We start from the raw sequence: 60948 nt of genomic DNA on the forward strand, positions 1-60948 counted from the left end.
GAACTAACTTTGGTGAATTGCATCATAAGCCCAGGAAGAGGGCTTGCTTGCGTGTTAGCCAAGTGCAAGAACTTGGAAAAAGTTCACCTGGACATGTGTGTTGGTGTAAGGGACTTTGACATAATTAGCTTGTCTCAAAGATCAAGTGACCTTCGATCGGTTTCATTTAGAGTTCCATCTGATTTTTCTCTTCCCTGCTTGGTGAATAATCCTTTGAGATTAACCGATGAGAGTCTGGATGCCTTGGCTCAAAACTGCTCAAAGCTTGAATCAGTGAGCATATCTTTTTCTGATGGGGAGTTTCCCTCGTCCTCCTCATTCACATTGAGTGGAATACTTTGCTTATTACAAAAATGCCCTGTTCGGCAGCTTGCCCTTGATCACGTTTATTCCTTCAATGATGTTGGAATGGAGGCTCTTTGCACTGCAGAATATCTTGAGTCACTTGAACTTGTGAGATGCCAAGAGATTAGTGATGAGGGTCTACAGCTTGTGAGTCAGTTTCCTCGATTGTGTATTTTACGGTTATGCAAGTGTTTGGGAATCTCAGATGATGGATTAAAGCCGCTTGTTGGATCGTTCAAGTTGGATTTCTTGGCCGTTGAAGATTGTCCTCAAGTTTCTGAAAGAGGAGTCCAAGGAGCTGCAAAGTTTGTGTCTTTCAGGCAAGATTTATCTTGGATGTATTGAATCTGTTGGGTTTTATGGACATGGTGAAAAGTCCTTGGCAGTTTTTATAAACTTGCATTTAGTCATGATGACTATCCACAATGTTGCTCTATATTGTATCTATCTATATATATGTTGTACTATATCACACACACATAAGATTATCCTCTTGTATTTAATTTGTACATCTTGTTTTATATCAAATAAATGGATTTCTTGTAACCAAAAACAATATGAATGGATTTCTACAAATGAAATTGGAGCTTTTTTCAAGTTTTTTTTAAGCTTTGGCATTTTCCTTTGAATGTCCACCTATCTTTTGAAGTAGGATATTCTTCACATGCAACTGAAGAGACTAATCTTTCGAAGTAATTGAAATCTATTTTAGAGACTGACCTGTTTCATCAAATATTTTTTCATTTTTATTTATTAATTTATTTTGAGCCGTTTTGTGCCAGAGTATCTTTTAGGGTCATGCTGCTTAGCAACATAAAGAGAGATGCAAAACCAATTCGGGAAGAGAAGGAGAAACAATACACAAACTGAAAATACGTTTTAGCGTATTAATTTTGAGAGTTCCACCAAAGGGTTGTTAAGTTTGTATTCTCATAATAGATACAAACAACCTCACTCACTACAAGAACCAAAATTCTTCAACTACTTGTAGAACACGTAATTACATTTATGAATTTACCTTATAAATTTCTATATTAAGGGTGATCAAGAAGTAGGGTTGCCACAAAGAATTTTGAACAATTTCGAAAACAAATAAAAAATGAAACTAAACTTGAAATGTTGGAAGTTTTAGACTATCACAACATATTTCATGAATAAAAACAACCACACTCAATTTTGAGTAGGTGAGGAAATGAATGGTTTAGTATCTACAGTTACATTAGAAAAACCTAAATTGTTAGACCGGCGTGTTATATGATATATTAAACCGCATCATCTGTAACCCAAATTCAATGGCCCAGATTTGGTCGCGGAGAAGATTCGAACTGTTATTATGCAGAATATCACTAGATATCTGTTCCTTCATTGCTAGCTAATAGCTTAAATCCTCCTCCACAAGCAAGTTTAGGTCTGGTAGAACAAATTTAGGTTCTTGCTTAACAGTCTCTAGTACTTTCGGAGGAGCATTTGCAGCATTAACATGTGAATCATCGATAAGAACCTTGTGTGTGACAGTTTTGGGGGAGATTGAATCAGAAGGACGACATACTGCCTCCACAAATTGGGATGAATTAGAGGTTGTAGCATTATTAGAGTTCTGTCGTGACTCAAAATCCAGCTGTTACAAAAGGCCAAGGCATATTAGATTCTAATGCACCGGATTATATCCAAATTAATACAGAATACTACTACCAATAGTGAATAAGAGAGGTCACCTTCATTCTCTTTAAACTTTCATTAGTTGCTCTTTCTTTTTCGACGGTTAGGCGCAAAGACACCACCTCCTGTTGAGAAATCCAAACAATATTTATTAGTAAACAAATCATATAAAATGTAAACCAAAACATTGGACTCAAATGATTAATAAGCTTCATCTAGGACAAATCGTTTGGGAGAGCCCGAATTCAATTCCTAGTGGGAACAATTCTTGGCCAAATTTTACATTTCTCGGCCATAAAGGGTTTAGACAAGTGTGAACTGAGAATCAGCGACATATAATACAACGATGGCTCGTACATTTTTTAAATTTCTCCTTTCTTTCAATAACAAACTTTCTTCCTCTTTTAGTTCAGCTAAAGTCTGCAGGCACAAAAAGCATCATCAAGAGATGTTAAGCATGTAACTAAAAACAGTTACAGTTCACATAACCAAAGTGTTGTTCAAAATTTAGATTTATGAAATGTTTCAATCATTAGAAAGCATAGTTTATTATACTCACCTTTTTTCTTTTTGGGTTTTTTGTAGTAACTCTTTCCTTTTGATTAGCAAGCTACAAAATAGTACCAAATATGGGAGGATTAAAGTTGAGACATTCTATTTTAAAATCAAATTATGTACAAAATATGAGGTCAAATAGCATGCTAATCATACTAATTCTCTAATATACTTTTTTCTAAAAAAAAAAACATTTTGAAGATCAACACAATAATAGATAAGTCTGATTTCACAAATAAGCCACCAACAAAGAAAGACATGTTATTATAATATAATAATGGAAATATTTTGACTTGACTTTAGGCATGCACCACAACACAACTACTAACTAATATTGAGGCAAGCAAGCACAATACGGTTGCGCTCAAGCTGTGATATCATTACAGACATGTGTCATCTTCAACCCACGTGACAAACCACTACACAGAACCAGTATTAATTTAAGAATATAATCGTTTATTTATACTAGTATTTCCTAGCTACTTTGATTAAATTGTTTATTTTTTATATATAATAATAATTTTTAAAAAATTTAATGTAATCTTTCCATAAAAAATAAAATAATAGTAGTAATAAAAGTCAATGTAACCAAACCACAAAAGAATTGCAATTGACACCAAAAAAGTACACAACCAACCACTACACCAAACTAAACAGCACGACTTAACTTGCAGTATTTTTGCCACGAAAACACGCCATCACTGGATTTTACTCTATTACCCTTTATTATGGCTGAACTCTATTTATCGCATCGCATTAACCAATGCTGACTGACGCACGCACGCACCCAACGTCCCAACCTCTGTTGAAACTTCCTTCCGACAAACGCGGAAAGAGACAAAAATGCCCCTCAGAACGAAGGATTTTTTCGTCATTGAATCGCATGACACGTATTACTACTCTCACTCATATTTTGAAGGAAAGTAAAAATAAGTGGCGAGGAAAAAACGTGAAAAGAGTCATTCAATTCCATATTCAGACTTCAATCCAAAGTCACTCCTTTTCCCTGAATTATTTATTAAATACGACTACTCCACTTTTTCTTACAATTTATTACTATTAAATAATTATCATCATATAAAAATGGAAGTCGCACTTTATCAATGAGACGCTGGTTACGGTTACCGGAGAACAGAATCACCGGTTAGTTACGAGGTTAAAATTGTAAATCTAATAGAATTAGTGTATGTTTGGTATGGAAAATCATAGGTGATTCTGAGAAACCAAAGTGATATATACCAAATAAATATATGCTTAAAGTAAGTTGAAACCAATGCAAGTAACATGAAGTGGCATTTTCAAAGGAAGAAAAAGAAACTGCCACACTTTACAATTTACATGTTGTTGTACTACACTACACACAAGACTTAACCGGAAAATTTTAAGAAGCAAAAATAAAAGAGGAAGTAACCGAACCTTAGATCTCGAAGAAGATTCGGCGAGTTTTGTTGGGAGGGTGGATTCATCGCTTGGTGACGTGGCGGCGCACCATGAAAGTGGGGTGTTGGGGCTAGCTCTGGTGGAATAATAGTCTTGTTTTGGTGGAATGGATTTGGAGCGGGGCTGACGAGTTTTCCAGTGGAGTTGAAGTGGTGGTTGAGGGTTGTTGAGACGGAGGAGAAGTTCGGCGACGATGGAATCGTCGGCCATAGCTAAGTTGAGCCAGTGTTGGTCGCACATCTGGCGATGGAATTGTTGGAAGGTACGTTGAATAAAAAACTGTTGAATATTGAAATGAGAAGAGTGGAAGATTTTTTGATTTGTATGAGATATGAATGAATGCGTGTGTTGTTTTCGTGGATGACTCAAAGAGAAAGAAATGAGAGAGAGAGAGATGAATTTTGTTTTGTTTTGTTTTGAGAGAGGAAAAAACACACACACAGTCAGAAACCTCTCTCTCTCTCTCTCTCTCGGTTGTTTCTTTTTGTGCAAGAGAGATTATTCCACTTGGTCCCACTTTTTCCACGTGCCAAACCCAACTACTTCCTTCTTCATAGGACTATTTTTTATATTTTATTTTTAAATTAAGATATCATTGGCACAAAATTGTTAAAAAAATATATTACTTTTCCTCCGACTCAATTTGATTGATACAGTTGACTGTTGTGTATTATTCATACATGTTGTTTTGACCCGATTTTTTTATTAATAAACAAAAATAAATATTAGCATATAAGATGTTTAATTCGTCCCGATGAGTATTTTCAAAATATCAAATTTTTATAATTTTTACTATTATACGATTAAAAATATTAGTATATATTTTTTTTTTTATCCCTCTGATACTTGGAGGAAAAACTAAAGGCATTTAACAAGTATTTAGAGACGATATTAAGGTTGTCCTAATTCCTATAATAATCTTAATTGATTGGTGTTTCATGAAAATTTCATAGTACTAATATTTTCCTCTCATCTAGTCAACATTTTCTTTATCATCAAAGCATGGCAAGAAATCGACAGCATTGAAGATTCAAAGACTTGATAAAGTCACCTAACCTAATAATTATATTTTGTTGGTGTACTTGTCATTGATCTTTTGGACAATTATAAAATGAATTATACATCGACTCTTGGAAATAAATTGACATTTTATTCATCTGAAAACCATTCTTTTTGCAAATGTATCCATAATAAATCTCCCTTTTGTAAATGTATGCAATTAACTTCCAACGTTGTCTTGTTGAGTAGTACTAGTACAGTACATATATTTGTTCTCCGTCTATTATTGTGTATTATTGAGTTCTAGATGAAGAGATTCAATCTAACTAAGGGGACGCATGCCATAGATCATTTCAAATGGATATTTTCTCATTGCATTTTTTTTTTTTTTTGGTGGTATAAAGCCCTTCTAGAATTAGTTTAACGTCCCTTTATGACTTTCCCGATCAGCGCCTTGGGCCGGTAGCCGGGCTCCAGGACATTATTACCACGGCAACTATCGACCTGAGCCCAAAGAAGGAAAAGAACGGACTAAAGCGATTGATGGAGTATTTTGGGCGAAGCTCAAAAGGCGCAACGGTTTGATCTCGTTTCAAATTCTAAAAATGCAAAATAAATGCTAACAATATTTCGAAGTAATAGAGCTAAATTGTAGTTTAGCACCCATCTTCTTCCACAATATTCTCTAAAAGTGTCTCAAGAATTATACATCGACCGTGAACAAACATGATGATTTTTAGAATATGTCATAACATTTTTCTTAAAAGTTAAAATACAAATACTCATTTAGAGAAGAACATGTACATCATTTGTCTTGGATGAAATGAGTCATGTACTATTTTGGGATAATATTACATTGCAAATTGTATAGACTGATTATTTCTTGGCCTTGGCCTATTACTATCTGATTTTGAATTTCTATAGTAATGCTATATCCTGTATCATTTATGTTTTGTTTTATATATCTAGTTACTTAATAGCGATTCTCACAATCACTATCATACACCGCTGATAGATTTAATGCATATATCAACCATGGTCCATGGCATGATATATCATGCATATATCTTCATGAATTCTTTAGCAGTGATGTTGATTGAGCCCGTTTAGCAAACAACATTTTATACACCTACTACTCAAATGTATTTTTCTCTTGCCTGTATGTATATGGTATAACTACAAGACACCTTATGAAATTGGAATTTTGGCTAAATTTGTATATATATTACCTACTATTGCTAGATCCAAATGGTAGTGATTGAAGTTGACTACTTTTAATTGATTCGATATTAACAAAATTAATTAAACACTTGGTGAAAATATTAAGTCAAACTTGCATTGACTACTCTGTTTAGATCGTAATGGTTCCAATAGATACTATAAAGCTAGAAAATATTGGAAAATTGTGTTAACAAGCAATATCACACTAATTTTGAAGTTCTCTAAAAAAAATTCAACAACTTGCTGGGGTGGGTACTGGGTTGGGTAGGGACAATAAATTGTCATATTTCACCATGCTAAAAAAACAAATTGCAGTCTAAATAAGCATTTCAAAGCCCAAAGACATGAATTTTTTATTTTTTTTGGCTTTGAAGACATGAGTTGTTTTATAACATAATTATGACTTAAAATTAAATCAAACGGATACATAAGCTAGTAAATAGTAATATTAGTTATAAGACTACAAAGTGAATAACTTTGTTTTGTAAATCAAAGTAGTGACACTATAAAAACACAATTCATTCTCCTTCCGACCTTAATTATAAATAAAATTCACTTTTTAATTTACTATATAATATATCAAAAATATTAGCGATCAATTAAATCTCAAAAGTGATTTTTTTTATTTATAATCAAGGCCAAAAGGAGTACTAGCTAGTAGATTTCATCAGTGTTACGGCATTGGGACAAGTGGCGGTGGTGGAGCTGGAATATACCATGGTATTGGCTCAGGAGGAGGAGGCGGCGGAGCAGTAATATACCATGGTATAGGATCAGGAGGTGGAGGTGGTGGAGATGTTGAGTACCACCATGGTGGAGGAGGAGGTGGTGATGATGAGTACCACCATGGTGGAGGAGGTGGTGGTGATGATAACCACCATGGAGATGGTGGAGGAGAATTTATAACCACCGGCATTGGCGGTGGAATTATCAAAGGTGGTCGTGATGGAACAAATGGTGGGCGGCGAGGAGAGTAATGAAAAGGGGGTGTTTGATGAAATGGATTGTTCGGTGAAGGGTATGTTGGAAAAGGCCATTGTCCACAGGTTCCATATAGATATTGATAAAATGGGTCGCACCTTGGTCTTCTTCTTCTTCCCCAACTTCCTCTTGTAGTTCTATGTAATGATTTCAATTCTTCTTTTTCTTTGATTTGTTGTTTTTGTTGGTTATGAGCAAGTGTTGTATTTTTAGCAAGAGAGTAATGAAAAAGCAAAACAAGGGTAAGCAGAGTTATAATTGCTTTGTTTTGTTTCATTTCTTCACTCATGTGCTCATTCTACTTTCTACTTTGATTTACTATCTTGTTAAACAAAAAGTAGTCTATATATACTAGATTTCATATTCTTACATAAGTACTTTCCTTGTCTTTTTCCACTACTAGTTCTAGGAAGTCAATCTAGCATTAAAGATATGTGCTAGCTAGCTACATTACTCTCCATCCACTCATCTATTTTTTCTAATACTTTATTTTTTTATACTTTTATCTTTAATTGTTTTACACAAATTAAATAGAACTACTATAAACAACACTTGTTAAAGAACTAAAATAGAAACAAAAAAAAATTGTCTTTTTTTTTGTTTTTTACTTAAGAAAGAAAAAAATGTCTTTGTTTTATGACAAAACTAAAATCTAATGTTTGTTATGTAATGTTCAAAAAAGGAGATAATTTTTTAATTATAAAGGAGTATGATGATAATATTACTGTATTTTGGTCAACAATGCACGCAATATTAATTACTCCATACTGTAATTTATTTTTTCAATAAGAAAATAATGGAGTATTTATTTTCTTTATATATTCAAAATAATATACATGAATGAAAGATAAACGCGGATAATAAGTTAGACCGCTAATCATTTTTTAAAAACCACTCTCATTAAAATATCTATAAATTTAGAAGACACAAGATATTAGGCATGAATTTTTAAACTCTTTCCAGAAAATTCACTATATTATTGACATTGACAATTGAGATAGGCATATACTACAATATGTGAAGTTTTGCATTTGTGCATTTAAAGAAGGTGTAAATGCAATGAGATGGATGAGCATGGGCGGGGATAATTGTGATTTTCAATAGAAATGGATTGGTATGGTATCTGCTATCAACCACCACTATCAATTTTGAGTTGTTGAGCGCTGAGTGAGAGGAATAGCTTCAAAGCAAGGTGCTGTATTAATGGAGTACGTAGATACCTAGTTGTACGTGCCATTTTGACAATTTCACGGACTGAAAACGTTGCTAAGCATCGGTACTGTGAGTACCTATCTTCATAAATTTCTCACTCAATACCATTCTTTATGTCACTCCCATGTTTGCATGGATGAAATTCAGTTTCTTGGCTTAGTGGGCCGAAGCTATACACCACTTAGGAGTTGGGTGCATGCAAGGTGAAGAAAATTGCTCTTTAGGCCCCCCTATATGCTCTCAGACCCCCCGAAAACCCAAAAATACCCTTGCTTTTGATCCCAGATTGTTTCAGATCATACAATCCGAAATAGACTTAAATTCGGCACATACAATCCGAAATTGATTGAAACAGGGAGAATACATTTGAAATGGAATATAACACGTGTAAGAGTATAGGTTAACAATATCATAGAAAAGAAACGTGGAATGCTTATATTAAGTTATGTTGTAGAGTGTTACAAGGCTATGGAAAAATCAAAAAACATGTGATATGTGCATAGCTTGCAAATTGCAATCTCCTCTGTTTCATATGCTGCAAAAGCTAAACAATCCCTTCAAAAAGGCATAGAAGTAACCAAACAACACACAAATGTAGATGCTCATATAGCTAATCTAAAATTCCCTTCAAACCTTGTTTCATTTTCACCATTTCAAAGGTGATAGCTAACATTAAAGTTCTTATTTTCTTATCTGCAAGATTAGCATCACACGATAATACAACCCATTCTTCTTGCATTCTTAAGCTGCAAAAACGCTTCCCTTCGTATGGTAAGTTCCGAAACTGTTTATCTTCGTATCAAAAGTTCCAAAAACGATTCTCTTCGGATCGTAAGTTCCGAAAACACTTCACCAGTTTCTATTGCACCTCTGTTTCTGCAGCCTAATGGACAGGTTCGGTTCGCAGGAGCCGAAAACGGACAGGTTCGGTTCGCAGGAGCCGAAAACGGACATGTTCGGTTCTTAGGATCCGAAAACGAACAAGTTCGGTTCGCAGGATCCGAACAACAATGCAGGAAAGCATAAACAAGCAGAAAGAATGAAGGGTTCGCAAAAAACACAATAAAGGGTTTTTACACATACAACTTCATCATTTTTTGTGAAATTTTAGTGAATACCTTGTTCTTTCTCTTCCAAACTTCAGAACCTGTAAAAGTCAATTGTTTTGTGTTGTTTAAAGATTTCAAGTGTTGAGATTTTTAGGTTTAATTTGGAATATTTGGTTTGTTTAGGTCATAACTATGAGGTATTTTGATGCTTTGATGTTAGTTTGTGGTTTTGGTTGTTCTCTAGAGATAATATTGACTTTGGTTTGTTGTTGTTCAAGCTTGCTGCAAATGGTTATTGTTCCACCTGCTGCTGCAAGTGGTTGTTGCTGTTGTTGTGAAAGGAAGAAGAAAAAATTCAATTTCGGAACATAGAAACCGAAATAATATAAGGGGTAATTTTGTCAGTTTAAGAGGCCTGGGAGCATTATAGAGGGGCTTAAAAAGCAATTTTCCAAGGTGAATAAGTACAAATGTATGGGCCTATCTCATTAAAAAACTGTTTTTTAGGGTCCATTTGGTTCTATGAAAAGAAAATGAGAGGAAAAAAAATTATTTAAAACAATGTATGAATTTAGACTAATTTTAGTCCAAGTTTATGTATTGGTTTGCGTAATTTTCTTTCTTTCCACTTTCTTTTATAGAACCAAACGGACCCCTGATATTAAGAATTTTTTAAAATGGGTAAAGTTAGTAAATTACTAGTTTTTTTTTTTTTTATGAAAGTAAATTACTAGTTTTGTTAGTGTTAATATTTTTCACCTTGGATTTAAAGTTGGACATTTAACTTCTTAGACCTTTGAATCCTAAACCTCAAAGTCAAACCAAGTGAACTACCTGCTCCATCTATATAAAGAGCAATTTTGGAAGGCCAATTTGACCATATGAAGGATCTAAAACACAATTTTCAAAAAAATATTATATATTGGGCATACTCACATGATCTTTGTCTGTTATCTTACAAGTCAATTCTTTAAGTGTAGTTGACCAAAAGAAAAATAGAGTTTCTTCTTCTATCCCAAATCACTTCTAAAGCATACTTTAAGAAAAAAATTAACTAGAATTAGTAGCTCAACTGGTTTAAGCTAACGAGTAAATGTTCAAAGTTAAATTTCTCGCGAAGGTAAAAAATCCAACCAGTAACAATTAATTACTAACTTTGTCTATTTTAAAAAAAAATTGTTGTTTTTCCTTTCAATTATAATTGAGAGGCCTATTTACAATAAGATAAATTAATTCGGGATTTATTTATATTAATTAGAAGGATGATTATGTGTAAATTAAAATTAGTTGATATGTTATAGTCAATGTCAACGGTGATCAACTGTTGACTAACAAATTTTTTTAAAATGATTAGGGTTGTCGTGCGTATGTTCCAGGGTCTTGGGGGAGTTCTTAAAGGGTTGAAGTTGGCTTATATAATTAAAGTTTTCTGAAGGGTTCCTTTCATGTTGATTTTGGGGTGGCGGTTTCAAACTAATTGTCATCGACGGGAGGCACAACAAATGATTGGAGTTTATAACGGAATATTTGAAAAGCTAATTTTTGTGCAGACGCTTTTAACTTATATGGCGTGTAAAAATGGCTGTTTTAATTTGATGTTATATGAGCAATATCTTGCCAAGGCATTTCTCTACTCCGAGTATAGTTAACCAATAGTTTTTTGGAAATTCGGCCTTTTTATGATAAAAAAAAAAAACATCCGCACAAAATTATAGAAAAGAAACATACTAGTAGTTAGTGTTTACAAGTTACAACTTGCATGTAAAATGGATTCAGAGTTAAATTACTATGTGGACGCAGTAACTATTATTAGTCGTCCAATTTGAAATAAATGACTAAGATTAAACACAGTCAAATTAGACTAAATAAATTTAAACCGTTTAATGACACTAGAGCAGTCAAATCCAATCCTCATCCTTGTACAACTACGCAAATTGATTTTCCACCTGCCACTTTGTGATTTTGTTCAAGTTGTTCCATTATTTTGATTTTTATATTTTTATCTCCTTTGGATTTTTTGGTGTACTAATGTACTAGTATGTAACTATGTAATATTGTAACAAATTCACGTGACATTTGTGATTGTTGTAACGCCTCCTATATATAAAGTTTATCCAACCTTGTCATCCTAGTTAGTTCATATTCACATACAAAAGTAAAATCATACAACATGCATTGCATGACTATAGTTATGACCCACTTTCTACTGCTAGTATTTTAATTTATTCCCATGTGTGTTCACAATAGGGTTTGAACCGGATTGTTTAGTGAAAATTACATGTGAGATTGCGACAATCTAATAATGCATGTAAACAATGTTGTTAGCAGGACACCTAGATAGATGTACTACATGCCAACCTCTTTGTTTATAAGTCATTAGGTTCAAATCTTATCACACTTAATGTTGATTATGTGCGGTCACAGCATACATATTACATACATTAACACGGTCGATAGAAAAAAGAATATTTTGATTTTTAAAAAACTAAAATTAGTAACTTTTAACTCTGGTTGCGTGATTACACATAAACTCAAACTTTTTTTTGTATATATACAATATTTTACTTGTTGTGTCAAGAAACTCCACATGAGATGTTACTTAGCCTAGACAAATAAATAAGAGACAATCCTCACTTTACAAACCGATTTTATAAGGATGAATTAAACCTAATACCAAATTCTAAAAACTTGCTAATATATAAGTCTTAAATTCGGGCGAGACAAATAAAGTTTAGTAGTAAAAAAACTGTTACCAATCTGAAATGGCAAATTCTAAGGTGTGATTGATGAGCCACCAATTTGACAAGCAAAGGGTCCGTGAATGAATGAGAAAAATAAGAAGAGGTAAAAATCTAAAGGCCAATACACACTACTTGTATTTGTATGTTTCATTTTCATTTGAGTTGGAAAAGAGAAAGGGCAAAACACATTAAAGTTGTTGGTGTATCAATGATTATGACCCACATCATCAACTATTGTGTGCATATGCAATGCTATATGGTCCCTCTTTAACAAACCCTTACCTCTCATTAATAACTTTTCAACTCTCTCTCACCTTTAGATTATTGCCACGTGTCTCTTTATGTTCCATGTTGTTCCTTATCTCTCTCTCTCTCTCTCTCTCTCTCTCTCTCTCTCACTCTCTCTAGACAGACTCATGATTCATGAATAAATGAAACCAACTAGTATTACTATCATTCATTCATTCATAAAATGGATTATTAAAAAAAGTGCTTTATCGGTTTCTATGAAAGAGAGCTTTGCATTTGTCCATTTCTGTATACAGAATCACTTCCAAAAATTGATTCAAAAATTGAACTAAGAACAGAAAAGAACATTCTTTACACAACAAGTTAAGTTACTCACTCAAAAAAAAAAATGAATCTTGTTTTTCTGTTCATTCACATTTCTCTTTCCTCAACAATTCTTCATGCAAATGCACAACCTCAATCTCCAGGTAAACTATCTACAAATCCTTATTCTGTAGTGTTTGATATACTAAAAAGTTCTGAACTTGAAACCTCAAACACAAAAAACCTCACTTTTTTACTTTCTATTTTCTCTGTTATGGTCTGTCAATTTTCCTTCATTGTGGTGGATGTTACAAATTTTGTTTAGTGAATTGTGCAGTTTTGGTTAAGTCATTGGAAAATCATGAACTTTGTCTTAATTTTTTATCAAACAAGCTTGTTTCTTCAATTGTGCTAACTTAGTAGATATTATAATGTTACTTATGACTTTGAAGATCTCATAACTGATGTATTCATACATGAAATTTGAACAAATCGACTATTACTTTTTCTCCGATTTGGTCTTAAACTATAGAAATATAATTATTTTTAATTCATCCAAGAGCACTTAAATGAGATGACACAAGTCTCTTCTTGCTTAACCAAGGTTCTTGGTTGGCTTGGTTTTGCAGCAGCGTTAAAACTTCTAGGGAGAGTTTGTCGCCCATTTGGATCCCACGAGGTTCGAGAGATTAGTCTCTGCCGTTGTGCACAGAGGATATCTAGTCTACGCCTCTTTTTCCTATTTTGAAGCTAACTAAGAGACTAATTTGATGGATTAATAATAATTTACGAACTACTTGTTATATTTCTATAGTTTAGGGACGAAATAAGAGAGATTGATAATATAAGGACTAAATTCAAGGTTCATGTGAATTCATTCATTTATATATTGATTTAGAATACTAGTATGCTGTTTAATAATCTCTGTTGTATTGTCTTATAATGATACAGGAAATCAGGAGGTTAGAGTAGTGCACCACCAAAGTTTGAATAAGAGAATTCTAGTAGCACTAATTGCTTGTGCTTCTCTTCTTGTTGGAATCTTTCTGTTCTTATTGTATTTCTTCTTCCGTCGACATAAAAACTTGAAAAGCTCCGCTAGTAAAAGCCAAGGAACCATAGGTATGGTTTCTGTTTTCACCTGTGAAGTTGTGAAACTTTTATTTGGGTATGCTTTTTAGTGAATCACTGATCAGTCCATGAGATTTTAGGTGTAAGTTAATCGTAGTCCAAAGAAATTGACGAAATTTTAATTTTAAAATGAATTCTGCAAGTGAAATTCCCCAATTATATTAGACTTTTTGTGCAGTCAATTTAGTCTCTAAAGGTCTATTGTGATAGAAGATTTACAATTTCTGCGATTACTTTGAGTTTTCTTTAAGTGCCTTACACCTATAATTTCAAAGACTAAATCGGTGATTCACTTTCTTTTTAACCGAGACGAGGTAATGCAGGCACTGGAAATTCTTTTTCTGTCCCTCATTCATTTATTTTTTGAACTTGTAGAGGCTGCAAAAGGGGAAAAGGAAACCTTAAGCTCTGTTAGTGCTAAACTTAACTACTCAAGAATGGCTGATAAGAAGAGTTCAATTGCTATTTTCGACTTTCAGTTGTTAGAGACTGCCACAAACAACTTTTCCACGGATAATATTATGGGAGAGAGTGGTTCTAGAATTGTATATAGAGCTTGTTTTGATGAACATTTTCAGGCTGCTGTCAAGAAAGCAGACAGTGATGCTGATAGAGAATTTGAGGTGATGATCCTTTATAACTAGATCATTTGAATGTGTACTATTTCCTGGCATCCTGAATTTGCCTTTAGTTATTGCACTGAATTGCAGAATGAAGTGAGTTTGTTGAGCAAAATTCGGCATCAGAATATCATAAAACTCCTAGGCTATTGTATTCATGGTGAATCGAGGTTTCTTGTTTATGAGTTCATGGAGAGTGGTTCTTTGGAAACTCAATTGCATGGTACATTTTCATTAATGTTAATTTGAAAAATAGAGAAAAATATCCCATTTTGGAATTTAACAATTATATATATTTTTTCATTGGTATTAACAATTGTAGGGCCTACTCGTGGATCATCTTTAACTTGGTATATCCGTTTAAGAATTGCAATTGATGTTGCTAGGTGAGTTTGTGAATCTTATAATTCTAAAGTAAAAAACTAATGAATACTAGTATAACCCTAGTTTTATATTATCTATGATGATGACTGATACATATTTCTTCTGCTAGAGCTTTAGAATATCTCCATGAGCATTCCAATCCTCCTGTTGTTCATCGAGACTTAAAATCTTCCAATGTTCTTCTGGATTCTAATTTTAATGCTAAGGTTAGATTTTAAAATGACATATTAAACTTAATGTTGTTAATTAGTACTAGTAGTAGTACTTATATTTACATCTGTACTGAGTTTTGTGATTCAGCTATCAGATTTTGGACTTGCTGTAGCTTCTGGCATGCAACACAAGAACATGAAGATGTCGGGAACTTTGGGATATGTGGCACCCGAGTACATATCACATGGTATATATTATTAGTTTTTCAGTTGTTATTTTGCTTAATATTGATTGGTGTATGAGATTATATTTAATAATGGAGCTAACAATGGTAAGTTTTTCAGGTAAACTAACCGATAAGAGTGATGTTTATGCTTTTGGAGTTGTCCTTCTAGAACTTCTTACCGGAAGAAAACCAATGGAGAACATGTCCTCAGACCAATACCAATCTCTGGTTTCATGGGTATGCATTGTTATATAATTGAGAATATGGATGAATACTTAATTTTTGTTGTTCTTGATGGTTAAGACTTTCAAATTCAATATGTAGGCCATGCCTCAACTAACTGACAGATCAAAGCTTCCAAGTCTTCTAGATCCTGTTATCCAAAACACAATGGATTTGAAGCATTTATATCAGGTTCATTGAATAGAAGCTATGTAATCACATGTTTTAATGCTTAGTGATAAATGCTACTTCTGAATTCATCTTAACATTCTACTCTACAGGTTGCTGCAGTAGCTGTGCTATGTGTGCAAGCAGAACCAAGTTATAGACCACTTATAACAGACGTTCTGCACTCTCTCATTCCTTTGGTACCCTTAGAGCTTGGAGGGTCACTCAGAGTTACAGAACCAATCAGCTCGGAAAATTGTAATTGATTTTTAAAAACTGTTTTCTATCGTAGTATTTGAGCACTTTTGTTTCGCCATTTTTGTTTTAATTTATTTCAAAGAGGAATATTCAATTGCAGCCATCTTGTTCCAGATGGTCATCCTTTTGTTTCTTATATGTGATGTAACTAAGCATGAATTGATTCCATTTCGTTTTCGGACAAGGCATGTAAATTTTAAATTTGTTTTCGAGTTAAACTTAAGGAAAACAACAAGAACGCGGGTTAGAAAACAGAGGAATATTATCCAGATGACCAAACATTGCTTTTTCAAGTATCAGCAGAATTTCTTGAGGTTCACGAATGTTGACTGATTGTTTATGGCCATCAACTTCAAGAAAATTTTGTCACTTCCCAACAAGAATTTATACTTTAGCTTAAGCATATACTCTAAAGCTTCTAATATGGCTTATCTAGTATAGTTAGGATTCTTGTGATACTAGTTTGGCTAAAATCTAAAATCTTACTGGTATTTGAAATAGATTGTATGAATTTGCAATGAAAATCAAATGTTAGTCACCTCCATCATTTTTATGTTTGGAATCACGACGAGTTTGACAACATTGCGCATAATGACAATGACACTGAAATTTTGTTGAAGCTCTGAAGTGTAACTTTTGTCAAAATTATGGTAACATATCATTATTCTGCTAAACTCATTCATAGTCAATCCAAAAATGCACCAAGACATGATGCCTATTTAACATGTTCATAATGTCATTATTTATCTTTTAAGATAATGGTTATGTTTTTGACAAAATTGTTAGAATATTGATTACTATGATAAACTAATGAGTGACCAATATAAGCAATATGAGGAGGTCCTTTTGAACAAAGGAGAGGAAGATTCTATTATGAAACTTTTAAAGTTCCATGGTGAAAAAAAGAATGCTTACTAGGAGACAAATGCAATAACAGTAAATGGAAACAAGAGAAAAAAATATGCATACAAATCCAATCTACTATGTCATATAGGAAACAAATGCTACGATAGTATCAATGAATGATATCAGTAACAGCCAAGACCAAGAAGATTATTTTTTATGATGACAATGTAAGCCACATATCATGTAATTTTGTTTTATTCTGTTGACCTTCATGAGCTATTTATACTCTCCATTCTCCAAAGCTTCTCAATGAGGTTACAGAAAGTTGCTCCCACTTTAACCTCTTCCTCCTCCCAAGATACATAGAAACCATGCCATCTTCAAGCTGGATTTGTACTAATAATTCAAAGACCATGCTTCTCCGAATTGTCCATCCCGGCGGTCGTGTTGAGATTCATGACAGACCTGTGACTGCAGCTGAGATTATGTGCCGCAATCCGAGATGCTGTGTTGCATATCCGTTTGTATTCCAGCAACCGTGGGCAGTTGTTGAACCAGATACGGTGCTCACGCTTGGACAAAAGTTCTATGTAGTACCATTAAGCACAATAAGAAAGCTTCAAGGTCTTTCTCCAAGGAACTCTCCCTCTCCTGCTCGTGAAATTACAATCGGTTCTTTACTTGATGAAACCAGAAACGCACAATCCCGCACAGCAACTGAAGATGATGGTATGATCTCTACTTGTTGTATCTTCAGGAAGAAAAGTATTGCAAAGAAATCTAATAACTATAAGCAACATTCAAAAAATGAGAGCAACAAATCAGAAACCAGATCAGATGTTAGAAATCAGAGTATAGATGTAAATGAATCAAATGGTGGTTCATCGTATGATAAATTCTTTGTGCGCCTATTTAACGGAGGCGTACCTAAAGCAAACGTCAGTGATGCAACAAAGGAAACAAAAACACCGTCGAGCAGCACTAACCTTTGTGATAGCAATACACTAAATAGGAAGAGGAAGACAAATTTGGCAGAAAAAAGAGGTTCTCCTAAGAGAGCATGGTCTTCTGATTACTGGCAACCAAGTCTAGATAGCATCACCGAAGAATGAAATAACTTTCTTGAAGCGGAAACCTTGGCTGTTGATGATATGCAATAATAATACAATAATTTGTACTTTAACTTATTTATTCTTCAAACCAAAACCTACATGCTTTAAGTACCATAATGCACCCTCGGCTGCATCGTCCGCTGCCATTTTCTTTTTTCGATGAGGAGCTCCATAAACCTCTATAATGTTTTTAGATTTTTCACTTATCTCTACGTTTTTTGACACTTTACTTATCTTTATCTCAATAATAACCTTGAAGGTAAACCTGTAAAAAAACATGAATTAGTCACCGAGAACAACAAAAAGATAAGTTATGACTGATTTTTCTTAAAGTTTCATTATGAGTGATAAAAAAGGGCAACGCAATATAATAAGAATGTCATACATTTACTAACATAAAGGCATGTTTTTTCTTTCCAAGTTTACTCAAATGTTAGACAATATTTGGATAACAAACTGAACAACTTTAATGGCAATAAATGACTATATTAAGCCTATGTTTGGTATCATGCAGAATGCCAGAATCACGGGATCCACTGTGACTCTGACATACTCACTGTGTACCAAACATACAATAAAACAAATATTGCAATAGATTTAGCTGGATACCAACATAATCTATGAGTTTCTTACATCCGTCATCTTGATTTAAAAAGCACAGCTAAGAAAATTCCACTTATAGAAAATGTGTCAAATATAGAAATTTTGATTTCCATGATTATAAGAATAATATTTATCAGTTGTTCATAAATAGAAATAATGATTTACAAGAAGACTTACATTATGCAATGACATGGGCCTTCCTCTTTACAACATTCAAACACAGGAGGCTTCCAATGGTTAGCAGCACAGATCTCATGCAACTTTGATCTACCACATCCTTTTTTCACACCTAAAAATTAATATCAAACTAGTTATTTTTCTGAATTCTTAAACATTTTTAGAACAAGAAAGATACAATAATGGTACTTTACCTTGTTCTGGAGTTGTTGTAGTGTTCTCTACAGTCACACTCTCTTTGTTAGATGAAATTGAAGATTTATCCTTAACAGCAGCAACAACCATGTTTTTTAAGGTTAGATTTTGATGAGTGGTTTCAACAGAATCAACCAATTTTTTTGGATTATTGGAGTTAGGTTTTACCATTTTAACAACACAAGCTCTCTGGTTCTACAATAAAAGAAAAAGGAAACAAGAATAATACCAATAGATAATAAGGATTTCAACTCAACCCAATTTATAGAACTAAATTTTGCATTTATTTGGATTTATTTTTATTTTTTTGAATATGTTTTTGGATTCTCTAAAGTAGTACATAGTGAAAAAATTAATTATCTTATTTTAGCATGTAGTTATCATATCTACATTTAATTCTTTAATTAATCCTAACATAAATGATTGTTTATTTATGAAAAGTTAGCGAAATTTGATTTATCCTACAATATGAAGATTTTCTCATTTTGCCTATTAGGTGTTTGGTTGGAAAATCTGTGTTCATAATACTTGGATTTCAATTTTGACCTTATTTCTGTTTCTAAACAAATTCCCTCCTTATGTGTTGTCAATTATGTGAAAAACAATGTCACATAAATGTTTTGTACCAAAAAAAATGTCACATAAATGTTAAGAGTAACTAGTACTGAAACTTTACCTGGAGAAGTTTTGTGACATTTTAAGCTAGTACAATTATTCAACTTTGAGATAGTACTTTCCAATTCCATCAGTAGTTAATAAATTCATCAAATATTGATTGAAGATGCAAATTTTGATTGAAGGAAAAGGAAATCAGATTGTGGAGGTCGCATGTAATGAATGGATATAGGACTTAGAGATTAAAATAGGCCCAAAATGAATTAGTTAATTGTAGGTGATTATTCATGTACAGAACATGAATAATCACCTACAATTAACTAATTCATCTTGAGCCTATTTTAATCTCTAAGTCCTATATCCATTCATTACATCACATACTAGATATACACTTTTATATGACTCATTATATATTAGTTTTGGCTCTTAGCTTATTTTATTCCCTGCATTAAAGTGTACTAATCTTCAAGATAGGTCTATAACAATTGCTTTATATAGAAGTGCATGCACTCTACTGTCACATTTATTCATAAAAGAATCAATGCAATAAATTAAGTAGTAAAATGAATCACACAGAATATGAAGAAAGATAGGAAAGCTTCATTGAATTTATGAAATTAAATCAAGCTAGTGCAAAAAAACATCTGGTGTTTCCACCCCTCCAACCTTGGTACATGTTGCAAAATCTCCAAGTGTTGGATTATGTTAGGATATCCCTAACAGATTATTTCAAAGCCTTTGCATATTCTTCTAAATTCCAAAATGAGAATTTAAGATGACAAAGGCAACATATTGAAACATCTATTTATCTATTTCTCTTCCAAATCTAGCTAATTCTCATCACTCAAACAGTGTAGTGTTGCTGAATTGTCTCAATGTCAAGTCCCTTCAGTTTTACAACAGATTCCACATGACCCTTTAGTGTGTGAAGCTCCCTTAACCTTGCAATTTCGGCACGCTTCTTGGCTTGTTCTGCAAGTTCAGATAATTCTCTGTAGCTGTTAGCTTCACCCAAAACTTGTTCGGTTTCTGGTGGATTCAAACCGTGTAGTGTGCGTTGAGCTGCAGCCCATTGTGCTTCTCTCTCGCCCCTTCCATAATCCTTCTTTGATGTGAAGGCAGTCTGCATTACATTACACAACACAAATAAGCATATTAGACATATTAATACAAGGATTTAATATATCTTTAGCCCTTATATATGGATATTAATATTTTACCCTATTTTCAGTAATATTGTTCCATGCCTTGCCGCTCAAGGCATATCGGATGAAGAACTTAAGGATATCCAATGGGATGTAGGTAACAATGCTGTAGAGCCAAATGACACCTGCCCAACCCCATCCAATTCCTTGCATACTTGCAAACTCCCAATGTGCATACACAGCTATCAATGTGGCCAACTAACAAGTCATAGTACATAAAAAAAACAAATTAATACCATAACAAAGAGGCCATAAAAATTAAGAACCGGAAGTTAAGACCAAAATGAACTCACCAGTTGTGCTAAGAGAAAGGCAAACATAAGCAAGAAGCCAGGACGTTCAACGAAAGACCAGCTCCTTGAGCGTGTAACGAAGATGAGAGCCTGACTAATAATACTCACTTGAAGGTAAACTGCAGCTGTGAGCTCTGCGTGATTTTCCTTGATTGATCTCACTCCAAATTTTTCCTATAAAATATTTTTTACTTTATTGATTAAGCATGAAGGCTGAAAATGATGAAAATCATATAAAATCACTTAATCTTACCGAGAAGAAATCGGATGCATGAGCGAGCCAAAAGAAGACAACAGTCATAACAGCAAGGTAGGCACCAAGCACTATTCCTGTGGCGAAAATCTCTTTTAACTTCCATGAATCTGGCATAGGAGATGGCTTCACCCTATCCTTCGAAATGGTCATGATTGTGCCGTCATTAAGTATGGCAATGATCAAAACCATAAAAGGAGAGAAATCAAATTTCCAAATTAGAGCAAGGAGCATAAAGCCAAGCACAATTCGAATGGTTATGGAAACTGCATAAATTGTATAGTTCTTCATTCTTTGGAAAATAGCTCTGCTTGTGAGGACTGCACTGACGATAACACTCAAACCAGGCTCCGTGAGGACTATATCGGATGCACCTCGAGCTGCATCAGTTGCATCAGCCACCGCAATTCCAATGTCTGCTCTTTTCAATGCAGGTGCATCATTCACACCATCTCCTGTCATTCCACATATGTGTTTCCTGTCCTGGAGTCTCTTTACAATCTCATATTTATGTTCTGCATTTTAAATTGAATTTTTGTGCTTAAATTTAAGTTTAGAGGAAAAATTGATAATAGAGACAAATATATGTATGTATATATTACCAGGGAAGACACCAGCAAATCCATCAGCCTTCTCAATAAGTTCATCGACCGGAAGGGAAGCAATTGAGGCATCCTTGTGTTCACCAAGGAGGGAGGATGATGGATACATGTTACTTCCCATGCCGAGTCTGCGACCTGTTTCCTTACCAATAGCTAGCTGATCACCAGTAATCATCTTAACATTTACTCCAAGATGAAGTGCTTGTCTAATGGTCTCTGCACTGTCATGCCTTGGAGGGTCAAAGAGAGGCAACAGACCGACAAACTGCCATGGTCCTCCTGCACTTTCCTTGGTCTTTTCTGGCACTTCCTAAAAAAGTATGCATAATTCCTCATTAAAACTTATTTGATTTATTCAACCATAACTCATAATTAATAAGTAAGAAAGCATGTATAGCTCACTTGTTTGCAAACAGCAAGAGAACGAAGACCACGGTCAGCAAATTTATCAATAATGGAAAGAGCTTTCTTCTTCACATCTTCTCTAAGATTGCAAAGTTCAATAATCTGAAAGGAAATTCAAAAATTCATTTTTAATGTGTAACAAAAGATATGAAATATGAATGGTGAAATGTATATTTATTTACCTGCTCCGGTGCACCTTTGCTTACTCGGTGCCAGTTACCATCGGTGTCTATGTATGTCATGGCGGTACGCTTGTCCACTGGATTAAAGGGCAGGAAGTGTACCTCTGTACACCCTTCTCTAGCCTGTAATAAGAAGCAGTATGAGTTTTTTGGTTCCATTAGATTTATAATATGAGTTCACTAACCAATACAAGGACTTTATGAATGTTCTCTGCATGAAATTACTAACCTCTTTTGGATCACTCAACATTCCAACAATGCAAGCATCAATAGCATCTTGGTTTTCCACCCTAGAGGCTCTTGCTCCGAGCAAAATTACCATGTCCTTGTCGGTATCTCTTGAAAATACCTCAATCAGATTCTTGTCAACAGTAAGTTTGTTAAGTGTTAGAGTTCCAGTCTTGTCACTACATAAAACATCCATTCCAGCCATTTCTTCAATGGCTGTCATCCTCTTTGTGATAGCGCCTTGCTCAGACAACCTATGGGAACCAATAGCCATGGTAACTGACAAAACTGTTGGCATGGCAATTGGAATGCCTCCAATGAGAAGCACCAAGAGATTGTCGATTCCACTTCTATACTTTCGGCGCTGAATTGGATACATGACAACAATCTCGATGATCATTCCCAAAGCAATTGAGCAAATGCAGAAGTTACCTATTGCTGTCAACACCTGATCATCACAATGCAATTCGTCGTCAATTCAATTTTTTCTATATATTGGTTAGTAAGACAATATTGAAGACAGGCGATTAAGAATTAAGTACCTGTTGGAAATGACCAATTTGGTTAGTGCTGTCGACCAAATGAGCAGCCTTACCGAAGAAGGTGTGGACTCCAGTAGCAATTACAATGGCCTCGAGCTCTCCTTGCTTAACAGTGGAACCAGAGAAGACTTCATCACCAGGGTTCTTGGTAACAGGCAAGGACTCACCAGTGAGTGCGGATTGATCAATCTTAAGAGCATCTCCGTCCAAAAGACGAGCATCAGCTGGGACAATGTCTCCTAATTTGATGCTGATTATGTCTCCTGGTACCAATATAGCAGCCTCCTGCTCACTCCACCTTCCATCTCTCAGAACCTTGGTTTTGGGAGCAAGTCCTGCCATAAGTGCGGCAGCAGCATTTCCGGCATTGTTTTCTTCGATAAAACTAATGGTTGAGTTAATGACCAGCAAGACTGTGATTCCAACGAAATCTTGCCAATCTGGTGGCTCACCCTGCAATATGTTACAAGAGACATTGAGACAAAGAGAATCTCAAATGCGACAAGAATACTAATTAAAGGAAGAACATATACCCCTCCATTAGCCAATGCAATAGCCATGATAGCAGCAGCTTCCATGACCCATGAAAGAGGATTCCACATAAAGCCCAAGAACTTAAGCAGCTTGCTTTCCTGATTAATTGCATATTAATTAAGATTAGTAACTACTATTAAAAATATTTTTATGAATTGATTAGTTGCATGATTGATTACCTTCTTTTCTTCCAATTTGTTTGGACCAAAAACAGCCAACCTTTTTTGGCCTTCCTCATTAGTGAGACCTTCTTTGGTACAATTCAATTCGCGAAACACTTCATCGACAGGAATTCTCTCCTGCAAATCAACCACATTGCATTTTTAATAACATAACATAACATATATGAATCAATATAAGTTATAACAAATAAAATGTAACAGACAGTGAGCATGCATGCAGAAATGTAGAAAAACTTACTAGGTCAACAGCCTCCTTCTTGATATCCTCGAGGCTCGTCATGTTGTTGTTCTAGGTTGTTGTTGTTGTTGTTGTTATTAGTATTATTGGTTGTAATTGATGTTAAAGAGAAGAGATAAAAGAGAGTTTGTTGTTGATTGTTGTGTATGAATGAATGAGTACATTATGGAGTAAATGTGAATATGTATTTATAAGTATAGAAGTGAAGATTGATGAATGGTACTTGTGTGTGTGAGTGAGTTTCTCCTTTGAATTCTCACTCTAAAATCACTCATTCCCACTCATTCAGCAACAAACTTGGTCTATTTTATTTTCATCATTTCTATAATTTTTTGTGTTATAATTAACCAATTCAAATATCAAATTAATTAAGTTTAACACAAAAAAGTATAGTAGCGAAACTTGTGGAGTTAGTTTTGACCTTGCTAATTCCATTGCTTCTAGTCTACCATGTGGCAATTCATTACTATACCTTTGAATCATCTAAATACACCGTACAATTCAAGTACATAACGTGTACCATAATACTAGCTGATTCACACTGATTAATTATTATTATTATTAATAGTAGTTACTAGTAATAAGAACAAAAATCCGTTTTTATATAAATAAATTTGGCCAGTTAATTCTATACAAATTCCAGCAACTCAATTGCAAAAATCCAACCAAAACGAGTTAAAAGTTTTTGATTAATTTATGGGTTCATTACCGTTAATGAAAAAAATCATTTTAATATTCAATGATTTAGAGATTAATGAAATCACTAGTTTAATTCATCTAAAGTTTACACCAATAAAAAAAAATCATCTAAAGTGATGGCATCTATATACCTATGTTTTAAAATTTTCACCCCTCATAATCTAATAATAGTATCGGATGATAAATTTCTTATCTCAAAAGTATTCTTTCTGATTTTCGTGTCTTAAATGTAAGTAAAAGTTTCATATCAGATGAAAAAATGGACAACATATAAGTAAGTGACACCTATATACTTATAATTTTATAAACATAATGTCATAGCGTTTTGACTAAAAATATCATGTCTAATTTTTATTTTTTTGGTACAATTGTCTAATTCTACTTGTGCAATTGTTTAAAAGTTCAATGTGATAATCTCCAAATATTTTGGAATTACCTTCTTGAACCAACAAAAGAAAAAAGTGATTGTTCTTCCTCTGCATTGTCCACACACAAAAATACACTACTAAAAAATAAATATTTATGGTAAGATTTACACTAGCGAATTTTTTTTTTTATAAAATTTATACTATTAAAATATCTTCCATAAATAGGATAAGATGAGAGGAATATTGAGCAATTCAAAGGAAAAAAAAAATTACAAAAACAAGAATGTAAGAGTACTTAGCCTTTGGGCCACTTGAAGAAATATGTCCAGCCCAAATTCATTTGTCATTTTCTAACTAGACCCGGGCAAAACAGGATTCAGTACGAGGTTTAATGATTTCCTACAGTACGAGGTTTTTAACTTACTACTAGTAATTCATGTAAAAAAAACTTACTCCTAGTAATAATATGATATGATATGATATGATATGATATGACTACATAATTTACTCATACGTCCCATGTGATGTGAGTAGTACAATTCTTGGATTGGATTTCCTTTCCTGCATGCTTAATTTGCTTGGAATCAGCAAATCAAAGTTTAATTATATAAAAAAAATAATTAATGTTTATATTTTGTGTACAACTATTACTAAATTATCATTTCATATTTTAAGATAGATTTGTATTATTAATTAGAATTACCTAGAGTTCTTGTAAAGAAAAATAAAAATTGAAAGAGTTTATATTTAGGTACAAAAGATTTTCTTCTTTTAAAGAGTGTTTAATTAGAGATGGAGGGAGTATTAGCAAAAAGACACTTCCACGTTTTTAATGTAAACCATTTGTATTAGTGCATTATTTTCACAAGTGTTTCTTTCTTGGTTTAGTGGCAAAACAGAAAAGTAAAGTTCTATATTTTAGTTTTAATAATGGAAAATGAAAAAAAAAAAAAAAAAAAAAAAAAAAAGTGTGGTGAAGACTGAAGCATATATACCACCGCAAGCAAAAATAGACAGTCCAACCAAAGCTCTACATTTGGAAAACATCCATATTACTATTATTAGTGTTAGATTAGATTACCATCATCATTATCATTAACAGTTAGTATATTGACATGATTTTTAGTTACTTTTGTGTCTTAATTTTATGACACAAAACATGTTTTATGATTAATATGCATGAGATTAGGTTGTAAACATCAGCTAGAGATGGACCTACAAATTTAATTATGGGTCCTCCTTATAAGATTGATATCTTGTGTAGGTAAGAAATCAAGGCAATCAAGATTCATGATCATCAATAAATATATTTTCTTTTGAAATGATGTGAAAGCGGAACTCAGTTGAGTTTCATCAATAATTAATGTTTGGATTAGCTTAATTTTGAGTTTATGCAAACAGCTTATGCAATTTTTATGTATTATTATAAGTTTGTCAAGGTAGTTTATGATAAAATAACTTATAAAAATACAATTTTCATAAGTGTCAACTTATAAAATAACATAAAACCTAATTTATATTGCATAAGCTGTTTGCATAAGCTCAAAAATAAGCTAATTCAAACTAGACCTAAGTGTAAAACTTGCTAAAATAGTACTTTCATAAATATATTTTTTTGGTAAAGTACTTTCAAAAATATTAATGGATGTATTCTAACAAATGCTTATATAGTTGTCAATTTACAACCACTTATTATTTAGGCTAAATTGTATTTTTGTTTAATTTTTTTTATAAATTTGCAATTTTGACCTCATATATTTTAAAATAATATTTTTGATCTCCTAACTTTCACAAACTTGTAATTTTGACTCATGACCAAGTCAACTCAAATATGGCAAGTGACTCATATGTCAGTCACCATGTTTTACTACGTGAACAGTAACTCACATGTCACGTCAACATATGTGATAAAACAAGTTGATGTGACATGACATGTAAGTCACTTGTCACATGTACTTGGTCAAAATCAGTTATGATCATCTTTTTATAAAAGAGGCTAAATATTGGGAGTCAAATTGAAAGTTGCAAGCTTATGAAAATTAGGGAGTGACAGTGGTTCTGCATGTGCACAGAATCGCTACCAAGTAATAAAGTGATAAGTTTATCGTTCTCCACATGGATTGTGCCAAAATTACTAATTTCACTTAGGAATATAGATAGTTGTCTTCACTTTATTTGTTTGAAAGGTATCTTTGCTGGTAATAGTAAATGACAGGAAATTAAAGAACAGAATGTAAATGACAGAAAAATAAATGTTGTGTGTGTGACCACACGAGGTGGTTAAGTATGGTCGGATCCCTCCCTTACTCCTGCTTGGTGGTTATTCCCTTGTTTCCCTCTATCAGAATTAGACTATTAAAAATAGGTTCAGAAGCACTCGTTCCCTATTTCTATTACAAACTGTTCAGAGCCTAGTTAGTGGTTACCCTTACTCTGTTTAAATATCCTCGCCCCAGGTTCCACTTTTTTGTTACAAACGTTGGTATCATTACCTTAGTGGCCCCATGTGTCACAAGCTGTCACGTGTGCCTCTAACTAATGTTAATTATGCCCCAGGTAGAAATTATCGTTCGTTCTAATCTTATACTAAGACTTCAGATACTGAATTTAACGGTCTCATCTTGGCCATAGCACACCGTCCTTCGTTCGGGATTACTAGCTTCGTTTCCTATGCGATATCCACTAGGTCCTTAGATTTTATTCTAATGTGATCAGTATTAAAATAAATATAAAATCAGACGATAAAAGAGTTTGAAAGTAGAAACAACTGAATTTATACCTAAATTATACAAAACCAAACATTAGTAAGGGAGTTTCTCGACTCCACCTAACCTAGGGAAAATAAATTACAAAGACAGAAAGAAAAGAACCTTGTTGGCCTTGGAGTTCCTTGGCTTTCTTGCCTCCTCCTTAGAGTTCTCCTAACTCTAGAGTGAATATTCAATGTTCTGAAAATTTCTGTGAATATTTGTGAACGAATAATAGTGGAGGAGGAAGACTCTATTTATAGTTTTTCAGCTGGGTTTTGGGCTTTTCTGCGCGTCCATCGCACCCATCGTGGCCACGATGACATGTATTTTTTGCCTCATCGTGGCCACGATGGATCATATTGTGGTATGATGGAAGATTTGATCAGGATTTTCTGCATTCTTTTGCAGTCATCATCGTGCCACGATGACAAGTCATCGTCGTACGATGGAAAAGATTTGTTGCAGATTTTCTTCAATTTAAACCGCCTTTTCATCGCGCCACGCTGGACCTCATCGTTGGTACGATAGCTTGTGTTGTTTATTACGTTTTTACCCTTTTTGCTGCTTTTTCCACTTTTCTTGCTTCTGGGCAAGTAACTTCGCATTTCCAAGTATTTGCTTGCTTTTGAGCTTTAACTGCTATTAAAGTTACCTAAATTACTACTAAAAACATCATATAATTGACCGTCATCATGGAGCCAAAAATATTATTTTGAAAGTTTGGTAAAACTAGTTGAACAATGTTTTGTCACCTCAGAGATGGGACGGTATATGCAAATACTGTGACACTCAAGTCAGAATGAGAATGACAGAGTAAGAGGTAACGAAATTGAAAATGTGTACCTTTCGCTTAGTGTTGGGTCGTCTATTTACAAACAAGAGATGAATTATTCCAAGGAGAGAGTAATGTAGGTTGATTATACACTAGATTTTCTAGCCTTTGTCAAAATATATTTGCTGATATTTAAGATTTAGGGGGAACATTACGGTTTCAAAAGATGCAGAGATGTCAATCCAAATATTTAGATATGTCTTTAATGGGTTGGCCCCTCAGGCTTCTTGGCCTCTAGTTTAGTTTGGGAGAGTTTTTTTCGCCCTCTGGAATTACCAAAATATCTCCTTCTCAAATTTTTCATTTTTATAACATCTGTAACTTAAATAACAGAAGGACAAAGTAGAAATCAGAAGGTCACATGAGAAACTCAAGAGCGCCCAAAGAAGCTTTCTCAATTTGTAGTCTGGAGTATGCTCAAATTGAAATTGTATTTCAACCTAATATATTTATTTTTAAAACGAAACAAATACTCATAGATAGTTGTACCTAATATATATGACTAGATTAGTGTTAACCGACTCAAATAGCAATGTTAAATTTTTTTAAGAAGAGTTTTACTGTTTATTATAATTTTATCCGTTTTGAGAAATTAGTATTTACACTTACGTGCGAAAGGTATCCTGTTTTTAAAAGAAAATAAAAAAATAAAAAAACTAACACTTATGTTTCTTGAGAATTGTGGGTACCATATTTAACGTGGCTTACCTCACCAACTTGTTTGATCCCTCTGAATAGGGAAGGTCAATTTCTCCAACTACAAGTGGGTCAAAGTAGCAGTCACTCACTGTGACTATCTATCACTACAACCATTACATTACATTACATTACATAATTTGGTGGACCAATCTTTCTTTCATAGGAATCAAAAAATAAGGACAGTCACTAACTAGCTAGCATTCAATTTTCTACGCAGTATGGTCCACTGTCACCTAAAACTTCAGACAGACATAACCAGATCCAAACACAGTCCTAGGTTCACAATCACAATAACTACACTCTCTCTCAACTACCATAATTAGTATCAAACACAATTAACCTCATTGCTTATTACAATGAGTATATCTTTATCTTAGCAAGACTAATAATGGAAAATTGGAAAAATCCACGTAGACGTGTCAGTGTCTGTGCCGTATCTGGTATTTGTGTTTGTGCTTCATAGATCCACACACATAATTTAGATTGAACCTTAAACATAAACTGCATTAGTAATTAATTAAGAAAGTTTGGCTGCATTAAGTTTCAAATTATACCAACTAATGAAATTCCATATCCTCCAAATTGTACAAAGCAAATTTGAATTGATAGAGGATCTAACTTTCTAATAACATGCAAATAAACCAGAAAGACAAAGTAATAACATGATCAGAAAAATTAAGACACAATATTCAATATTATGACATGAAGGGTACAATACAAGAAATTAGAGTTTGAGGGACAAATCAAGTTTCTGCAACTCCTCTTGTTTAGTCTTTAAACATGTAGTAGTAGCACTATTTCCCAACCAGTAACCTCCAATTAATCCATCTTGCACCTTTGTTGGTGAAAACCTACCTGATCTTGTAGGAATAACACTAGCCAAAGATGATCCATCAGTTTCTGATGCAAGATTTCCAATTGCTTGTTGTGAATACATAGGCAGTTTCTGCCACTGGTTTTGAGCACGAGAACGGGACAAACCGAAAAACGGTGTTTGATAAGAAGGTTTGTGAACCATAGAAGAATGCACCTGAATTCCAAGTGACGATGATCTGTTATAGGATCCATGCAGAGGTAGAGAAGCCAAACTTGAGTACCTGTGTTCAAAATCTAGCGAAACCGCGGCTTTGTGTCCTCTTTTTGCCATAGTTCTTTCTCTCTTGTGTGCATTTTGGTGTCCACCAAGTGCCTGTGAACTATAAAATTTTCTTTGACAGTAGTTGCATGAGAAAATCCTAGGCTCTAATTCATTACCATGATTAGATTCCGAGGACGAGTTTATCGATGTTTCTGTATCAAAACAGTTTATGAGATTGAGTTCTTGCTTTGACTCATCATCACAAGGATAGTTACTAGGTAGACTTAAATCAAGGAGATGTTTTTTCTCTTCATTTTCTGTCTGTTTCTTCTCAGAAAATAAGATGTTCAAATTATGAGATGAACATGGCTCTGATCTTAGAAGGTCCATATGTGAGGAAAATATGCAATGTTTTTTTTTCCTATATATGTGATCAAAGTTTGGTTAAAAAAGAAATAGGAAATTTTATGAATGATGTAATGTAGCAATAAATTCTGTGTTACATATTTGTAGAAACAGATGTCACTATTTTACAGTTACAAGGTCCTAATATAGCAAGACCAAAAAAACAAGACATTGGTTTTTGTGTTGTGGAGAGAGAGAGAGAGAGAGAGAGAGAGAGAGAGAGAGAGATCATGTTTAAGGACACTAACAACATTCAATCACTTTAATGTAAGTTTTCAGGATGAAACCAATTTAATTAATTACATATTCATGCTTAATAATGATAAGTTCCTATTGAAACTTGGAATCAAGTATACCTTTGTTGTTTGAACAGTCTCATATTTTATAGTGCTTTTCTTTCTAGATATCTCATTATTGAGATGATATGACCGACCTATATAACACAAATATTTCTGATTAAAGACATGTTTGGTGTCTGACATGATACATCTTGTTAACTCATTTTCTCAAATTATTACCAGTATAGACATGTTAGTGTCGTGTCTAGTGTTCATGTCTATGTTAGTGTTTCATAGTCGCAAAGTATGGTCACTAGTATTATCAGGGGTAATTTTCTGTTATAGCTAGGTGTGGGACCATTCTTTTTCATCCTTTTCCTTTACCAAAAATATTTCTCTTGAATGATAGTGTTAATGCCTTAAAAACTTAATAATTGAAGCCTATTCTAGGAATTTCAGAAGAGTCAATTTCATGTCTTTTCTTTGAAGTAGAAAAGCATGAAATGAAAAATTCCAATCTAGAGACAGGCAATCCTAACTTTTACCTTAAAAGATCTCCATCTATAATTCATGTCTTCAATATTATATCACCATCATGCTTCTTTTACCCCACACCACATGCGGCATCATTCTATAAGCTATTTAATTTCCAAAACACTCAAGTTATATTGTTTCTCTTTCAAGTGGAATTACTATTTAATCATAAAGAATAGTGTTAGCTAGATTAGGTAGCAAAGTTGAATATGAAATTGAAAATGTTAGTTAGTTTCCACTAAGCAAAACTATTATTAGTTTTGTCTCCAAAACACATCTTCACTAGTGTAGGCATAATTCAGGCAATAGTCAAATTCTAGACCCTACAATAGAAGTACCACACATTTACCAATCTCGACCATTAATCCGAGATCGAACGCTCAAATTATACAATCGGTAAAGTAAGTGTAATCAATCTCAACTATTATTTAGATCAGAGGGTCAAGGTTCTATAACTGCATGACGCAGTTGCAAGAGAGAATCTATATTCCAAATTCTAATGATGATTTGCTAATCATCTAGTAATACGATTTAGAGCAAATAAGGTCCCCCCCTCTCCCCTTTAACCTTTCACTTTCCCTCAACCAATACAAAGTGTTGGACACAAGCGACTAAGGCCTAAGGACTTGCATTGAAAACCACATACTGTGGTACCTAGCAAGAAATTCTCTGACAATTGATGGACAAGTAATAACTTTTTGAAATTGATTATTCCTCCCAGATCATGTTCAAGTTGGCTTGGGTTCAAAATCTTGACAAAATAAGGGATAAGGACAAGAAAAGGATAGCTTTGTGTCTGCCTCAGAATAGGAAAATATTAAGGTTAGACATACAACACATATTATATGGAAAACCCACCAAAACTTTTCTTACATGCAGAATCTTATAATTGCATTTGTTCAATGAATTAGTACATGTCAAAATGCATGTATTTTCAATCCTATTTAGCATATACTATTATTTAAGACAGATATATGATAAACATGTGGTGAACTTGAAGCCACTCGAGATAGATTCTCTGGTGAACATGTTTAAGGAAAGAACACAAGAAAGTCAGAGTGTACGTCTATCTAAGTGGCATTAATAGTCATTTTACAACTATCTCAGAGGGGATTCGAACTCAGCAACTTAAAGTTACGTGGCTAAGATCTTACCAACGAGCTAGCATCTCACATGTATAAAGATGTACACTTAATTTGTCAAAGTGATCTCTCAACTAAAATATGTCAACATCAAACTGTGTGTATTACTCTTGAACATATATGGATACTGACATAATCCAATTAAGCAGACAAATTGGTGGGTGAAGATTTGAAGTTATTCAAACATTATTAGCTATAGACACCTAATTTAAATATTTATGTACATTTCTTCAAAAAAAATATTTATGTACATACATATTTATGCCAGACTAAGTGGCCAACTGATAGCAATGTATCAGATAGATAAAGTTTTCCACTCAATTCCCTGCGCTCATTTAGCCACGATTGGACCATCAATCTTTAACTTCATATCACCTTTATTTTGAAGACAAAATTAATTAATTAATTAATGTCATTTCTGTTCTCAAGTAGTACTCTGAACTGTAATAATTTTAGTTCTGTTAACAGTTTTTGGTATTAAATTGTAGTTTATGTGCTATCTGAACTTCTTTTGTTTTCCGTTTTTAACTTATTTCTTCCTTAACAAGTGTCCATGAGCACATTTTCCTTATTTCATTACAAAGAAGAAATACACTACTTGTGTGCTTAATTGCAAAAGCCCTTAGTGGCCTTCAAATCCTACATTGGTTATATTAATATATGATGTCATTGGACAAATGACATTCCATTATTGTCATGAAACCAGCTGTGGCTGAAATATTAGAGAGAAAGAAAAGAGGGTACTTTTTTTTTAAAATATATTTATTTTAAACTAAGAGTTCTAAAATATTTGTAAATGAATAAGGGATTCAACATGTACCATTCCATTATTCTTATGTTATGATTTCTTTTCTGCAATTTTTAGCACAATTCTATTTCTATTTTCTAATCTATAAACCAAACTAAGAGAAGTTTACTGATTTTCTGCAACTTCTTTCCCTCCTATTTCACCTATACCAAACATTTGGGGAATAAGTAATCATCATGCGTGATTCCTTTCAATCAGTTGGAGAATGCATAGCATTATCATTTATCCAAAGCCCTTAAACAAGTATGGCAAACCAGTATTTGCACATGTTTATTTCATCTTATACGCCTCTTATTATCCGAACTACGAATTGGAACGCATATAATTTTATACATTGATGTCAAAAAAATACATTTCACATATTCACCTTTACTAGGCTTTGCCTCACATGAAGGGCCACCGTCAATCAAACATAATAGACAATTATACAATAGAATAAAGCCAAGCTACGAACACGGTAAACATCAACTTTTTACTTGGTTAGCCAGTAGATGAAAATAAGAAAAATGCATACGGACCCAACAAGGGAAAGTATAATTGTATCCATCGACTTTTTCCGCTTTATTGCTGACAGAATAGTATTTACCTGCAACATTGTTAAAAACTGTCATTAAACAACAGAACACTTTAAAGTTTAAACATTATAGGCAGATAAAAAAAAACTGTCATAAAGCAACAGAACACTTTAAACAACATTATAGGCAGATAAAACTTGCTACATAGAAATATTTTTCTTTTGCCTACGCAAAAATAAAACTTCAGAATTAGTAAGAGCGAATTATTTTCAACAATTTATTGATTTCATGAAAGGTGGAATTTATCAATGTATTTCAGACATTATCTTCATCCTTATTAAAAATTTACTTAAACTTCAATAACAATCATACCGTTGGGAGGCGACTGCTCACGTTGCTGAGCTTTGAATTGATCCCACCAAAAGTTGAACGCTGGAAGACTAGTGCTCCGAGTGTTGCTTGTGCTTGTGAAATAACAGTGTCCATCTGTAGTACAAAAATGTGCTCAACAGATTAAAACAGTACAACCAGCTGTGTATCAGACATCAAAGATAGAACTTCAGATGAAAATTACAGGAATGTTTGGAAAAGAAGTCCATTAACTTGGCACATGCCGCAGACTAAAGATGGCATTGGAGCAGCATATATCAAATATAATTAAACACCAATACATACATAATTTTATGGGCATAATATCTCGATATATAAGTACATAATAAATAATAACTAAAGCACTCTGGTGGAAGGATCTTAATAAGGAAACAGAACTTTATAAAAAAAAACTGTTTCATGTTAACAACCTGTCCTGTACTTCGGCTGATAGATGCACGTTCTTTAAGGAGGTTTTGCTGTTCAGAACCTCCACCCTCTTCCAAATCTAATCTTGTTCGATCGAACTCTTTAAAATCATCAAGTAGTGAAGCATGTTCTTGTTTAGCTTTAAGACTAGACCGGAGACGATAAAACTCCTGCATTTAAAATACATCTAACAAGTTAGTGTCTTATAGTTCTAAGCTTCGGACAAAAATATTGAAATCTGAAGGAAATATTCAATCAAAATAAAAACAAGCAGAACATCAAAAAGCATGAGAGTAGACCGCCTGATGGAGAAGATAAAAAAAGTATATAACAGTAATAATAAATAATAATGTTGTAAGGGTTAGAACTTCTAGATCAACTAGCAATAACATCCTAAAAGACATTGGATATGAAATAAGAGGGTGTTAGACAATTGCAAATAGCATAAATAAATTGTTGCAAGTCAGTTACCGTTATGTGTTAATAGTTAGTTAGAACAATTAGGTAGCTGGAAGGAGAGGTTAAAACGTTGCATGGTTTAGTTTAAATAAGAGTGAGGGTGGATGGGAGAGGGGATTCAGATTTGTTAGTTTGGAAAAACAGAGAAGTGGCTCAGTTGAAGGGAGATGTCAACTATAGAATCCAAACAGGGTGGATGAAATGTATGAATGTATTAGGTGCGGTTTGTGATTGAAAAAAAAAAAAAGAAAAAAAAAGACTATTACTGAAGCTTGAAGGAAAATAAATTTTACAGCATAAAACTTGCTATGTTGCATTGAGTGTAATACAATATAATATTGCATAAGGTCTGGGAATCATATAATTAGTAAAAACTAGGTGTAGCTCCTATTGTAGAAAATATCATAGAATCAAATCTTAGGTGATTTGAGTGTGTGTTGATAATACTCATAAAAGCTTTGGTAAGGAGGGTAGATCGGAGGACAGTCCATTAGTTAAAGGTAGAGAAAGACCATGAAAATCTATTTGTTCGACCATTAAGAAAGATTTGGAGTAAAATGGTCTATCTATAGATATGATTCATAATGGTTAGTCGGTTACAGGACCTTATGGTATCATTTGATCCATGTAGCCTACCCAACTACCCTGTAAACAACCCCACCTAATGAGGAAAGGCTTTATTGTTGTCTCACTCAGTTTTAAGGGGAAACCCTTGGAGAGACATTTAATCATTAAAAATCATCTTTTATTTTACTCGATCAATTCTTTAAAAGGCTCCTAACATAAGGAGATCATAAATTTGAGTACAAAGCAAGACTGTCTCAGATTGAATGCAATAAAACCACAACTACATGATAGTAATATGCTAACACAAAATGATAGGGGTAGCCCAAGCTTGTACGATAGAATACCTGGGTGAGATCTTGGAAAATTTCTTGGTGTCTATTCAGAGTATGAGAAACCATTTCTGACCCACCAGAGGACACCCAAGCTTGCATCTGTGAATTTACTTGTTTGAGCTGGTTAAGTAATCCCTCAATCCAAGACTCCAAATCACTCTCTGTTGCATCACCATTTTTAGAGACTTTTGTTGAAACCAATTTACGATATAAAACCATTTGCTCATCCAACTGAGCTTCAAGTTTTCTTGCCTGTAGAAAACAAAAATACAGTATGTAATGCATTAACTAGTAAACCTAAAAACGATAAAAATAACTTGAATGCATGCATCCTTTCAAGACAATCCTGTATGTATTCTATCATTCTTTTATCCACCAGAATAAAAGTAAAATATCATGTTTGTATTCGATCATTTATCACTGAATGTATACATTACATAGAATAGTAGAAATCAATGTCATGAATTGTTTCTTACATCACCCACTAAGAATGAATCCTCTCGTGTTAGATTTTCATATGACAATGTGATGGAATTCAACTAAGTCGAATGAAGATAAATATTTATCGATCTTGTACCGCACTTAAAACAGAAGAATATTCATTCAATGCTATGTAGATCACACAAATCAAGGATCGGAAATTATCCAAAGCAACCACTACAGAACCATTGGATTTAAGACAGAAACAATTTAAATTCTGCAATGGCTATACAGAGGATCTAAGCACACATTTCCAAAGCAAATTAAAACTGAAAATTAAACCAAAATCAGAACTTATTTCCCCAATGAATCAAAAACTACAAGATAATCATGATCCCTAGATAAACTAAGCAAGATCAATTACACCCCCAAATAACAAGATCATGTAATTCCATTAAACCATGTAATTTTTATTCAATTTTCAAAACCTAAACCATATTTAAGGCATAAATCATAAATCACCGACAACCCAATAAAAAAAAAAAATCGAAACTTTCGGATGAGGGGTCTCTAAATTACACAAACCCATATGATATCTTGGAATTTTACATGAAAAAAAAAAAAGTAATTTATGAAAGAAATGAAAGAAAAAAGAGAAAAATGTGAAGAAATGGAACCTGTTTGCGAAGGGAATCCCAACTTTGAACCTCCATGGATGAGAAAGAAAAGAAAGATGAAAATTTGAAGATCGTGGAATGAGAATGATATGGGTTTGTTTATTACTCAGATGAAGATACGCCGTCTGCTTCCACGCCACAGACGACGACGACGACAACAACAACACCAATTCTTCAATTTTCCTTTCTTTGTATTTTTTGCCATTTTAAAACTAAAATTAAATTTATTTAAATAAATAAATAAATAAAAAGGGGTTGCTTTGTTCCTAATCCACAATTAGATCCCACAAGTTTACTTTAATTTCTCTCATGGAAAAAGTATATTCAGACTTTCCTTTTTTTTTTTTTTGACTAAAAATTGATTAGTCGAACTTATTCATTTTATGACGAATTAAAATTAAATTTTTTTAATAGAGGAAATTGAAAATTTATCATTGATTCTGATCCTCTTTTTATGAGGTGGGAAATTACAATTATCAATATGGCTCCGAGCCTCATCACACAAAATAGAAAGATCGGGGTTCGAAATTCAATCATGATGTCCGACCTAACAATTTCGGCATTACTATCAATTGAGTTATAATTTATGGATAAGAAATTAAACATATATCTATTACAATATAATCAAATGATTGGACTAATGAGTTTTTTTTATATACATAACAAAGATGGTTTAAGCCCGGGAAGAAAATTACATTGGACTAACACGAGTTTTCGATATCTCGAACTTCTCAGTTGACGGAACATGTTGACACTCTATACGATAAGACTCATAAAAAATAATGAGTATTAATATTACAACCAATATTTGCAAGCATGTCAACGCCTTTATTCACACCTCACGGTATGAGTGTTTCACCATCATTTCCCACTCTAAATCCAATAACTGTCGGATTTGATTTGACTAATCAAAGCTCCTTCTAATGGACTGTTTCTCCCTTTCAATCGAAGCTCATTATCCGCCACCATTGAGTCAACATTCACTTCAAGGACCGTCTCTCCCTTTCAATGGGAGCTCACGATCCGCCACTATTGAGTCAACATTCACTAATCTTATCGTATCCCTTCTACCTCACATTTCTTTCGGTTGATTTCATTTCATTTTAATTCAATTCAGTTCTGTTTTCTTCTATACTCTACCTTTTTTTTTGTGTGTATTAGATATTGCAAGATATTGATGAGTCTATGTATTGTGTCATTTCAATTTGCAGTCTTTCAAATTTCAAGTATATTGGATGTGTTTGTTTAAGCTTTAATAAAAATGATTTAAAAAATAAAGAGTTTTTTTTTTAGAGATTTTTATATTATAAAAATCTAAAGTTTGTTTTGTAACTATCATAAAAATATTTTTTATAAAAAAAAAAATGAAACTCCTACACTAATAGAAAGTATATGTAGATTTTTATAAAAATGGTTTATTTTATTTTAAGTTCCTTGGTTTTAAAAAAAAGTAAAGTTTTGTTTAAAAAAAAAAAGAAAGTAAAGTTTAGTAAAGCTATTATGATTATCTTTTTATTTTAAGGTTAAAAATGTTTTTTTTTAAATAGACTTTTTCTTTAAAAAAATCTCAAATAGACGCGCACTCTTTATCTGAATTCGTATGTATTTGACGTTGATTACCGCCAGTTCTTTTAAATTTTGTTTCTGTTACTAATGGTTACTCTCTATGTAATTAGAGATAAATATTTGGTGCTTTTCGGTTATATCTTTTACCTTAATCATGGAAGGAGAAAGAAAAGAGAGATTTTTCTTTTTTAATGGTAAATTGTTAGTATATTAGTTTTTCTCATCGTCAGGGTTTGAGTTTGAGTCCTCCAACTTCTTAATCCTTAAGTCAACTAACTTAATCAGTTGAACTATCCATCTTACCCTAAAAAAACGAGAGAATGATATTTTATTTGCATGAAACAAACTGAAACACCACTGATTTTTGCTTGCTGTAATTTAATAGATAGATACATACACTATTATACCTTATGCCATTTATATTACACGCACCATATTACCTAGTTTGTGCACGTTTGGGTGGATTGCAACGAAGCTTGGATTCTTTTATTGAAAAAAGATAAATTCAATATAGAAATTCATAGGTCATTAACATTCAAATAATATTGCACAGTTTAATAACGTCTAAATTCATAGATAATTTTAATGAATCTCAATAACATATAAAATTAATTTAGATTTCCTTAAAATTTTACTTGAATTATATATATGATAATATAAATTTTATTCACGCTAAAACGTCACCGTGCAATTTGATCTCTATAATATTATTTAGATATTGACCACTCCTTTAAAATAAAATAATTTGACCACAACTATTATTCATCTGATTTCTTATTATTGTTTCTCGTGGCAACATAGCAATTTTTTTTTTTAAAAAAAAGTTGCAATTAAACGTAGAAATGGCAGCCTACAGGAATTAAACACACGACATTTCAATCATAGGCAGCACCAACTTACCATTGCAATGTTGTAATTAAAATTAATGGTAATATATATGTATATATACCATAATAGTTAACAAAAATATGTATATTAAAAATGAAAATTTTGGGACGGGCCGCGGCCCTCCGCAGCCCTAATCTAGCTCTGCTCCTGCTTGCATAATCATAACCATCATGTAAGTGTCGATGATGGATGAGCATTGAGACGGGAGAAGTTGATCATCAACTTCTGAAGCTGGGTTGGTTTGATCTGAAGCTGGGGTGGTTTGAAAAAATATTAGTCTTTGCATTAACATCATCTTCTTCAGGCAGCTTGACTGCAGTATAGGCACCTGCCCCAGCTAGAGCTCCAAGTATGGGAGCTACTAGATAGACCGATATGTCTTTGTAGTTGTTTGTAACAATAGCTGGACCTAGAGTTCTAACCGGGTTCATTGACGCTCCTGTTATTGGCCTGCAGTTTCGTGCAGTGCACAATCATATATATGTTCATGAGAAGTAAATGTAGGGGGCCGGGGAAGAAGGAGAAGTGAGAGTTGGGACATAAACATACCCTGCTATGAGTATATTTAGTACCACAGTTGCTCCCACCGCGATCCCTGCTAGTTCTCCTACCTGCATAATCATAATCATCAATCAACCGCGGACTATGTTAATTTTCTAATCACGCCTACATGATTCATTCACCATGATATCCCCTAAGTGTGATTACATCCGGATTCAGCATCATTGATCACTTTTTTCTTTCAAACATGAATAGATTTGTTTCTTTATCAGCAAGTTACTGTGGGAACATAAATACTCACAGCTCTTGTGTCGGTGGCCACTGCAGTAACAACAAACATGAGAATAAAGCTGATAATGAACTCTAAAGCAAAAGCTTGGCCATATCCTCCGGTAGGAACGGTGACTCCACCACTCATGATAGGGTTAAAAACTTCTCTGAGAGTATATGCAGCACATATTGATGCCATAACTTGTGCACCAATATACATAGGCACCTGCAATTATAATTAATTTATGTTTGTTTGTTTCAACCAAGCACATTAATAATTAAGGATTAGGGAAAATCATGCTTTAGAAAGTTACATGCTTCCACGGGAAGTGCCTTAATGCAGCAAAGGAAATGGTGACCGCAGGGTTGAGATGAGCACCAGAGATGTGGCCGGTGGCGAGGATGATGATCATAACAGCAAGACCACTAGAGGTAGCACATCCAATCAGAGTCTCGGACCCATTTGTCTTTTGGTTCACAATAGCAGTGGCTGTCCCAGAAAATATGAGAATCAATGTCCCTATAAACTCAGCTCCTATCTGTAAGTATGTACACAGGTGTTTTTGGATTGGATTAATCAATTGTTACTACGTCAATGAAATTAATTAATATGGTCTGCATCGAATACACGGACCTTTTTTGCGAGAGGAATAGGAGGAGGGGTCGGCATTAATGAACAAGTGACGGGGGGTTGAGATCCATCTTCTAAGTTCCATTCTTGGGGAGCGAAACATGTAAGGCCGGAGGACTTCTTATGCTTTTTACTACCATTTGGTGCTGATGGAATTTTCTCATTATTATTGTTATTATTATTATGCTCCATTTCTCCAACCAATGGTAGATTTAATTATTAAAGTATGGAAGGGTGTATAGTTGACTTGTTTTTTATTAGGATGATTGGCCTGTGGAAATGAAAATAAGCAAATTACTGGTTGAAACTGAGATACGAGAAAAATGTAATATGATATCTTCGAATTTTACATGAAAAAAACATAATTTATCAAAGAAAAAAGGAATGCGGAGAATTGAACCTGAGATCGTAGAATGATGTTTGGGTGGGAATGAAAATGAGATAAAGATACGCCGTCTGCTCCCACACCACAGACGACGACAACAACAACAACAACACCAATTCTTCAATTTTCCTTTCTTTGCCATTTTATTTAAAAACAGAAATAACTTTGAAAAAATTTCCTCCTGTCATATCCAGTGAAATGTTAACCATCCAAATCATAGAATATAATAAAATAAAAGAGTTCTTTAGCAAGTTTAATTACCATTTGTCATCTATTTAGAATGCTTACTATTTTAAAATTGTTATTATTAGTAATCTTTATATACTTATCTTTAATTATTTTTTGATTGTTCATTTACGTAGGTTTTCAAGGTATCGCGTTTAAGCCAGCCACCCCTTCATTGTCATCACCTTCCCAAGGCATTTGCCTCTTTTGCTTACATCGATCGATCTTTTTTTACATCTTCTCTACCTTTTCTCACTTCATCTCTCTTTCTGTTTTCCCTTTCACTCTCTGAAACCATGCCATTTTTTCATCCCAGCCCACTAGGTGCTTAAAGAAGACAATAGGGAAATACGAGAGATCGAAGGTAGAGAAAAGACAGGACAGTGTTTGCCGTCGAAGACCCATTCTCTCTTCTTTGCCATGAGGCATTGCTTTTCTTTTAACTACCTTGCTCAAGTTTCTTGCCATACACTCAACAACCAAACTTATCATGTAAGCCTTTTGGCAAAGAAGACTTCATTATGTCCTGAATAGCTTTTTGCTAGTTTAGCTAGCTTTTGCAAAACTAGAATATTACATGGGTTAAAGCATAATAATATTAGAGTACAACTTGATTGTGGCGACTTTGTAACAAAGCTTTAATTATTCACTCAAGCTTTTGTTTTATGACCAGTTCTATGTAAGAAAAATTAAGTTTTTTAGTTAACGGTTTTAAGTTTTTTTAGCTAACACACATGTCCTTTAAATTTCGAACTTGTTGCACTTTTAGCATTCCAGTTTTCATTCATTACAAAACCTTGTTGCAATGTTACCCTTCCAGTTACCTTGATACAATGTGGCGGTTAACGTTGACTTCTGTCTTGCTGAACATTTTGATGAAAATGACACATTTTGATTAATCGGAAGGATAGCTGTGCAACAAACAAGTTAGAAACTTAAAAAGCTTAAAGGATCTAAATGTTACAAACATGAAACTTAAAAGACTTTTGAATGCATTTAGCAAATATAAAAACTTGGAAATGGAATGTTTTAATGGTAAGAATTTAACCGGAGAAAAATTCAACAAATTCTCCAATCGAGAGAATCTGCTCTCCTTTGTTCGCAATCCACAATTAGATCCCACAAGTTTACCGAGTATATTCAAACTTTTTTTTTTATAGATTCAAACTTCTTTTTTTAACAATAAAGTTATAAAAATAGAACAAACCATATGCATGCGAAATCTACTTATGTAAGTTGTTCTCGTTGGTTGATGGTTAAATATCTTAAAATTATGAAGGATGTAGAGTATACCTCACCTAAAAAAACTATAAGCTAGTGAAAAAGTTTATTACTAGGCCCCGTTTGGATTAACTTATTTTTGAGCTTATGCAATTTTTATGTATTATTACAAGTTTGTCAAGATAATTTATGATAAAATAGCGTATAAAAATACAATTTTCACTGGTGTGAATTTATAAAATAGCATAAAACCTAATTTATATAGCATAAGCTGTTTGCATAACCTCAAAATAAGCTAATCCAAACGGGTCCTAAATACTTGTGATTTTTTTAGAACAAACTTAAAAACCTAATTCAACAATCAATTTTACCCAACATTATAAATTCTCAATAGATAGATTAGCTTATTGGCATCAGTTAAGAGCTGGTAAGTTGTAACTATAACCAAGCTTTTGTCTAATTAGATGAGTAAAAACGTAGAACAAGAGAAACAAAAAAAATTGGAATTGTGAAAGAAGAAGAAGAAGGGAATGGAGGTGAAAGATGAAGACGATCCATGGTTAGGCGCAGACAAATTGTATCACATGATAATGTGTTTCTCAATCACTCTTCTTTTTTACTTTCTCTCTTCTCTCAATTCAAATCCCTTCCTCCTCCGCCGCCACGCCATTTCCATCGCATCTCTCATTTCTCTCCTTGCCGGCGCCGCCAAAGAAGCTGCCGATCACCTTGGCTTTTTCCGATCTTCCGGTGCTTCCTTTAGAGACGCTATTGCTGATATAATCGGTGTCTTCATTGCTTCCTTCGCTCTTTATATCTTCCGATCCAAAACCTCTCGCTCTCCCTCTCATCCCCAAGGAATCTCCCTTGTTTGATTTCATTTCATTTCAATTCAATTCAATTCAGGTATGTAAATACTATTCAATTCAATAGAAAATCATTTTTTTTTAAAGCTTAAACAAACGCACCCTTGATTTAATAGATACATTGATTACACCTTATCACATTTATATCACCTAATTTGTGCACATGCCAAATGCTTCTAATTTTTGCTTGTTTGCTTTTCACACAAAATCTATATTATATATATATTTCAAAATATTAATCATCATGTAGTGTAGTGTCTGTCTTAAGTTGTTTTATGATGATGGATGAGCATGGAGACAGGAGAAGTTGATCATCATCATCATTTTCTGAAGCTGGGGTGGTTTGAAGAAGCATTAGTCTTTGCGTTATCATCTTCTTCTGGCAGCTTTACTGCTGTATAAGTACCTGCCCCGCCTAGAGCTCCAAGTATTGGAGCTAATAGATAGACCCATATGGCTTTGTAGTTGTTTGCAGCAATAGCTGGACCTAGAGTTCTTACTGGATTCATTGATGCTCCTGTTATTGGCCTGCAGTTCAGTTCAGTGCAGTGCACCATCATATTTATGATCATGAGAAGTGGGGATAGGGGGAGAGTTGGGACATAGACATACCCTGCTATGAGTATATTGAGCATCACAGTTGCTCCAACCGCAATTCCTGCTAGTTCTCCTACCTGCATAATCATCAATCGTGGGCTTTGTTAATTGCTCATCACGTGTAGAGCATTCATTCACCATCCAAGTATATATATTCATATTTTAACTTGGATAGTGGTATCCTCAAGCGTGATAGTATAGGGATTCCCCATCCTTCGTATTCCTTGACTTTTTTTATTTCAAAATTTGAATGAATTTGTTTATTTATTGGCTAAAAGTTGCTATAGATAGGAACAAATACTCACAGCTCTTGTATCAGTGGCCACTGCAGTGACAACGAACATGAGATTAAAGCTGATAATGAACTCTAAAGCAAAAGCTTGGCCATATCCTCCGGAAGGAACAGTGACTCCGCCATTCATGAAAGGGTGAAAAACCCCTTTGAGAGCATATGCAGCGCATATTGATGCCAAAACTTGTGCACCAATATACATAGGCACCTGCAGTTATAATTTATTTATTTATATTTATACACATATGTATATGCATGCTTATAATTATTATATGTGCAAATTAAGTACGGCTTTAATTAATTTATGTCTCTTTCAACGACATTAATTAGTGTATTATGCCAAATGATTAAGGAAAAGCTTTAGTTACATGCTTCCACGGGAAGTGCTTTAATGCAGCAAAGGAAATGGTGACTGCAGGGTTGAGATGAGCACCGGAGATGTGGCCGGTGGAGAGGATGATGATCATAACGGCAAGACCAGTCGAGGTAGCACATCCGATCAGAGTTTCCGCCCCGTTTGTCTTTTGGTTTACAATAGCAGTGGCTGTCCCAGCAAACATCAGAATAAATGTCCCTATAAACTCAGCTCCTATCTGTAACACAGGTATTTTTGGATTAATCAATGGCTACTACCTACTACTTAGCACGTCAATGAAATATGGTCTGCATTGATTACATTAGATTAGATTATGCATACACACATATAAATACACAGAGTTGTATTATATGTGTTTAATAACAGAAACAATATAATAATACCGACAATATAATTCAGTTATATATACCTTTTTTGCGAGAGGAACAGGAGGAGGAGGTGGCATTAATGAACAAGTGACGGTGGGTAGAGCTCCATCTTCTAAGGTCCATTCTTGGACACCGAAACATTTACAATTCTTAAGGAGGGACTTCTTGTACTTATTACTACCATTCCCACTTCTCTCTGACTTAAACCCACCAAACAGAGGTGCACCAGGAGTGCCTGGTGTTGCTGGTGCTGATGGAATTTCCTCATTATTAATATGCTCCATTTCTCCAATCAATAGTAAATTTAATTTAGACAAGAAAAGGTCAGAATTCAGACTATGGAAGTGAGCTCAAGGTGATTGTTGCTATTGTATGTCAAGTATATATAGCAGTAACAAGCAAGGGAGTATAGTTGACTTATTGTATAGCATGATTGGCATTACTAGGAAAATGAAAAGAAGCAAATTAGTGGTTGAAACTGAGATATGAGAAAAAGGTAGCAGCATGTGGAAGTGGACGGTGGGACAGTCAGTACTGAGGTGACTCTTACATGACTCTAGAACTTAGCAAAAAGGCTTGGTTCACGGTACACTACACTAGGCATCAATTATAGTATATAGTTTTTGGTTCATCTTCTATTGCAATCAATCTTTATTATAAAATTGCCTCCAAGTATCATGAGAGTGTATTGAACAACAAAAATATCAACTTGTATATTACTAGTAACATTGTTCTTATTTCCCTAATGGAAAGACACATGTTCTTTAATGCCAGTGAAGTATTTGTTCTTCTACATGTTAAAAGTAGTATTATGATGACTGGTAAAATAATGCCTCAAAAGTAAATGATGGTGGGATTATACTAGGACTATGAGTGATGTTTGTCCTCATAACATGTTTGGTATCACTGTGGGTTTGCCAAACATAGGCAAAAACAAATCTATGGATGATGACATTTTTTTTTTTTGCGAGTCCATGGATTGCAATTAGAACTTTAATTCCTGAAAAAAGGGTGATTAAAAATTTAAAATTTAACTTCAATAATGCATACTCATTGCTGGTGGCATGCTATGAAGTTTACAGGGTTTTTATTATTTTATTAATTGTTTTGTGTAAAACTGCTCAAGAATTAGGACTAATGAAGCACATGTTTGGATGAGTATTTAGGCAAAAAAATTTGGGACACCGTTATCTTGTTGAAGCTCTAAAGTGTAGCTTCTGTTAAAATTGATGTGGCTCATAATTCTGCCATTTTCACCGTGAATTTAAATACGCACAACCAATTAGATATATGTACAACCGATTAGATATATGTTTGAAGTCTGAACTTTATTTTATTTAGTGAAGCATCAAATCATATAGGGGTAGGTAGAAGACCCTAAAAGTCTCCCCAAGTATGCATGCTAGTATAGGTGGCAGTGTGGCACAAATTCTTCTCAATGATTTGAACATTTGTGGTTCTCTTCCTCCTTAATGTCCCTTTTTACTCTCGCAATGATTTATTTTCAGAAGATACCTCTAATATTACTGTACTATGTCATCTTTAAAGTTGAAATACCATTTTGGATTTCACCATCAAATTGATGGTTGTGACACTCTCGAGGCTCAACAGTTCAATTGGCTAACATTGGAAACAAGACAAAATAAAAAACAATAAGAAACATTGGATGACTATTAATTGTTAATTATTTTATTTAATCCGATCACAGAGGGAAGGTTCTTTATGCAGCATTTCCCCAACTCTGGCCGAAGCAGAAGGGCTGAGATGGTGTCTTAATCTGACCAAGGAACAAAGGTATGAGAACTTGATGCAAAGGTAGTTGTCAAATGCCTCTATGGTACGGAAATTGGCTGAGATAGATAATGTTATTGTAGATTGGCTTAATTTACTTTCAGTTATGTGTAACACTAGGGTCAGTAAAGTGTCCTGCATAGGAGAGCTAATAACATTGCAACTCATAACTTGGCAGGAGTAGTTAGAATTCTGGGATCCAAAAGTTGGTTGGGAAATGTCCCAGAACTTATGCATCTATTGTATGGTCTGAAGCTATTTTCAATTAATGCAATGTTGTTTTCAGCAAAGAAAAAAGAAGAAAGGCACCAACAGTCCTGTACTTGAGTTTTGTTTGACACATCTAAAAACATTAGCATTGTACTCATTCTTTTTTCTTCTTTATTTTGGGTGAATTTGTACTCATTCTATACATGTTTTGTTGTTCCACTAACTAGAATGTGAACAACATTTTAACCACAAGCTTGCTTTAAAAGTATAGGTGAATACAAGAGATCAATGTAGAGGACTTCAAACATCAAAGAAAATGCATGCATTAGATTGAAAGGTGGGACTCCATCAATATAATGAGTTGGCGTTTTGTATCATTTTGTCCTCCACTTAGTCCACTCTGTATCAATTGGTCAACTTCAAATAGAGGATTCTTCTATCACAAGTTATATACGTACTACTAGGTTGTGTAATGTGCACCATTCCTTTTCTTTCGTATGCCATGGCTTCAATAATGTATCCCTTTAATTTTAGCTAATTATGTCTTTGATATATAAAAGCAAATTTGGTTCAAAGACTTTATAGTAGAATTTGTAGACATTGGTGATTGGTGGAATAATGATGTAAACGTTTTACTTATTATAAACCACACATCCTTCACATGAGATTTCATTTAACTTGTCTATGTAGTGCTATAAAAGTTAACATGATAGAAAATCTTCATATTTCATCAAAGCACTCATTATCCTTGTTTTGCTCTTGAAGGAAACCTCAATGTCACTCCCTTCTAATTATGAGTTTTACAGTGTGTGAATGTGAGTAAGACTACTTTTTATATAAGATTGTCGATCCCTCGAGAATTGTGACAAATCACACAAGATAATTGGAACTTTTACTTGGGAAAAATAGAAAAGACATTGGGGGGATTTCTCGTGCAATGTATACTTGAATTCAAAAATTCGATTAGAGTAAAATGATTGATTCACACAATGGTTGGGAAGGCTATTGGATCCCTTTCGATTCATTCGATTTCACGGAATTTGGTAATCAAGTGAGTCCTAATGAAGTACTAGTATTTCATTGATGTCATGAAAGATTAACGCGCATTGATTAAGTTTAATTTCTTGGTTCTTAATCCTCCCAATTGATCATAAATCCCTAATCTCTTAGGAAGATTTATGGTCAATTGAGGTTTTGAAAACTTTAATCCAAGAATCACAATGAACAACTCACAATCTTTAGATGAATTGAACATTGAACAATTAATTTAGGTCTAAATTCAATTCCTATTTTTATAATAAATTGAAGACTAAATTCAACTCATATGTGATCAAAATATGAATAGCATTACAAGACTAATTTATTAACATCAAATCCATACAATCATTGAAGAACTCGATTACAATTACATTGTTCAAATCACATGAATCAAATTCCTCTAAAGGATCCAACCAATGAAGATTTAGTTACACATGATCGTGAGACTTACAAGATCCAATTGAGAATAGATCATGTTGAAAGATGAAGGAATGGATGAATTCTTGCTTGCATGGTGATGGATGATGAGCTTGAAGCTTCAACAATGGAGATAGTACTCAATTTTACACCAATTTTTCGAACCTTTTTCACTTCTTCAAGCTCCCCTTTTATAGATGAACAAAAGGGTCACTTTAACAACTATCTTTGCCCCAGGCGCAACTTCTTCAACCCATGCGAAACTTCCAGCATCAAACAGGAACATGTTTTCGCCCGAGGCACAATATTTTCGCCCCAGGCGAAACCACAACTTCTTTAGGATGGCTATGGTTTCACATTTTCGCCCCAAGCAAATTTTTCAGACAGCTTTTTATTCCACAACTTCAGGATTTTCGCCCCAGGCACAACAGTTTTCACTAGGGATGGCAATGGGTAGGTTATGGGTAGGGTACTATAGTACCCATCCCCATACCCGCGGATTGAAAAAATAATTGTACTCATCCCCATACCCGCGTGGGTAACAACTTTTGCACCCGTCCCCATATCCTATGGGTACCTAGGTACCCATACCCGTACCCGTTACCTGCATTTTTACTAAAAAAAAAATTGATCAATTATAAAATATCATATAATTTTAATAGAATTAAAAAAAATTCAAAGATTTTAATATTGACTAATGAAAATTATAAACAAAATTATTACTAACCTTATGTTAAAGTTCATATTTACGCTAAATATTCACATTATTTTTATATTATGTTATAAATAAACATTTTTATTAAAAATATGTAATAGTTTAGTAGAGTTGTATTGTTTTAAATTGATTTACATATATTATAATATAATAATATAAATAAAATAAATAAATATATATTATGCGGGTATGGGGCGGGGTGGGTACTAAGGTACCCGTACCCGCACTCATACCCGTTCATTTTTGCGGGTTTTTACCCTACCCGTTGTGGGTAATTTTTGCGGATACCCTATGGGTATGAGTCAAATTGTCATCCCTAGTTTTCACCCCAGGCGACATCATTTTCGCCCCAAACAAAAATTCTAGACTTACTTCCATTTTGTCCATTTTTCTTCCTTTGCAAGTAAACTTCATTCTCATGTATTTTCTCCACAAAGGGCAAAAGACCCAAATTTCCTCCTAAACTACCTTGAATTAAGTCACTTTTTGTATGTAATAACGGGTGTTATCAAGCGCCAATATCGGATGTTTTTATCTGTTCCTACACGCAAATCAACAACACTTTGTCTGACACAAACCGATATTTGTTTTTGGATTTGCGTTCTCTAACTGTCTAACAATTCATGTGAATGGTTCTTTCATACTTTTGGATAAGTATAATAGATGTGGATATTCAATAGAATTGCAATGGACAAAAGTAAGAAATAAGAATGATACAAGTAATAGAAGTAATAGAAGTATATACAAAATACGCAAAAGAATTAATTACCCTATAAAAAGTAAAAAAGATTTTACGTCTGTAAAACCCTTACTATATTTTCTAATAGCTGTAAGTTTTCGATGAGATTTTTTATTTGTATAATATCCTAACCTTTTTTGACATAATAACATCCTAACCTTATTATCTAACTTATAGTTATATAACATGACCATGAAAGTTTTCGATGAGATTTTTTATTTTTTATTTGTATAATATTCTGGCTAATGCTACGGTGGACCACCTTCACAAGTGATCCACCGTGGACAAGTAATCTACGGAATATGAATTTTACGAAATTCATTGTTAGATTGAAAGTTTATATCGCATAGATCATCCATAAATTTTTTAAATTTTTTTGAAAATCATTTGATATGTTATTGAGACCCATCAAGATTTACGTTAATTAATAAATTGTTAATCTTGATGCGTCTCAATAACATATCAAATGATTTTCAATTTTTTTAAATTTTTCTATGGATGATCTATATAATATAAACTTTCAATCCAACGGGGAATTTTGTAAAATTTGTATTCGTTATAATGTTATTCACGACTGGTCCACCATGGACCACTTGATTAAGTGATCCGTATTAAAATTTACCTAATGGGCTAACCTTATTATCTAACTTATAGTTATATAAATGTCTACAACATTTTATCAAAAAAGAAAAATAAAGTGTATACAACAACGATGACCAATTCTATCATGCACAAGTGCATCATGTCTTTCATGGTGCACAAGTTAATGATGTCATTATAATAAATACGAATTTTACAAAATCCACCGTTTGATTAATAGTTTATATCATATAAATCAGTCAAGTCAAATTTTAAAGAAATTAAAAATAATATGATATGTCATTAAGACTCAACGACGTGTAATTTAATACACAGTATTTGCTAATACTAGAGGAAGTACTAAATCTTTTCCTCTCTTGTTTCCTTTGTATTTTAGTAAGTCAATGAAAGTTTGTAGCGACAGAGTACCAGAGTCGGTCCCGAATATTTGGAGGCCCTATTTGAAAATTAAAAATGTATCTTTAATAAAAATATAATTTTTTAAAAAAATCATTCTCTATTTAAATTGTAAATAGCATAAAAAATAGTTATCATAGTAAATAACATCTAAAAGCGACATATTTTAATCAATAACATTAAAATACATCTTCAATATAATATCATTATCAACTTTACATTTCCTTCGGAAAAAAAAAAGAATTTTCTTATAATGTTGCTTCTTTTTTTTAGAAACAACCGCAAATTACTTATAAAATTAAAAGTATGTCCATTAAATTTTTTATTTTTTTAAAGTAATAAAATATTTTTAATAGTACTCACCAAAAAAAAAATATATATATTTTTAATAGTAACAAAATTATTAATTTTTTTTACATATATAAATTTTTTAATAAATCGATATAAACAATTAGAAACCCCTAATTATTTGAGACCATGTACAGTGACTCACGTTATACACCCACGGGCCACGTTATACACCCACAGGGGCGGCCCTGCAGAGTACCTGTATAGGGAATTAATTAAGTATACGAGAGAAAGCATCACGAAAGAGTATAGAATAAGCAAATTATTAATGTTGGTGAAAGGAACTTTGACAGTGGAGAGAGCACATGACTAAGTGCAATTCTAATTGGTTTTGTTGGTTATAATTAAGACAAAAGATAAGAGCTACTGTACTGTAATTGGGTTGTTGAATGTATTTTAGTGCTGCACATGGCTTTTTTGTTTTTGGATTTTAGAGAAAAATCTTCCTGAAATTGTTGGTCAACTTTTAAATTTCATTCCTAATTACTCATGTCGAATCAAAAGCTAAGTACGACCTTCGTCTTTTTTATAAGAATCAATTAATTTTTTAGATTCAATGAATAATTAATGTATTTAGTCTATAATATAAACTAAATACATTAATTATTGAATGAACCTGAAAAGTTAAAAGTTATTTATAAAAAAATCGAATAAAGTATTATTTATATGTAAATCCCACAACTCTTATTTCACTATGGATTAGGATGTAAATTTGCATTTGTTAATAGGGATCCTTGTAAGGATTATATGTTCGAGGCTTCAAATTTGAAGATTTTTTCCCCGCGTGGATGAAGATGGGTGAGGATCGGAGGAGCATCTTCCGACAATTCTCTATTCCGTTGACATCCTTAATGTAGATGATGTTGGATATAACTCAAAAGTAACGATATGGATATCAGTAATGTTGTAATATGGACTAATTGACTTGAGAAAGTTGGTTCTAGTTTTTTTAAGAGAGAGAAACTCTTCATACTCTCTAAGTTCTCTTTCTACTTTATTTATCGGAGATGAGTGATTTTGGATATTTTTGGCCTAGAATTACCATTCTTTAGTAAAAATAAAAATTACCATTCTACATTTTTTTTCCTTCTTTTAATCTAAATATGTTGTTTTATCATAAATCTAAGTTTTTTCTTTTGTGTTCTTCGTGATTTTGTCGTTTGAGCGCGACGTTGTGTTGTTCATCGTCTTGTGCGACGTTGTTTTATTTCTTATCTTTATTGTAGTGTTCATTTGATTTTTATTAAAATATCGTCTTGAACCAATTATAGATTCAATCAACGATTTGAGTATCAACGTTGTAGATTCAAAGATATAGATATGCGGTCACTTTAATTTTATCATATTATTTGTAGATATTTTACCATTGTATATTTATTAATTAGTACCGTGAGTTTGTTGAATATGTGTTGGATTTGATGTACATGAATGTGATTTTATTTTATTTTTTTTGTAAAAAATGGACTAATTGGATTGTTAGAACCAACGTGTGTAAAATAATAGAACAAATTGATAATTTAAATGCTTAATTGATAAGAAAAGTAGGTAAATGTAACTTTGAAAATGATAGAGAAATATGAACAATTTTTTTTAGAAAAAGTGAAAATTAACAAAGATGGAGAGATCAAAAAATTTTAAAGGTAATCACGAATGGCTGCTCGACATGGAATATTTAAACTTTGAAAATGTCTACAAATATTTATGCCTACAAAGAAAGTTGTACTTTGAAAATGCTCACCAACCTTCCTAGTTTTTTTTTTTTGATAAACCTTCCTAGTTTTATAAACTCAAAGAAAATTGTATAAACTAGGAATTGTATAAAACCATTTTTTGTTGTCATCTCTAAGAATTTGAGTAAAATAAAAATGGATAGCATGGAAGGAAAAAAAAATCAAGATGGGGGCAATAACTCACAATTTTGGGCCGAACTTGTTTCTGGTTCATCACTTACCAACCCAGGATTTAGTCAACAAAAAAAAAAAAAAAAAACCTCACCAACCAAGGACAACGAAGGAACATGGTCATTTGGCAACTACTAAGTAGTTCTGCAAAATTAGTCAATATTGATTTGGGATAGAATCAAATTTTAACATTAAAAAAGTAAATTTAATTATTTTATTACTTTTAAGATTTAATATAAATATGTTGAAAAATTAAAACTAAAATGATTCAAACATTTTTAAATAAATAAATGATAAATCACAAGTGAATAAGTGATGGAGTCACTTATTTTTTAAATTCTTTTGTTATTTTGTTATGACAAGTGCACTTTGATGTTCTTACCTAGTTTTTGAAAAAAATGCACTTATAGCATATATTAATCAAGAGGGATTCAATACAATAAGGTATGTCAACCATAATTTGGGGACCAGCTATATATCAGGCAGCCTTAGCTAATCTATGAGTCACCTCATTTGTTTGTCGCCTAATAAACTTCACATTAGAGTTATTATAAAAATTTAAAGAGTCTTCTACAATGCAAAATAATATCTCCCAGCTCACTTTATCACTCTGGTTGGAATGAAATTTATCCACGAAACCTTCGAATCAAGTTCAAAATCAACATAACCCAAATTCAACCCGTGCACCCAATTAAGAACGGAAAGTAGAACGAGAGTTTCGTCAATCTTCACATCACATAACGAAGTAAATTGTTCATATTTTTCTAATACATAAGCACTAAAATCGTCTCTAATACAAATACCGATATCAACTCTATTATGTAACGATGAAAAAGATGTATCAATATTGCATTTCACCCGCCCTCTCGCCGATTTTTTCCACTTGTGTTCCTACACTCTCGGCTGAACTGAAGGACCAATTCTAACAGCATGCACAATGCGACAATCCTGTAGCATGTTATTTACACGTATAAAAACAAGATTTTGTGCGTCTGTAACATTATTCCAAATAATATTATCTTAGTTAAAATTTATCAAATGAGATTTTTTTTTTTTTTAATAATGTTTGGGTTTTTAAATAAATTTGGGCTAATCATTTTTTTTAAGATTAAATTTAGAGTGAAATGATGGTGTCCTATTTAAATCTTCTATATTGTTATTCTTAATTTCTATAAGTTTTGTTTTTGATCCATGACTTTTTCTATTTGCGACATTTTTTTTAACAATACTAGTTTAAAGACCCGTGCATTTGCATGGGTCCATTGAATTTCATTCGATATTTGAGTTTGCCACTATATTAATGTAGAAAATTTATTTAAAATTAAATATTTAAAAATTTGTTATATAATATTGTTAAAATATAAATGGAATTATTGTGTTAATTATTTCTTGTAAACTTATTTATTTAATTTTTTTTGTTTCAGTGACAAATAATGGTCTCGCGTATATTTTTAATAAAAAATTAAAAATTTTATTAGGACAATTTAGTAAGTTTGATGATACTAACTAACTTTATTATATTATCATTAATGGTTAGTAGTAAACTTTGTAGGAATATTGTTTATGTTTCGTTTATAAAAAAAATTGTTTATGTTTCTTTTTTTTTTTTTATGAAAAATATTATTTATATTTTTTTCATAGAGTATTGTTTTTTTATTTCTATATTCCTATTTTTATGGAATTTCTCCTTATTGTTTCTATATTCTTTCTATATTTTTTTATTTACTAAATTTTTTATTTTTTTTACTGTTTTGTTTTCCTATATTTATGTATAAATTGTTTTGTTTTATTCTTATCTATAATCTGTTTTGTTCCTATTTTTAAGCATATCATATTTTTATATTATTATTTTTAAGCATATCATATTTCTATAATTTTTTTTTATATAAAATTAATATTTGTGTCTTTTATATTTGTGTCTTTTAATGTGAATTTGTTGTGAAGATAATATATTAAATAAAAATATGATACCAAAAATAAAATTAAAAAAAAAAAATTGTGGCTGGGTTAGGTGAGCACCTATCTTGTCTTGGTTATAAAAGGGTGATAGTGCAATTCACTTTCTTGTCATCACATATTTTTCCACTTATTACACCCCCCCTCCCGCGTCACTACACATTAACTTCTTTTCTTCTTCTTCTCCTCCTCTGTATACCACTCACTCATTCACTCTCATTCATTCAATACAAAGAAAAAGGAATATCAATATGCCTGCCGCTGACGAATCTTCATCAATTTCCGGCCAAACCATATGTGTCACCGGTGCCGGAGGCTTCATCGCTTCATGGATGGTTAAACTTCTCTTAGAAAAAGGCTACACTGTCAGAGGAACTTTGAGAAACCCAGGTATGTATGTATCTCCTGCTTCTTCAATTCAATATATCCAAAAAAGATCATAAATTAATCAAAAAGATCATATTCAGATCATCATATAATTTTATTTGTATATATATAACTTCAATCTCAAATATAATCAAAAGTTAGTCAAAATTTGTTTAATGTATTTTATTTAAATTTTAGATCAATTTTTTGTTTCAAAAAAAAATGTAGATCAATTTATTTTTTTTTATAATTTTTTGTTTATATTTGAGACCCGACACAATATTAATAGCGGTTTAGGATGTTACCCTATGTATCCGTATGCTCCAATTTTTTTAGGAGCATAAAATTAGAGCAACTACATTCAGAGACAACATTAACACGGTACGATGCAGGTGTCTGATGTGAACTTTTTGTGTAAAAACAACATTTTTTTATAAAATTGGGTGAAATAATGTTATTGTATTTTTGACGTGGGCATGCATGAATTTTTATTTAAATTAGCGGCGTAGTTTATTGCCCGTTTGCCTTCATGTAATTATCTTACATGTATAAATCAATTTTCATTTCAGATGATCCCAAAAATGGGCACTTGAAAGATTTGGAAGGAGCAAAGGAAAGGTTAACTCTTGTCAAAGTTGATCTCCTTGATCTTAACTCCGTTAAACAAGCCGTTAATGGATGTCATGGTGTTTTTCACACTGCTTCTCCCGTTACAGATAACCCCGTGAGTTTTAATATTTTTCCGTTACTAGTTTAGTGGCTAGAATTTGTGAATAAGTGGTAGGTAGTATCGGGTTTGAATCTCAATTTCTGCAATAACATGCAATGTTTTTGTCAACCGAGTTGTATTCATCGGGATGGAAATTTCAATAGTCTTGTTTTTAATTCAATTTCATTGATTATTTAGTTAGATAAAAAAAAAAAAAAGTAGCATAGACACAATAATGTCATGTGATTATTTGAATCATTGGTGGGTCCTATTTCCACCAGCAAACATTGTTTGTTTTCTTATGTTTCATAGGATAATTAAGTTATGTGTGTCGAAGACTCTACGGTGGTGTACATCGACCAATCTTCTTATTTATCTTTTATTATATTATACATTACTTTTTAATTAATAATGTCAAAAATGGTTACTACTTATTAATTTGCAATTTAAGATTATTGATTTGATTTTATACGAAAAATGATTGAATTCCTAATTTGGGTGGATGCAGGAAGAAATGGTGGAGCCTGCAGTGAATGGAGCAAAAAATGTGATCATAGCGGCTGCCGAAGCAAATGTGCGGCGCGTGGTTTTCACTTCATCAATTGGAGCTGTCTATATGGACCCCAACAGGAGTGTTGATGTTGAAGTTGACGAGTCTTGTTGGAGTGATTTGGAGTTTTGCAAGAACACCAAGGTTGACATGATTCCCTTCATTTCATTTTATATTATTTGCTGCTAATCAACATTAGAACACTATATACATAGTATAATCATCCTAAAGTTTTGATATAAGTGGTAGGAGTCCTAAATTTGATGCGATAACATTTGACAATATGGTTATAAGTAAAGATAATTTTCACTATAGATTGATTTTGTAAGAATAAGTTAGATCAAACTCAAATTTTAAGATGATATCCTATAAGAACCTGAACAACATATGTTGGACTACGGGAACAGATTACCTCCCGTGCAGTAATTCACCCTTGATTTAATTATTTTATTATATATGTTACTATTCAAAAATTAAATGAATGACAATGATTCCACCTGAAGAAAATGTGACTGGAGATGATCCTCTCCCAGTGGACTACATGCTATTGGGCCACTTGTGCCACACTATGCTACACATGTCTAGTCTTGCATGTGAAACAGTGTGTTAAGTGTACCACATTAGATGAAATTAGGTGTGACAATGTGTTTATAAATGACGGATTTGTAAGAGCGAGATAAGTATAACTCAAATTCTAAACATTTGAGACTGACTTGAAATTTGAACATTGTAGAATTGGTATTGCTATGGAAAAGCAGTGGCAGAACAAGCAGCATGGGAAGTGGCAAAAGAGAAAGGGGTGGATTTGGTTGTAGTGAATCCAGTTTTGGTTCTAGGACCATTGCTACAACCAACAATCAATGCAAGCACAATTCACATACTAAAGTACCTAACTGGATCAGCTAAGACCTATGCAAATGCAACACAAGCTTATGTTCATGTTAGGGATGTGGCATTAGCTCACATACTTGTTTTTGAGAAACCATCTGCTTCTGGTAGATACTTATGTGCTGAAAGTTCATTGCACCGTGGGGAGCTTGTTGAAATTCTTGCTAAGTACTTCCCAGAGTACCCTATTCCTACCAAGTAAGTCACTCTTAAATTATTCTTCCTATCATAGTTATCATGATTAATTATATAATTAATATGACCATAGTATTAAGCTAACAAACATATTGTGATTGCTTGCTGTGTTAGAAAGTTAAAATATAATATTAATCTCTACAATTATAATTTATATAGCGTTTATTGGTTTTAGTCTATGTAATTTTTTTTGTTTGGATTTGATCCCTACAAATTGAAAAACAATTATTTTTAGTTCATGAAGTGATATTATATTAGGTTACATATGCCGAACTCAAACTATCAATTTTTAAATTTACAGAGACTAAAATCAAATAAAAAAAAAACTTACAGAAACTAAAATAAAAAATACTATATTTACAGAGATTAAAATCACATTTAAATGATAAAAAATTAACCAATATCTTTTTTTTTGGTACAAAATTAACCAATATCTATTTGCTTAATAAAAGTGAAAAACTTTAACATATATCCGGATTTGGGTTCGGTGCAGTCAGCAATTTAGTGACTGCAGTGCAGTCGGCCATGTCCAGTCCGTCTGATTAAGATCAGACAGTCCAAAGTTTAAGATCAGATTTTATTGATCTTAAAATCTGAGCCGTCTGATCTTGATCAGACTGTCCAGATTTAGTGACTGCAGTGCAATCAACTGCACAGAATCCAAATCCCATATATCCATATAGGAAAATAAACTAGTGCATAACTATGAAAGTATACAAAATTATTGAATAAATTCAGTGTAACTGGCAAATAATTAAATGTCTATATATGATTTTTTTAACTATTTACATTAAACTTATTGGTTTTCTTCTCCTTCTTTTTTTTGTTGTTGCATATCTTGGCCAAATTATATAATTTTGTTATTTTTCAATTTCCATTTAAATGAACTGTGTTGACATGATTACGTAGCCAATGATGTAAACTAGCATCTCTCTTTTTTTTTTTTTTTTTTTGTTGCAATTTGGTGTCCCCACGCACTAAGGTTAGTGGAAAATGACCTTTACTAGTTTATTTGTTAGGCATATGTGGGTTTGGGACCATGTATAGGTAAGGAGTCATGGATTTTGATAATATTTTGCAAACTTGATTTTTATTTGATAAAATGGAAAATAGAATGAAAATGTGTAGATATTGAAATGAAAAAAATTGGAGACGAATTAAAAGGTGTCGTAGTTGGTACACCAACTTTGACTTGTTTAGATTTATTTATTTATACATTCCATTTCCACCTAAGTAAATTATAGGTTCATATATTTTATAAGATAAAACAAGTGGAGCATATGAGTCCTTACCAACCTCAATGTCCTTATCACACTATATATGAATATGACACTTAGAAAAACAATGAAATGCCTTAAAAGTTCGGTGCATTACAGTTTCAACTGAAAACATGCTTAATTTAAAAGATTATAGTACTACCTAATTCAATGTAATAAATTGGTTTGATTTGAAGTCGATAATATTTTCAGCTTGGATCATAGCCAGAAAGTTAATTAGTTAATGTTTTTACACATGCAGGTGTTCAGATGAAAAGAATCCTAGAGTGAAACCACATATCTTCTCAAATAAAAAACTGAAAGATTTGGGATTGGAATTCACTCCAGTGAGTCAATGTTTATATGAAACTGTTAAGAGCTTGCAAGAGCAAGGTCATCTTTCTGTTCCAAAGAAAGAAGATTAATTAATACTCTACCAATCAAATCCTAAACCTTTAATTATTCAATTTGTGAACAAGTTTATTTAATTAAGGACAAAAGTATTGAAACAACTATTAGCAATCTACTAAGCTTATGTTACACATTATGGGATTCTTACTATAGAAGACCATAATTGGATATTGTAAGAATTAAGGCATCATGCAAATTGTAGTTCTCCTTATGTTTGAAAATAATATCAGGATATTATTGTCATTCTTATTAACAATAATACATTGAGGTATGATTCAATTAATTAGTACGGTGAATTAGCTAGTCATGTATGTGAGTTAGTTACCATAAAAAAAAAAATACCAGTTAGCTAGACTACCCCTTGTCGTACTTGTACTATGTGCTTGTTTGAGTTGATTTATTTTTGAGTTAATGCAAAATAACATATGCAAATAAAAAAGGTTTATGTATGATTCATAAGATTGTCAATGTAATTTATGAAAAACAGTTTATGAAACTATAATTTTTGCTAATGACAATGTATGAATCAATATAAAAACGTATTTATTTACATAATTTATTTTTTATAAATTCAAAAATAAGTTTAATCTTCAATAAAAACGTATTTATTTTTTATTGAAGACATGTCGGACAATATGGCCAGCGTATAACGACAACACACTCTTTGTCTAATGTCCCTCTTGAAAATTCAGCTGACTCGGGCTCATGATATATAAATCACCTCCTCCTTCTCCATCATCCACACCATCATCCACCATATCATTTTTTCAGAAGGGAAAAAATGTGA

General features: G+C 32.9%; 11 protein-coding genes across 15 annotated transcripts in view; 4 read left to right on the plus strand and 7 right to left on the minus strand.

Moving 5' to 3' along the window:
- The window catches only part of LOC123899816 (F-box/LRR-repeat protein 14-like), a 2218-nt gene extending 1315 nt beyond the window's left edge, over nucleotides 1-903 (plus strand). The window contains exon 2 of the mRNA XM_045951045.1: nucleotides 1-903. This exon is cut by the window's left edge and continues 728 nt beyond it. Within this exon, the coding sequence (XP_045807001.1) occupies nucleotides 1-690 (690 nt within the window). The 3' untranslated portion in view covers nucleotides 691-903.
- Nucleotides 904-1481: 578 nt separating this feature from the next.
- On the minus strand, nucleotides 1482-4451 carry LOC123899817. 2 transcript variants are annotated; one of them, XM_045951047.1, is made up of 6 exons: nucleotides 3976-4409; nucleotides 2564-2614; nucleotides 2362-2424; nucleotides 2061-2129; nucleotides 1958-1963; nucleotides 1482-1906 (listed from the first exon to the last, which is right to left on the minus strand). In XM_045951047.1, the coding sequence occupies exons 1-6, from the start codon at nucleotides 4237-4239 to the stop codon at nucleotides 1718-1720; spliced, it is 642 nt and encodes a 213-aa protein (XP_045807003.1). In that variant the 5' UTR covers nucleotides 4240-4409; the 3' UTR covers nucleotides 1482-1717. The 2 variants fall into 2 exon arrangements, with proteins under 2 accessions (XP_045807003.1, XP_045807002.1); XM_045951046.1 differs by having other exon boundaries at nucleotides 1482-1963; nucleotides 3976-4451.
- An 8074-nt stretch (nucleotides 4452-12525) lies between these two features.
- On the plus strand, nucleotides 12526-16117 carry LOC123899818 (probable receptor-like protein kinase At1g80640). Its single transcript, XM_045951048.1, has 10 exons — nucleotides 12526-12918; nucleotides 13706-13876; nucleotides 14261-14508; nucleotides 14596-14728; nucleotides 14828-14891; nucleotides 14999-15095; nucleotides 15190-15289; nucleotides 15387-15505; nucleotides 15593-15682; nucleotides 15772-16117. Exons 1-10 carry the CDS (start codon nucleotides 12840-12842, stop codon nucleotides 15922-15924), a joined length of 1254 nt encoding a protein of 417 aa, XP_045807004.1. The 5' UTR covers nucleotides 12526-12839; the 3' UTR covers nucleotides 15925-16117.
- Nucleotides 16118-16859: 742 nt separating this feature from the next.
- LOC123899819 (ribonuclease 3-like protein 1) lies at nucleotides 16860-19105 on the minus strand. 3 transcript variants are annotated; one of them, XR_006805739.1, is made up of 4 exons: nucleotides 18849-19105; nucleotides 18655-18766; nucleotides 17749-18139; nucleotides 16860-17549 (listed from the first exon to the last, which is right to left on the minus strand). XR_006805739.1 is itself a non-coding variant. In XM_045951049.1 (3 exons), the coding sequence occupies exons 1-3, from the start codon at nucleotides 19018-19020 to the stop codon at nucleotides 17947-17949; spliced, it is 477 nt and encodes a 158-aa protein (XP_045807005.1). In that variant the 5' UTR covers nucleotides 19021-19093; the 3' UTR covers nucleotides 16860-17946. The 3 variants fall into 3 exon arrangements, 1 of the variants encoding a protein (XP_045807005.1); XR_006805740.1 differs by having other exon boundaries at nucleotides 17690-18139; nucleotides 18849-19093; XM_045951049.1 differs by having other exon boundaries at nucleotides 16860-18139; nucleotides 18849-19093.
- Nucleotides 19106-20255: 1150 nt separating this feature from the next.
- LOC123899821 (ATPase 9, plasma membrane-type) lies at nucleotides 20256-23791 on the minus strand. Its single transcript, XM_045951050.1, has 10 exons — nucleotides 23708-23791; nucleotides 23175-23627; nucleotides 22634-23080; nucleotides 22405-22527; nucleotides 22220-22324; nucleotides 21818-22127; nucleotides 21216-21730; nucleotides 20963-21136; nucleotides 20685-20867; nucleotides 20256-20587 (listed from the first exon to the last, which is right to left on the minus strand). The coding sequence occupies exons 1-10, from the start codon at nucleotides 23774-23776 to the stop codon at nucleotides 20309-20311; spliced, it is 2658 nt and encodes an 885-aa protein (XP_045807006.1). The 5' UTR covers nucleotides 23777-23791; the 3' UTR covers nucleotides 20256-20308.
- Nucleotides 23792-29982: 6191 nt separating this feature from the next.
- LOC123899822 (zinc finger protein 1-like) lies at nucleotides 29983-31225 on the minus strand. The gene has a single exon (XM_045951051.1). It carries the CDS (start codon nucleotides 30942-30944, stop codon nucleotides 30201-30203), a length of 744 nt encoding a protein of 247 aa, XP_045807007.1. The 5' UTR covers nucleotides 30945-31225; the 3' UTR covers nucleotides 29983-30200.
- Nucleotides 31226-33956: 2731 nt separating this feature from the next.
- LOC123899823 (Golgi SNAP receptor complex member 1-1) lies at nucleotides 33957-37751 on the minus strand. The gene is made up of 5 exons (XM_045951053.1): nucleotides 37490-37751; nucleotides 36405-36644; nucleotides 35037-35204; nucleotides 34609-34722; nucleotides 33957-34307 (listed from the first exon to the last, which is right to left on the minus strand). Exons 1-5 carry the CDS (start codon nucleotides 37523-37525, stop codon nucleotides 34194-34196), a joined length of 672 nt encoding a protein of 223 aa, XP_045807009.1. The 5' UTR covers nucleotides 37526-37751; the 3' UTR covers nucleotides 33957-34193.
- A 2345-nt stretch (nucleotides 37752-40096) lies between these two features.
- LOC123899824 (aquaporin NIP6-1-like) lies at nucleotides 40097-41808 on the minus strand. Its single transcript, XM_045951054.1, has 6 exons — nucleotides 41746-41808; nucleotides 41349-41616; nucleotides 41029-41253; nucleotides 40746-40940; nucleotides 40493-40554; nucleotides 40097-40393 (listed from the first exon to the last, which is right to left on the minus strand). The coding sequence occupies exons 2-6, from the start codon at nucleotides 41535-41537 to the stop codon at nucleotides 40162-40164; spliced, it is 903 nt and encodes a 300-aa protein (XP_045807010.1). The 5' UTR covers nucleotides 41538-41616; nucleotides 41746-41808; the 3' UTR covers nucleotides 40097-40161.
- Nucleotides 41809-43598: 1790 nt separating this feature from the next.
- LOC123899826 lies at nucleotides 43599-46031 on the plus strand. Its single transcript, XM_045951057.1, has 3 exons — nucleotides 43599-44082; nucleotides 45350-45535; nucleotides 45737-46031. Exon 1 carries the CDS (start codon nucleotides 43707-43709, stop codon nucleotides 44049-44051), a length of 345 nt encoding a protein of 114 aa, XP_045807013.1. The 5' UTR covers nucleotides 43599-43706; the 3' UTR covers nucleotides 44052-44082; nucleotides 45350-45535; nucleotides 45737-46031.
- Nucleotides 44147-45959, minus strand: LOC123899825 (aquaporin NIP6-1-like). Of its 2 annotated transcripts, XM_045951056.1 has the most exons (6): nucleotides 45717-45959; nucleotides 45300-45524; nucleotides 44945-45139; nucleotides 44655-44716; nucleotides 44361-44570; nucleotides 44147-44329 (listed from the first exon to the last, which is right to left on the minus strand). In XM_045951056.1, the coding sequence occupies exons 1-5, from the start codon at nucleotides 45957-45959 to the stop codon at nucleotides 44363-44365; spliced, it is 933 nt and encodes a 310-aa protein (XP_045807012.1). In that variant the 3' UTR covers nucleotides 44147-44329; nucleotides 44361-44362. The 2 variants fall into 2 exon arrangements, with proteins under 2 accessions (XP_045807012.1, XP_045807011.1); XM_045951055.1 differs by having other exon boundaries at nucleotides 44147-44570.
- A 9871-nt stretch (nucleotides 46032-55902) lies between the features above and the next one.
- LOC123899827 (cinnamoyl-CoA reductase 1-like) lies at nucleotides 55903-60444 on the plus strand. The gene is made up of 5 exons (XM_045951058.1): nucleotides 55903-56176; nucleotides 56722-56876; nucleotides 57370-57555; nucleotides 58145-58497; nucleotides 60013-60444. The coding sequence occupies exons 1-5, from the start codon at nucleotides 56038-56040 to the stop codon at nucleotides 60173-60175; spliced, it is 996 nt and encodes a 331-aa protein (XP_045807014.1). The 5' UTR covers nucleotides 55903-56037; the 3' UTR covers nucleotides 60176-60444.
- Nucleotides 60445-60948: the final 504 nt, after the last annotated feature.

Source organism: Trifolium pratense, linkage group LG7, assembly GCF_020283565.1.
Source record: "Trifolium pratense cultivar HEN17-A07 linkage group LG7, ARS_RC_1.1, whole genome shotgun sequence".
In the NCBI taxonomy this organism is placed as follows: Eukaryota; Viridiplantae; Streptophyta; class Magnoliopsida; order Fabales; family Fabaceae; genus Trifolium; species Trifolium pratense.

Excerpts from the sequence above, each read along its gene's own strand:
- LOC123899817 (XM_045951046.1), bottom strand. The coding sequence starts at position 4,239 with ATGTGCGACCAACACTGGCTCAACTTAGCTATGGCCGACGATTCCATC. Across the intron at positions 2,425-2,563 it reads AAAACCCAAAAAGAAAAAAG|ACTTTAGCTGAACTAAAAGA; the intron begins GTGAGTATAATA and ends TTGTGCCTGCAG. Across the intron at positions 2,130-2,361 it reads AAAGGAGAAATTTAAAAAAT|GAGGTGGTGTCTTTGCGCCT; the intron begins GTACGAGCCATC and ends ATTTCTCAACAG.
- LOC123899818 (XM_045951048.1), top strand. The coding sequence starts at position 12,840 with ATGAATCTTGTTTTTCTGTTCATTCACATTTCTCTTTCCTCAACAATT. Across the intron at positions 12,919-13,705 it reads TGCACAACCTCAATCTCCAG|GAAATCAGGAGGTTAGAGTA; the intron begins GTAAACTATCTA and ends ATAATGATACAG. Across the intron at positions 14,892-14,998 it reads ATTGCAATTGATGTTGCTAG|AGCTTTAGAATATCTCCATG; the intron begins GTGAGTTTGTGA and ends TTCTTCTGCTAG.
- LOC123899819 (XM_045951049.1), bottom strand. The coding sequence starts at position 19,020 with ATGGTAAAACCTAACTCCAATAATCCAAAAAAATTGGTTGATTCTGTT. Across the intron at positions 18,767-18,848 it reads TACAACAACTCCAGAACAAG|GTGTGAAAAAAGGATGTGGT; the intron begins GTAAAGTACCAT and ends ATTAATTTTTAG. Across the intron at positions 18,140-18,654 it reads GGCCCATGTCATTGCATAAT|GTTTACCTTCAAGGTTATTA; the intron begins GTAAGTCTTCTT and ends GTTTTTTTACAG.
- LOC123899821 (XM_045951050.1), bottom strand. The coding sequence starts at position 23,776 with ATGTGGAATCCTCTTTCATGGGTCATGGAAGCTGCTGCTATCATGGCT. Across the intron at positions 21,731-21,817 it reads ATTTGCTGGTGTCTTCCCTG|AACATAAATATGAGATTGTA; the intron begins GTAATATATACA and ends TTTAAAATGCAG. Across the intron at positions 21,137-21,215 it reads ATGCATCCGATTTCTTCTCG|GAAAAATTTGGAGTGAGATC; the intron begins GTAAGATTAAGT and ends AATATTTTATAG.
- LOC123899822 (XM_045951051.1), bottom strand. The coding sequence starts at position 30,944 with ATGGACCTTCTAAGATCAGAGCCATGTTCATCTCATAATTTGAACATC.
- LOC123899823 (XM_045951053.1), bottom strand. The coding sequence starts at position 37,525 with ATGGAGGTTCAAAGTTGGGATTCCCTTCGCAAACAG. Across the intron at positions 36,645-37,489 it reads GGGATTCCCTTCGCAAACAG|GCAAGAAAACTTGAAGCTCA; the intron begins GTTCCATTTCTT and ends TGTTTTCTACAG. Across the intron at positions 34,308-34,608 it reads TGAGCAGTCGCCTCCCAACG|GTAAATACTATTCTGTCAGC; the intron begins GTATGATTGTTA and ends ACAATGTTGCAG.
- LOC123899824 (XM_045951054.1), bottom strand. The coding sequence starts at position 41,537 with ATGGAGCATAATAATAATAACAATAATAATGAGAAAATTCCATCAGCA. Across the intron at positions 41,254-41,348 it reads CTATTCCTCTCGCAAAAAAG|ATAGGAGCTGAGTTTATAGG; the intron begins GTCCGTGTATTC and ends ACATACTTACAG. Across the intron at positions 40,941-41,028 it reads GGCACTTCCCGTGGAAGCAT|GTGCCTATGTATATTGGTGC; the intron begins GTAACTTTCTAA and ends TTATAATTGCAG.
- LOC123899826 (XM_045951057.1), top strand. The coding sequence starts at position 43,707 with ATGGAGGTGAAAGATGAAGACGATCCATGGTTAGGCGCAGACAAATTG.
- LOC123899825 (XM_045951056.1), bottom strand. The coding sequence starts at position 45,959 with ATGGAGCATATTAATAATGAGGAAATTCCATCAGCACCAGCAACACCA. Across the intron at positions 44,717-44,944 it reads TGGCCACTGATACAAGAGCT|GTAGGAGAACTAGCAGGAAT; the intron begins GTGAGTATTTGT and ends ATGATTATGCAG. Across the intron at positions 44,571-44,654 it reads CTCAATATACTCATAGCAGG|GCCAATAACAGGAGCATCAA; the intron begins GTATGTCTATGT and ends ACTGAACTGCAG.
- LOC123899827 (XM_045951058.1), top strand. The coding sequence starts at position 56,038 with ATGCCTGCCGCTGACGAATCTTCATCAATTTCCGGCCAAACCATATGT. Across the intron at positions 56,877-57,369 it reads CTCCCGTTACAGATAACCCC|GAAGAAATGGTGGAGCCTGC; the intron begins GTGAGTTTTAAT and ends GGGTGGATGCAG. Across the intron at positions 58,498-60,012 it reads GAGTACCCTATTCCTACCAA|GTGTTCAGATGAAAAGAATC; the intron begins GTAAGTCACTCT and ends TTACACATGCAG.